This window comes from Pelobates fuscus, chromosome 4 (assembly GCF_036172605.1).
Source record: "Pelobates fuscus isolate aPelFus1 chromosome 4, aPelFus1.pri, whole genome shotgun sequence".
In the NCBI taxonomy this organism is placed as follows: domain Eukaryota; kingdom Metazoa; phylum Chordata; class Amphibia; order Anura; family Pelobatidae; genus Pelobates; species Pelobates fuscus.
In genome coordinates this window covers 375,660,050-375,732,138 of record NC_086320.1, presented here as the reverse complement: position 1 = coordinate 375,732,138, position 72,089 = coordinate 375,660,050, and the positions used below count along the sequence as shown (strand labels likewise).

General features: G+C 41.6%; 1 protein-coding gene across 1 annotated transcript; it reads left to right on the top strand.

The window, feature by feature from the left end:
* The first annotated feature begins 22,811 nt into the window (after positions 1–22,811).
* HHATL (hedgehog acyltransferase like) lies at positions 22,812–67,390 on the top strand. Its single transcript, XM_063452791.1, has 12 exons — positions 22,812–23,039; positions 32,650–32,789; positions 33,389–33,456; positions 33,553–33,666; positions 34,109–34,303; positions 47,207–47,416; positions 50,166–50,337; positions 51,468–51,612; positions 63,370–63,405; positions 63,820–64,021; positions 65,514–65,655; positions 66,697–67,390. Exons 2-12 carry the CDS (start codon positions 32,684–32,686, stop codon positions 66,816–66,818), a joined length of 1,512 nt encoding a protein of 503 aa, XP_063308861.1. The 5' UTR covers positions 22,812–23,039; positions 32,650–32,683; the 3' UTR covers positions 66,819–67,390.
* The last annotated feature ends 4,699 nt before the right edge of the window (positions 67,391–72,089 follow it).

Sequence of the window (72,089 nt, the reverse complement as noted above, 5' to 3'; positions counted from 1 at the left end):
GTACAGGACCCGCAACCATAGAATCCAGCTGCTTCATTAAAAAAATGTTTCGTTTGTGGCTTAGGAGGGATGTGATTATGTACCAAACTACTTTTTAAACTCGGGATGCCCCTATATGTGATCATGGGTTTTTCTGGTAGTAGGGGGTAGAGAGTGGGGTCATCTCTCAGGATTGACCAGTGTCTCCTAATTATTCGTCGCAGCTGTTTATTATCACTATTAAAATCACAAATAAAATTCAAATTGAAATTTTGCATTTCTCTGTTCATGTTTTTCTCTTTATATTGTATTAAATCCAATCTGTTAGTCTGTTCCACCTCTATATACGCTTTATCCAAAAGGGTCTGTTGGTAACCCTTTTGTTTAAAATCATTAATTATTCTGAGTGATTGTTCCTGGAACGTGTCTGCATCCGTACAGTTACGTTTCACCCTTAAAAGTTGTGCCCTGGGGGCGTTGAACAGCCAAGGGGAAAAGTGGCAACTCGTTTCCCCTATATAACTGTTGACGTCAACTTTCTTGAAGAAGGTACAGGTTTTTAACATATTATTTTCTACATATATTTTGAGGTCGAGAAATTCAACTGAACTCTTACTGTAATTGCTGCTCAGCTTGATCCCCCAATCATTATTGTTGAGATGTGATAAAAAAAGGTTCAGAGTCTGCTCGCTCCCCTTCCAGATGAAAAAAATATCGTCTATGTAACGGCGATAGGTCACGAGGCTCGCACCCCACTCATGGCCTTGGTAAACAAATTCTTGTTCCCATAGTGCCATGAATAAGTTGGCATAGCTGGGCGCGAACCTCGTGCCCATCGCCGTTCCACAGACCTGTAAATAAAACTGCTCACCAAACCAAAAATAATTATGCGTCAGTATCCACCGGATGCCCTCAATGATGAATTCGATCTGCGACTCCAAAAAGTCATGAGATTGTTCCAAAAAATGTCTAGTGGCTCTGCATCCTAAATCGTGGGATATGATCGTATATAGTGAACTTACGTCCGCTGTGACCAGAAAATAGTCATCATCCCACGATATCGCATGCAAAACCTGAAGGATATTTATCGTGTCCTTAAGATAACTTGGGCACGTACTGACTACCGGTTGAAGGCATCTATCGATGTATTGGGACAACTTCCCTGAGATGGAACCGATGCCCGAGACTATCGGTCTCCCTGGTGGTTTGGTGCTATCTTTATGCAGTTTTGGTAAATAATAAAAAACAGGAATTTTGGGGAATGGTACATCCAAAAATTTGTGTTCCTTCTGATTGAGAACATTCAGCGATCTACCCTTCTCCACTAATTGGTGGTAACTTACTTTAATCTCCCTAGTGGGATCCTTTGTTAATTTTTTGTACGTAAGAGAATCGCTCAGTAGTCTCTGCGCCTCCCCAATATAGTCGTTAGTGTCCAATATAACCGTACCCCCGCCCTTATCTGCCGGCTTGATAGTTATAGAAAGATCTTCTCTTAATTCTCTCAGGGCTTGTTTTTCTTTAAAACTTAGATTATATTCATGCCCTTTAGGTTTTTTAATCTTATTTACATCTCTCATAACCAGTTTTTCGAATGTGGACATCTCATTAGAGGTACACCACTTTGGAAAGAATGTAGATCTTTCTTTGAGATCCGTATGTCTTATCCCTGATTCTTGTAAGATTTCTTGATTAGTGGGGATGGGGTTTTTCAAGAAGAACTTTTTAAGACAGAGCTTTCTCTTAAACCTATTTAAATCTAAATAGATGCTAAATCTGTCGATAGGTTTCGTTGGTGCGAATTTTAGCCCTTTTCTTAAGATCTCAATTTGGGGTTCAGTTAATTCTCGTTTCGAGAGGTTGAAAATTCCACTCTGTGCGGTTGTCTGTCTCTCTTTTCTTTTTTGTACAAGTATGCCTCCTCTATTTCCCCTTCTTCTATACTTCGACGTCTCTTCGTAAGGGGGGTTCGGTGAGTGGTGGAGCCTTTGTGACGCTCCCTCGTCTGTCCGAACCAAAAATCCTCATCATTTGAAATTGATGTTAGAGGTTGGAACCTATTTATTGTGTTCTGTCTACTATCCATTGGTTTGGGTCTGTAGACACTCGTTTCTCCGTCAGTCCTCCTTTTATTAACTTTCATCTCTGGGGATTTACGTTTATTCAATGGAGATTTTGGGGATTTTCTCCTTACCACTCTCTCCCATTTGTCATCATTCGTTTTTGGTGACTTTGGTCTAATGGGTAATCTCCTTGGGGATCTATCAGTCAGTTGTTTGTGGTGATTGATATATGGCCGGAATTGCTTAGATAGTTCCCTACCCCTTGCATTAGGATTATAACGGGTTTGTGACCTATTTCTACCTCTCCAGTCACCTTGGTTAAATCTTTCATAGTTCCTAGATCTATCGTGATTCTTGGAGTATGTCCTCACCTGATCTTTCGCATAGTCCTCCTTATCCCTCAAATATTTCCTTCTTTTCATTTCTACCACGTTTTTTTCTACTCGTTCCAAATTAACTTGGATCTCATTAATCGTGGTCAAATATTGTTCCGGTGTCATATGTTCCACTAGAAAATTCCTTAGTTCAGCAATTTCTATGTCCAATTTTTGTAATGTATCAGTCCGCCTTTTTATAATTAAACTCATCATTCCGAATGAGAAGCTTTCTAGTAAATCTGTCCATTCTTGAATAAAATCACTCTCTTCCTGATCAAAAGAGGGGCTTTTCGTAAATCTTAAGCCTCTTGGGGTTATTTGTTCCCTAGTGTACTTCTCTAGTGTGGCAATCTCCCACTTAATTTTAATCTCTCTTCCTAACGTTTTTTCCAACTTAAAGCAGGAATTACGTATTTTTGTTTTTACTTCAATTTCATTAGTACCCCTTGATGTTGTGGGATTATCAAATAAACTGTCAATATCCTGTCCATATCTAGACCTTTTATCAAATACAGACATGATGTACTTTAGCAGCTCTCACAGACTTAAAGGGAAACAGTGAATATACAAATAGAAAAGATGTGTATATCTGTGAAATAGGCGCTTTATATAATATAGAAACAGATGTAGTCAGATAGCAGCTACCACCAAAATAGGATCCCTTTATCCTAATATAAACTAACAACCAACAAAGTAAACACCAATCCCTCACACAGTGGTGAACTGGTGCTCAGAGGTGGAGCGCTTAAATCATACACTTACCCCTCGGGGTTAAGGAGAGGTGTGTAATAATGTTAGAGTCCTAGATGGTATACAAAAAGTGCAAATATAGGGTAATATTGTATAACAAATATACTTTATAAGTCTCTAATAAGAGCGCACTCACATGATTCAGAGCCTATGGGTGATCGGCTCTGATCTTGAAGGCAGACGTGTACTTTGAGGTGACACACACCTATCTTGCGTGGATAATAACCTCAGAAACAAAAAGAATAAGGAGAACAGGGAAGCAAGATCGACCCTGGTGTAAAGACCTTCAATAAATTCGGCAAATGCAATAAAAAATACAGGTAATTGCTCACCTTCTGATGAGCCTATAACTTGGCTCTCAGTATATACGTAGATATATCAATTCAGGGTGATATTAGCCCTTCTTGTCAGCAGTAAACAGAATTCCTCCGAACCAGCTTGTAGTAAAATTTAAAACATTTATTTCAATAAAATATACATACATACAAATGATGCTGGCATAGGGAAATCCACCAAAACGCGTTTCGCTGATTAAATTCAGCTTTCTCAATTGGTAATTCGCTTCCTGCTGTGTGTAGTTTAAATATGTCCCGCATTCCCACTATTGGTGGGTCAGGCTGATTGATGGTCCAATCACACGCCGCTATTACCCCGCCTGTCAGGTGGTATCGACGGTGCGTGATCTGTCCCCCTTGTGATGTCATCACGCACCATACGTCGTGTGGATGACAGCACTTCTGGGACCTCAATCCTGTGTTCTTCCGAATCCGGAACTAGAAAAACTTCCGGCGCTCACGAGTGACGTCTCTTCGTCAACTGATCTTTAATATTGTAGCTGAGAGTCCTGTGCCCTCTTATGAACAGTGGCCATCTTAGTTTCTGGCAAAGTCCGTTTTCCCCATATTGTGGACTAATACACAATAACTCATAAACGAGCATACAAACAAAATGAGGATATAATAAAAAATAAATAAAAAATGGGAGACAGAACAATACAAAGTTATAAAAAATTATAAAAAATTATTATGATGATGTTAATCCATTCTTAATGGTGCCTAGAGTCAAGTAGCTAGTACATATAAAAATAGAGAATATGGATATAGTAGTATCGGCCGACGACCTCGTGTTATGAATATCATATAAAATTGTAAAGTATAAAATATAAATTAAACTCAATATTGTGAAATATGTTATAAACATCATTACAGCGGGGGCATTTTCCCAATGCCCACCCACTGTTCGATGTTAACAATTACACAATGTATATATAACATATACATCGATGAAAATCCAAAAATTTTTAAAAATAGTAGTATAAAAAATTATAAAAAATTACAAAAAATGGCATAACTCGAAGTCGTCATTCAATCCATACGGTTGCATAGTATCTAGATTGAAGATCCATTTCATCTCAGCCCTTCCTATAGTCTTAATAGGATCACCACCCCTCCAGTTTGTTTTAACTTTTTGTATACCTAAAAACTCTATGTGGCCGGGATCACAGTTATGATGATCTCTAAAGTGGAGGGACACGCTATGCTTGTCAAAACCTCTTTTTACATTCCGTACATGTTCCTGTACTCTCGTGTTCAGAGCCCTCGTGGTTCTGCCAACATATATTAAATTACAGGGACATCTAATCATATAGATAATCTTAGTGGAATGGCATGTAATCAATTCTTTTATTTTGAACTTCCTTGTATCGTCTCTAGGATGTTGGAAGTCTCTAATAACACGTTTTTTACTATTTGTGTTTTTACACGCCGTACAGGACCCGCAACCATAGAATCCAGCTGCTTCATTAAAAAAATGTTTCGTTTGTGGCTTAGGAGGGATGTGATTATGTACCAAACTACTTTTTAAACTCGGGATGCCCCTATATGTGATCATGGGTTTTTCTGGTAGTAGGGGGTAGAGAGTGGGGTCATCTCTCAGGATTGACCAGTGTCTCCTAATTATTCGTCGCAGCTGTTTATTATCACTATTAAAATCACAAATAAAATTCAAATTGAAATTTTGCATTTCTCTGTTCATGTTTTTCTCTTTATATTGTATTAAATCCAATCTGTTAGTCTGTTCCACCTCTATATACGCTTTATCCAAAAGGGTCTGTTGGTAACCCTTTTGTTTAAAATCATTAATTATTCTGAGTGATTGTTCCTGTAAGTAAGTTACCACCAATTAGTGGAGAAGGGTAGATCGCTGAATGTTCTCAATCAGAAGGAACACAAATTTTTGGATGTACCATTCCCCAAAATTCCTGTTTTTTATTATTTACCAAAACTGCATAAAGATAGCACCAAACCACCAGGGAGACCGATAGTCTCGGGCATCGGTTCCATCTCAGGGAAGTTGTCCCAATACATCGATAGATGCCTTCAACCGGTAGTCAGTACGTGCCCAAGTTATCTTAAGGACACGATAAATATCCTTCAGGTTTTGCATGCGATATCGTGGGATGATGACTATTTTCTGGTCACAGCGGACGTAAGTTCACTATATACGATCATATCCCACGATTTAGGATGCAGAGCCACTAGACATTTTTTGGAACAATCTCATGACTTTTTGGAGTCGCAGATCGAATTCATCATTGAGGGCATCCGGTGGATACTGACGCATAATTATTTTTGGTTTGGTGAGCAGTTTTATTTACAGGTCTGTGGAACGGCGATGGGCACGAGGTTCGCGCCCAGCTATGCCAACTTATTCATGGCACTATGGGAACAAGAATTTGTTTACCAAGGCCATGAGTGGGGTGCGAGCCTCGTGACCTATCGCCGTTACATAGACGATATTTTTTTCATCTGGAAGGGGAGCGAGCAGACTCTGAACCTTTTTTTATCACATCTCAACAATAATGATTGGGGGATCAAGCTGAGCAGCAATTACAGTAAGAGTTCAGTTGAATTTCTCGACCTCAAAATATATGTAGAAAATAATATGTTAAAAACCTGTACCTTCTTCAAGAAAGTTGACGTCAACAGTTATATAGGGGAAACGAGTTGCCACTTTTCCCCTTGGCTGTTCAACGCCCCCAGGGCACAACTTTTAAGGGTGAAACGTAACTGTACGGATGCAGACACGTTCCAGGAACAATCACTCAGAATAATTAATGATTTTAAACAAAAGGGTTACCAACAGACCCTTTTGGATAAAGCGTATATAGAGGTGGAACAGACTAACAGATTGGATTTAATACAATATAAAGAGAAAAACATGAACAGAGAAATGCAAAATTTCAATTTGAATTTTATTTGTGATTTTAATAGTGATAATAAACAGCTGCGACGAATAATTAGGAGACACTGGTCAATCCTGAGAGATGACCCCACTCTCTACCCCCTACTACCAGAAAAACCCATGATCACATATAGGGGCATCCCGAGTTTAAAAAGTAGTTTGGTACATAATCACATCCCTCCTAAGCCACAAACGAAACATTTTTTTAATGAAGCAGCTGGATTCTATGGTTGCGGGTCCTGTACGGCGTGTAAAAACACAAATAGTAAAAAACGTGTTATTAGAGACTTCCAACATCCTAGAGACGATACAAGGAAGTTCAAAATAAAAGAATTGATTACATGCCATTCCACTAAGATTATCTATATGATTAGATGTCCCTGTAATTTAATATATGTTGGCAGAACCACGAGGGCTCTGAACACGAGAGTACAGGAACATGTACGGAATGTAAAAAGAGGTTTTGACAAGCATAGCGTGTCCCTCCACTTTAGAGATCATCATAACTGTGATCCCGGCCACATAGAGTTTTTAGGTATACAAAAAGTTAAAACAAACTGGAGGGGTGGTGATCCTATTAAGACTATAGGAAGGGCTGAGATGAAATGGATCTTCAATCTAGATACTATGCAACCGTATGGATTGAATGACGACTTCGAGTTATGCCATTTTTTGTAATTTTTTATAATTTTTTATACTACTATTTTTAAAAATTTTTGGATTTTCATCGATGTATATGTTATATATACATTGTGTAATTGTTAACATCGAACAGTGGGTGGGCATTGGGAAAATGCCCCCGCTGTAATGATGTTTATAACATATTTCACAATATTGAGTTTAATTTATATTTTATACTTTACAATTTTATATGATATTCATAACACGAGGTCGTCGGCCGATACTACTATATCCATATTCTCTATTTTTATATGTACTAGCTACTTGACTCTAGGCACCATTAAGAATGGATTAACATCATCATAATAATTTTTTATAATTTTTTATAACTTTGTATTGTTCTGCCTCCCATTTTTTATTTATTTTTTATTATATCCTCATTTTGTTTGTATGCTCGTTTATGAGTTATTGTGTATTAGTCCACAATATGGGGAAAACGGACTTTGCCAGAAACTAAGATGGCCACTGTTCATAAGAGGGCACAGGACTCTCAGCTACAATATTAAAGATCAGTTGACGAAGAGACGTCACTCGTGAGCGCCGGAAGTTTTTCTAGTTCCGGATTCGGAAGAACACAGGATTGAGGTCCCAGAAGTGCTGTCATCCACACGACGTATGGTGCGTGATGACATCACAAGGGGGACAGATCACGCACCGTCGATACCACCTGACAGGCGGGGTAATAGCGGCGTGTGATTGGACCATCAATCAGCCTGACCCACCAATAGTGGGAATGCGGGACATATTTAAACTACACACAGCAGGAAGCGAATTACCAATTGAGAAAGCTGAATTTAATCAGCGAAACGCGTTTTGGTGGATTTCCCTATGCCAGCATCATTTGTATGTATGTATATTTTATTGAAATAAATGTTTTAAATTTTACTACAAGCTGGTTCGGAGGAATTCTGTTTACTGCTGACAAGAAGGGCTAATATCACCCTGAATTGATATATCTACGTATATACTGAGAGCCAAGTTATAGGCTCATCAGAAGGTGAGCAATTACCTGTATTTTTTATTGCATTTGCCGAATTTATTGAAGGTCTTTACACCAGGGTCGATCTTGCTTCCCTGTTCTCCTTATTCTTTTTGTTTCTGAGGTTATTATCCACGCAAGATAGGTGTGTGTCACCTCAAAGTACACGTCTGCCTTCAAGATCAGAGCCGATCACCCATAGGCTCTGAATCATGTGAGTGCGCTCTTATTAGAGACTTATAAAGTATATTTGTTATACAATATTACCCTATATTTGCACTTTTTGTATACCATCTAGGACTCTAACATTATTACACACCTCTCCTTAACCCCGAGGGGTAAGTGTATGATTTAAGCGCTCCACCTCTGAGCACCAGTTCACCACTGTGTGAGGGATTGGTGTTTACTTTGTTGGTTGTTAGTTTATATTAGGATAAAGGGATCCTATTTTGGTGGTAGCTGCTATCTGACTACATCTGTTTCTATATTATATAAAGCGCCTATTTCACAGATATACACATCTTTTCTATTTGTATATTCACTGTTTCCCTTTAAGTCTGTGAGAGCTGCTAAAGTACATCATGTCTGTATTTGATAAAAGGTCTAGATATGGACAGGATATTGACAGTTTATTTGATAATCCCACAACATCAAGGGGTACTAATGAAATTGAAGTAAAAACAAAAATACGTAATTCCTGCTTTAAGTTGGAAAAAACGTTAGGAAGAGAGATTAAAATTAAGTGGGAGATTGCCACACTAGAGAAGTACACTAGGGAACAAATAACCCCAAGAGGCTTAAGATTTACGAAAAGCCCCTCTTTTGATCAGGAAGAGAGTGATTTTATTCAAGAATGGACAGATTTACTAGAAAGCTTCTCATTCGGAATGATGAGTTTAATTATAAAAAGGCGGACTGATACATTACAAAAATTGGACATAGAAATTGCTGAACTAAGGAATTTTCTAGTGGAACATATGACACCGGAACAATATTTGACCACGATTAATGAGATCCAAGTTAATTTGGAACGAGTAGAAAAAAACGTGGTAGAAATGAAAAGAAGGAAATATTTGAGGGATAAGGAGGACTATGCGAAAGATCAGGTGAGGACATACTCCAAGAATCACGATAGATCTAGGAACTATGAAAGATTTAACCAAGGTGACTGGAGAGGTAGAAATAGGTCACAAACCCGTTATAATCCTAATGCAAGGGGTAGGGAACTATCTAAGCAATTCCGGCCATATATCAATCACCACAAACAACTGACTGATAGATCCCCAAGGAGATTACCCATTAGACCAAAGTCACCAAAAACGAATGATGACAAATGGGAGAGAGTGGTAAGGAGAAAATCCCCAAAATCTCCATTGAATAAACGTAAATCCCCAGAGATGAAAGTTAATAAAAGGAGGACTGACGGAGAAACGAGTGTCTACAGACCCAAACCAATGGATAGTAGACAGATGTCAGGATCGGGACAGGGATCCAACACGCAAAGTACAAACAGGTACAGGATACGTATACCGGTCCTTAGAATGGCCGGGCTAACGTACAGAGAGTATAGAGAATGGTCAGAGACAAGCCGAGGTCGAGGGAACGAGAAGACAGGTAAGCGAGGAACAAGCCGGGTCAAGGATAACGGAGGTAAACAGAGTAAGGAAACAAGCCGGGTCGAAACCAAAAGGATAACTGAGAAACACCAGAGCACTGTGTGACTAGACAGGCTAGAACCACGACAGGGCAATGAGCAACAGGGCGAAGTATGTTTAAATACCCTGGCTAGAGAGGATAGACACGCCTCCGACGAAACCTGATTAGTCTGTCTCGGACTGAGTGACAGGTCGTTCCGGATTGGCGTGATGACGTCGGCCTCCGGGCACCATGCTACAAAAGGAAGAGACTCCCTCGCGGCCGGCGTTTGTGTGACCGGGTCGACCGCGAGGAACAGAGGAAACATGGCGTCCGGACGGATGAACGTCTAAGTCTCTACCTCTCTCGGAGGTAGAGACTTCAGGTACCCTGACAGTACCCCCCCCCTCAGATACGCCCACCGGGCGGAAAGAACCGGGACGAGATGGAAAGCGAGAGTGATACGCCCTGCGGAGACGAGGAGCATGAACATCCTCCTGAGGTACCCAACTCCTCTCCTCAGGACCGTATCCCTTCCAATCGACCAGATATTGTACTTTCCCCCGGGAGATACGAGAATCAATAATAGAGTTAACCTCATACTCCTCCTGACCCTCCACCTGAACAGGACAAGGAGGGGCTGTTGTGGAGGAGAACCTGTTACAAATAAGAGGTTTCAGCAACGACACATGAAACGAGTTAGGGATGCGTAAGGTATCAGGAAGAGCTAGACGATACGCAACTGGATTGATACGAGACAACACCCTGTAAGGTCCAATATAACGGGGAGCGAACTTCATGGAGGGCACCTTTAAACGGATGTTCCTCGTGCTCAACCATACCCTATCACCCGGAACAAAGAGCGGAGCCGCCCTTCTACGTTTATCAGCATGTTTCTTAACCAGCATAGAATTGTGCGTAAGGATTTGCCGAGTTTGATCCCACAACTTCCTCAAATTAGCAACATGAACATCAACCGACGGCACCCCCTGGGAAGGAGAAGCCGAAGGAAGAATAGACGGGTGAAAGCCATAATTCATGAAGAAGGGGCTTGAATGAGTAGAATCGCAAACGAGATTGTTGTGTGCAAACTCTGCCCAAGGAATCAAACCGACCCAATCATCCTGGTGTTCGGAAACAAAACATCGCAAATATTGTTCAATTTTCTGGTTGGTACGTTCAGCAGCTCCATTAGACTGAGGGTGATAGGCAGAAGAAAAGTTCAATTTGATACCAAGTTGCGAACAGAAGGACCTCCAAAAACGGGAAATAAATTGGGAACCTCTGTCAGACACAATTTGAGAGGGTATCCCATGTAGGCGAAAAATCTCCCTAGCGAATATCTCGGCCAATTCGGGAGAAGATGGAAGTTTAGGCAGAGGAATGAAGTGTGCCATCTTGGTGAATCTGTCAACCACGGTGAGGATAACAGTCTGTTTTTTAGAGATAGGTAGATCGACAATAAAGTCCATGGCCAAGCAGGACCACGGCTTCTCTGGAACTTCTAAGGGGTGCAGGAATCCACAAGGAAGCGTATGAGGTTGTTTGGTCTTAGTACAAACCTCACATGCAGCGATGAAATCTTTAGTATCCCTACGTAAAGCAGGCCACCAGAAATCCTTAGAGATCAACGCAAAAGTCTTGCGAATACCAGGATGTCCCGCCATCTTGCTGTTATGGAAACACTGCAACAGTTCCAGTTGAAGGGCAGGAGGAACGAAATGTCGACCCACAGGAGTCTGTCTAGGTGCTAAATGTTGTAGCTTAACGATCTCGGCCAGTAACGGAGAATGAATCCTGAGATTCGTATTAGCAACAATATTGCATTTCGGAACTATAGAGGAAAGGACCGGCTCAGGTACAGTAGAAGGTTCATACTGGCGAGATAAGGCATCGGCTTTAGAATTTTTTGAACCAGGTCTATAAGTCAGCACATAGTTGAAGTGAGTCAGGAATAAGGACCAACGAGCCTGCCTAGAGGACAGGCGCTTAGCCTCCCCAATGTAGGACAAGTTCTTGTGGTCCGTCAGGATAGTAATAGGGTGTAAGGTTCCCTCTAATAAATGTCTCCATTCCTTTAAGGCTTTAATGACCGCTAAGAGTTCTCTGTCGCCGATGTCATATCTGCTCTCAGGGCCCGAAAGTTTCTTAGAAAAAAAACCACATGGGTGCAATGGTTTATCTACCCCCAATCTTTGTGACAGAACCGCCCCTACTCCTGTCTCAGAGGCATCGACCTCGAGCAGGAACGGTAAGGTCGTATCCGGATGGACTAGTATTGGAGCAGAAGCAAAAAGTTCTTTGAGACTCTTGAAAGCAGCTAGAGCATCAGTAGACCATGTCTTAGTATCCGCCCCTTGTTTGGTCATATTGGTGATGGGCGCAATAATAGACGAGTAGCCCTTAATGAAGCGTCTATAATAATTAGAGAAGCCAATAAATCTCTGAATAGCTTTGAGTCCCTGAGGCAATGGCCAATCTAAAATAGACTGGAGTTTGTCAGGATCCATCTTAAAGCCCTCCCCAGAAATCACGTATCCAAGAAAGTCTATCTGGGTCTGGTCAAAACTGCATTTCTCAAGTTTACAGTACAAACCATGTTGTAAAAGTTTGTGTAATACCTGTCTGACTTGTCGATGGTGGGTCTCAATCTCTTTAGAGTGTATGAGTATGTCATCCAGGTAGACAATAACACAATCATGTTGAAATTCCCTAAGAACTTCGTTAATCAAATCTTGGAAAACTGCAGGTGCGTTACAGAGACCAAAAGGCATGACCGTATACTCATAATGACCATAACGGGTATTAAACGCTGTCTTCCACTCATGGCCTTGCTGAATTCTCACCAAGTTGTACGCCCCTCTGAGGTCCAACTTGGTGAAAATCTTAGAGCCCTTTAACCGATCAAAGAGTTCTGTAATCAAGGGGATAGGATAGGCATTCCTGATGGTTATTTTATTCAACCCTCGATAATCGATACAAGGTCTGAGTGACCCATCCTTCTTCTTAACAAAAAAGAACCCAGCCCCGGCAGGAGATGAGGATCTCCTGATAAATCCCTTGTCTAAATTCTCCTGAATATACTCCTCTAAAACAGCATTCTCTTTAGTGGATAGAGGGTATACATTGCCCCTAGGAGGCATGGTACCAGGTAATAGGTTAATTTTACAATCAAAGGACCTGTGTGGAGGTAGAGTATCAGCGTTCTTTTTATCGAATACTGCCTTTAAGTCCATGTACAAAGGAGGTATCTGTCTCTCTTTAGTCTGGGTAGTAGTGTCAGGTGTGTAAATTACAGCCAAAGGGGATACCTTCTGTAAACACCTCTCCTGACAACCCTGACCCCACGAGAGTATCTCCCCTAACTCCCAATCGATAGTAGGGTTATGTCTCTTTAACCATGGATACCCCAGGACTATGGGAACGGAAGGGGACGAAATAAGCATAAGAGATATACTCTCCTCGTGTAAGATACCAACAGACAGGCTCATGGATATAGTCTCACGAGTAATAACAGGCTCGAGTAGTGGTCTACCATCAATGGCCTCAACGGCCAAGGGGGTCTCTCTTAACTGGGAAGGAATAGTGTGCTTAGTGGCAAAGGCTTGATCGATAAAATTCTCAGCAGCGCCGGAATCTATCAATGCCACGGTCTTAAGTACCTCCTTCTTCCATGTTAAAGAAACTGGTAGTAAAAGCCTGTGATTTTTGTAATTATGCGTAGAGGACAAAATAGAAACACCCAAGGCCTGTCCTCTAGAGAAACTTAGGTGCGGGCGTTTCCCGAGCGAACAGGACAATTCAGGCGTAAATGACCTCTGACTCCACAATACATACACAATCCCTCCCTTCTCCTGTACAGTCTCTCCTCTTCTGAGAGATGAGTATTGCCTATCTGCATAGGTTCAGGAATTAGTGAGGTATTGGACTCAGGACTTAGAAATGCAGGTGCTAATTTAAAGGCAGGTCTTAGGTTCCTCTCTCGAGTGTTCTGTCTTTCTCTTATACGTTCATCAATACGAGAAATGAACGAAATTAAGTCCTCTAAATTCTCTGGTAGCTCCCTAGTAGCAATTTCGTCAAGGATAACATCTGATAACCCGTTCAAGAATACATCCATATAAGCCTGTTCATTCCACTTAACTTCTGACGCCAGAGACCTGAACTCTAGTGCATAATCCACTAATGTTCGGTTCTCCTGTCTCAGGCGCAACAGTAATCTGGCTGCATTGACCTTTCTACCAGGGGGGTCAAAAGTTCTTCTAAAAGCAGCTACAAAGGCAGTATAATTGTATACCAACGGGTTATCGTTCTCCCATAATGGGTTAGCCCATCTCAGAGCTTTCTCAATGAGTAAGGTGATGATAAACCCAACCTTTGCCCTATCGGTAGGATAGGAGCGAGGTTGCAATTCAAAGTGAATGCTGATCTGGTTTAAAAAACCACGACACTTCTCAGGTGACCCACCATAACGTACAGGTGGAGTAACACGGGAAGAGGCACCTACAGTAGCTACCTCTAGGCCTGAACCTACAGAGGAAATAGGAGTAGGACGCGTCTCCTCTGGAGGATTATTAGCACGAGACAACAATGCCTGTAGTGCTAAGGCCATTTGGTCCATTCTGTGTTCCATGGCGTCAAACCTGGAATCAGAGGAACCAACCTGACTGTTTGTACCTGCAGGATCCATTGGCCCTGTCGTAATGTCTGGATCGGGACAGGGATCCAACACGCAAAGTACAAACAGGTACAGGATACGTATACCGGTCCTTAGAATGGCCGGGCTAACGTACAGAGAGTATAGAGAATGGTCAGAGACAAGCCGAGGTCGAGGGAACGAGAAGACAGGTAAGCGAGGAACAAGCCGGGTCAAGGATAACGGAGGTAAACAGAGTAAGGAAACAAGCCGGGTCGAAACCAAAAGGATAACTGAGAAACACCAGAGCACTGTGTGACTAGACAGGCTAGAACCACGACAGGGCAATGAGCAACAGGGCGAAGTATGTTTAAATACCCTGGCTAGAGAGGATAGACACGCCTCCGACGAAACCTGATTAGTCTGTCTCGGACTGAGTGACAGGTCGTTCCGGATTGGCGTGATGACGTCGGCCTCCGGGCACCATGCTACAAAAGGAAGAGACTCCCTCGCGGCCGGCGTTTGTGTGACCGGGTCGACCGCGAGGAACAGAGGAAACATGGCGTCCGGACGGATGAACGTCTAAGTCTCTACCTCTCTCGGAGGTAGAGACTTCAGGTACCCTGACAACAGAACACAATAAATAGGTTCCAACCTCTAACATCAATTTCAAATGATGAGGATTTTTGGTTCGGACAGACGAGGGAGCGTCACAAAGGCTCCACCACTCACCGAACCCCCCTTACGAAGAGACGTCGAAGTATAGAAGAAGGGGAAATAGAGGAGGCATACTTGTACAAAAAAGAAAAGAGAGACAGACAACCGCACAGAGTGGAATTTTCAACCTCTCGAAACGAGAATTAACTGAACCCCAAATTGAGATCTTAAGAAAAGGGCTAAAATTCGCACCAACGAAACCTATCGACAGATTTAGCATCTATTTAGATTTAAATAGGTTTAAGAGAAAGCTCTGTCTTAAAAAGTTCTTCTTGAAAAACCCCATCCCCACTAATCAAGAAATCTTACAAGAATCAGGGATAAGACATACGGATCTCAAAGAAAGATCTACATTCTTTCCAAAGTGGTGTACCTCTAATGAGATGTCCACATTCGAAAAACTGGTTATGAGAGATGTAAATAAGATTAAAAAACCTAAAGGGCATGAATATAATCTAAGTTTTAAAGAAAAACAAGCCCTGAGAGAATTAAGAGAAGATCTTTCTATAACTATCAAGCCGGCAGATAAGGGCGGGGGTACGGTTATATTGGACACTAACGACTATATTGGGGAGGCGCAGAGACTACTGAGCGATTCTCTTACGTACAAAAAATTAACAAAGGATCCCACTAGGGAGATTAAAGTAAGTTACCACCAATTAGTGGAGAAGGGTAGATCGCTGAATGTTCTCAATCAGAAGGAACACAAATTTTTGGATGTACCATTCCCCAAAATTCCTGTTTTTTATTATTTACCAAAACTGCATAAAGATAGCACCAAACCACCAGGGAGACCGATAGTCTCGGGCATCGGTTCCATCTCAGGGAAGTTGTCCCAATACATCGATAGATGCCTTCAACCGGTAGTCAGTACGTGCCCAAGTTATCTTAAGGACACGATAAATATCCTTCAGGTTTTGCATGCGATATCGTGGGATGATGACTATTTTCTGGTCACAGCGGACGTAAGTTCACTATATACGATCATATCCCACGATTTAGGATGCAGAGCCACTAGACATTTTTTGGAACAATCTCATGACTTTTTGGAGTCGCAGATCGAATTCATCATTGAGGGCATCCGGTGGATACTGACGCATAATTATTTTTGGTTTGGTGAGCAGTTTTATTTACAGGTCTGTGGAACGGCGATGGGCACGAGGTTCGCGCCCAGCTATGCCAACTTATTCATGGCACTATGGGAACAAGAATTTGTTTACCAAGGCCATGAGTGGGGTGCGAGCCTCGTGACCTATCGCCGTTACATAGACGATATTTTTTTCATCTGGAAGGGGAGCGAGCAGACTCTGAACCTTTTTTTATCACATCTCAACAATAATGATTGGGGGATCAAGCTGAGCAGCAATTACAGTAAGAGTTCAGTTGAATTTCTCGACCTCAAAATATATGTAGAAAATAATATGTTAAAAACCTGTACCTTCTTCAAGAAAGTTGACGTCAACAGTTATATAGGGGAAACGAGTTGCCACTTTTCCCCTTGGCTGTTCAACGCCCCCAGGGCACAACTTTTAAGGGTGAAACGTAACTGTACGGATGCAGACACGTTCCAGGAACAATCACTCAGAATAATTAATGATTTTAAACAAAAGGGTTACCAACAGACCCTTTTGGATAAAGCGTATATAGAGGTGGAACAGACTAACAGATTGGATTTAATACAATATAAAGAGAAAAACATGAACAGAGAAATGCAAAATTTCAATTTGAATTTTATTTGTGATTTTAATAGTGATAATAAACAGCTGCGACGAATAATTAGGAGACACTGGTCAATCCTGAGAGATGACCCCACTCTCTACCCCCTACTACCAGAAAAACCCATGATCACATATAGGGGCATCCCGAGTTTAAAAAGTAGTTTGGTACATAATCACATCCCTCCTAAGCCACAAACGAAACATTTTTTTAATGAAGCAGCTGGATTCTATGGTTGCGGGTCCTGTACGGCGTGTAAAAACACAAATAGTAAAAAACGTGTTATTAGAGACTTCCAACATCCTAGAGACGATACAAGGAAGTTCAAAATAAAAGAATTGATTACATGCCATTCCACTAAGATTATCTATATGATTAGATGTCCCTGTAATTTAATATATGTTGGCAGAACCACGAGGGCTCTGAACACGAGAGTACAGGAACATGTACGGAATGTAAAAAGAGGTTTTGACAAGCATAGCGTGTCCCTCCACTTTAGAGATCATCATAACTGTGATCCCGGCCACATAGAGTTTTTAGGTATACAAAAAGTTAAAACAAACTGGAGGGGTGGTGATCCTATTAAGACTATAGGAAGGGCTGAGATGAAATGGATCTTCAATCTAGATACTATGCAACCGTATGGATTGAATGACGACTTCGAGTTATGCCATTTTTTGTAATTTTTTATAATTTTTTATACTACTATTTTTAAAAATTTTTGGATTTTCATCGATGTATATGTTATATATACATTGTGTAATTGTTAACATCGAACAGTGGGTGGGCATTGGGAAAATGCCCCCGCTGTAATGATGTTTATAACATATTTCACAATATTGAGTTTAATTTATATTTTATACTTTACAATTTTATATGATATTCATAACACGAGGTCGTCGGCCGATACTACTATATCCATATTCTCTATTTTTATATGTACTAGCTACTTGACTCTAGGCACCATTAAGAATGGATTAACATCATCATAATAATTTTTTATAATTTTTTATAACTTTGTATTGTTCTGTCTCCCATTTTTTATTTATTTTTTATTATATCCTCATTTTGTTTGTATGCTCGTTTATGAGTTATTGTGTATTAGTCCACAATATGGGGAAAACGGACTTTGCCAGAAACTAAGATGGCCACTGTTCATAAGAGGGCACAGGACTCTCAGCTACAATATTAAAGATCAGTTGACGAAGAGACGTCACTCGTGAGCGCCGGAAGTTTTTCTAGTTCCGGATTCGGAAGAACACAGGATTGAGGTCCCAGAAGTGCTGTCATCCACACGACGTATGGTGCGTGATGACATCACAAGGGGGACAGATCACGCACCGTCGATACCACCTGACAGGCGGGGTAATAGCGGCGTGTGATTGGACCATCAATCAGCCTGACCCACCAATAGTGGGAATGCGGGACATATTTAAACTACACACAGCAGGAAGCGAATTACCAATTGAGAAAGCTGAATTTAATCAGCGAAACGCGTTTTGGTGGATTTCCCTATGCCAGCATCATTTGTATGTATGTATATTTTATTGAAATAAATGTTTTAAATTTTACTACAAGCTGGTTCGGAGGAATTCTGTTTACTGCTGACAAGAAGGGCTAATATCACCCTGAATTGATATATCTACGTATATACTGAGAGCCAAGTTATAGGCTCATCAGAAGGTGAGCAATTACCTGTATTTTTTATTGCATTTGCCGAATTTATTGAAGGTCTTTACACCAGGGTCGATCTTGCTTCCCTGTTCTCCTTATTCTTTTTGTTTCTGAGGTTATTATCCACGCAAGATAGGTGTGTGTCACCTCAAAGTACACGTCTGCCTTCAAGATCAGAGCCGATCACCCATAGGCTCTGAATCATGTGAGTGCGCTCCTATTAGAGACTTATAAAGTATATTTGTTATACAATATTACCCTATATTTGCACTTTTTGTATACCATCTAGGACTCTAACATTATTACACACCTCTCCTTAACCCCGAGGGGTAAGTGTATGATTTAAGCGCTCCACCTCTGAGCACCAGTTCACCACTGTGTGAGGGATTGGTGTTTACTTTGTTGGTTGTTAGTTTATATTAGGATAAAGGGATCCTATTTTGGTGGTAGCTGCTATCTGACTACATCTGTTTCTATATTATATAAAGCGCCTATTTCACAGATATACACATCTTTCCTTTACTGTATTAGCCTTATACACATCCTGAGAATTAAAAACAAAATATGAACGCTGAGAATGGACAAAACCTTAGAGAAACTCAGTAGCTTGCTCTTCGGGGAGTTCTTGCTAAGTTTTAAAAATGTTTTTGCTCACTTGTGCCATTACAAACAGAACCTGTATAATTTATATATCAGACTTATCCCACCCAAAAAGGCAGTCCGGATCCAGGAGGGTTCAATTAAATCATATGAAGATGGAAACTTCCAAGTTTTAATGGGCTTTCGCAGCTTTTTCCGTTTTGTTTTTATTAAGTACTTGAAGCATACCTGGTCACACTGGTGGTAAGTGACCCAGAGAGTTCCATCTAACTCTTCATGATGATTGTGGGTCGAAAGCAGCTTGAGTTGGGTGGGCAAGGATCACAAAGCCGGCACAGACATTTCAAAAAGTATTTGAGAACATACTGATTGGCAGAAAAAGCGGAATACTGTGTAACATCGGTATATAGACGTTTCTTTTTTTGGTGGGAATCGTACGAAGATTCTGTACAGTTTGAGCAATCTCACTCATTAGAGGTTTGGTTTCAGGACTATCAAATGTAATTTACAATCTGATGGATGGAATGACTTCTACTGCAAACAATGATGGCCCTGTTTTGAGATGCACCTTCTCTGCCACACAGTGACCTACATTACCACAATTCGACTCCACTCCTGTCATACGATAACACAAGATTCACATTAAACAAGGCCTCCACATTCACAATTATTGTTGATTGTATAGTGCAGAATCCTGCCTCATCTACGTACGTTCTCTGCTGCCAAGAACCCTGCAAGAGAAAAAACGAAGAGATATCTGGACTCAACAGGGAAAAGCGAGATGGTCTTTATTCAACCAGTAAAACAAAGGGCGATACAGAACTTAGAACAAAAAGAGTAACAATGTACTTAATATCTCTAAAATGACTTGCATTGTAAGAAGGGAAACAAAAAAATAATAATTTTTACAATAAATGTTATGCCATTGTCCATTGCATTATTTGTATGTATATATTATTTATAGAGCACTAACAGGTGTACTCAGCACTTTACAGGTTACATTACAGTAGAGGGAGGTACAGTAAGTGCAGTAGGTATACAGTGTATGTATATTTTATTTATATAGTGCTAACAGGTGTACTCAGCACTTTACAGGTTACATTACAGTAGAGGGAGGTACAGTAAGTGCAGTAGGTATACAGTGTGTGTATATTTTATTTATATAGCGCTAACAGGTGTACTCAGCACTTTACAGGTTACATTACAGTAGATGGAGGTACAGTAAGTGCAGTAGGTATACAGTGTATGTATATTTTATTTATATAGCGCTAACAGGTGTACTCAGCACTTTACAGGTTACATTACAGTAGATGGAGGTACAGTAAGTGCAGTAGGTATACAGTGTATGTATATTTTATTTATATAGCGCTAACAGGTGTACTCAGCACTTTACAGGTTACATTACAGTAGAGGGAGGTACAGTAAGTGCAGTAGGTATACAGTGTATGTATATTTTATTTATATAGCGCTAACAGGTGTACTCAGCACTTTACAGGTTACATTACAGTAGATGGAGGTACAGTAAGTGCAGTAGGTATACAGTGTATGTATATTTTATTTATATAGCGCTAACAGGTGTACTCAGCACTTTACAGGTTACATTACAGTAGAGGGAGGTACAGTAAGTGCAGTAGGTATACAGTGTGTGTATATTTTATTTATATAGCACTAACAGGTGTACTCAGCACTTTACAGGTTACATTACAGTAGATGGAGGTACAGTAAGTGCAGTAGGTATACAGTGTATGTATATTTTATTTATATAGCGCTAACAGGTGTACTCAGCACTTTACAGGTTACATTACAGTAGATGGAGGTACAGTAAGTGCAGTAGGTATACAGTGTATGTATATTTTATTTATATAGTGCTAACAGGTGTACTCAGCACTTTACAGGTTACATTACAGTAGAGGGAGGTACAGTAAGTGCAGTAGGTATACAGTGTATGTATATTTTATTTATATAGCGCTAACAGGTGTACTCAGCACTTTACAGGTTACATTACAGTAGATGGAGGTACAGTAAGTGCAGTAGGTATACAGTGTATGTATATTTTATTTATATAGCGCTAACAGGTGTACTCAGCACTTTACAAGTTACATTACAGTAGAGGGAGGTACAGTAAGTGCAGTAGGTATACAGTGTATGTATATTTTATTTATATAGCGCTAACAGGTGTACTCAGCACTTTACAGGTTACATTACAGTAGATGGAGGTACAGTAAGTGCAGTAGGTATACAGTGTATGTATATTTTATTTATATAGCGCTAACAGGTGTACTCAGCACTTTACAGGTTACATTACAGTAGAGGGAGGTACAGTAAGTGCAGTAGGTATACAGTGTATGTATATTTTATTTATATAGCGCTAACAGGTGTACTCAGCACTTTACAGGTTACATTACAGTAGATGGAGGTACAGTAAGTGCAGTAGGTATACAGTGTATGTATATTTTATTTATATAGCGCTAACAGGTGTACTCAGCACTTTACAGGTTACATTACAGTAGAGGGAGGTACAGTAAGTGCAGTAGGTATACGGTGTGTGTATATTTTATTTATATAGCGCTAACAGGTGTACTCAGCACTTTACAGGTTACATTACAGTAGAGGGAGGTACAGTAAGTGCAGAAGGTATACAGTGTATGTATATTTTATTTATATAGCGCTAACAGGTGTACTCAGCACTTTACAGGTTACATTAAGTAGATGGAGGTACAGTAAGTGCAGTAGGTATACAGTGTATGTATATTTTATTTATATAGCGCTAACAGGTGTACTCAGCACTTTACAGGTTACATTACAGTAGAGGGAGGTACAGTAAGTGCAGTAGGTATACAGTGTATGTATATTTTATTGATATAGCACTAACAGCTGTACTCAGCACTTTGCAGGTTACATTACAGTAGAGGGAGGTACAGTAAGTGCAGTAGGTATACAGTGTATGTATATTTTATTTATATAGAGCTAACAGGTGTACTCAGCACTTTACAGGTTACATTACAGTAGAGGGAGGTACAGTAAGTGCAGTAGGTATACAGTGTATATATTTTATTTATATAGCGCTAACAGGTGTACTCAGCACTTTACAGGTTACATTACAGTAGAGGGAGGTACAGTAAGTGCAGTAGGTATACAGTGTATGTATGTTTTATTTATATAGCACTAACAGGTGTACTCAGCACTTTACAGGTTACATTACAGTAGAGGGAGGTACAGTAAGTGCAGTAGGTATACAGAGTATGTATATTTTATTGATATAGCACTAACAGCTGTACTCAGCACTTTGCAGGTTACATTACAGTAGAGGGAGGTACAGCAAGTGCAGTAGGTATACAGTGTATGTATATTTTATTTATATAGAGCTAACAGGTGTACTCAGCACTTTACAGGTTACATTACAGTAGAGGGAGGTACAGTAAGTGCAGTAGGTATACAGTGTATATATTTTATTTATATAGCGCTAACAGGTGTACTCAGCACTTTACAGGTTACATTACAGTAGAGGGAGGTACAGTAAGTGCAGTAGGTATACAGTGTGTGTATATTTTATTTATATAGAGCTAACAGGTGTACTCAGCACGTTACAGGTTACATTCCAGTAGAGGGAGGTACAGTAAGTGCAGTAGGTATACAGTGTATGTATATTTTATTAATATAGCGCTAACAGGTGTACTTAGCATTTTTTGTAAACTGCAGATCTCCCCAGGAGTTTGTCATTGAACTCCAATAAATGCATCTTTGCTCTGTGTCTGATATAAAGCAGTATCTGGGAAAGTGTTGGCAGTCCTGAATCCCAGCCTGTGCTGACAGACAGTTCCAATCCAGCCCATCCTGCAGAGGACACAACTTCACTCCAAGGACAGATCACTTCTCCACTTGCTGGACAGATGGATTATCCATGTATGTCTTCCTCCTCTGTCTCTACAGGACTGTGAATCCCCCCCAATCCCTGCTGCTTGCTGGAGCCCCCCTCTGCTGTGTACAAGGTCAGTGAGTGAAACCCACAGATTGTGTGAATTGGTACATTGTTTGCCATTTCTATTTGAATTGCAAATCCCTGAATCTGTTGGATCTCAGCTTCTCCTCAGACAGTGACAGCCCCCAATGATCCCACCTCAGCAAAGGCATCCTCTAACTCCCATCATGCCCAGCCCACAGCTCACATGCCTGGCATTTAATGAGCAAACAGACCAAGATTTTATTTAAAATAAAGACAATACTACAACTTTTCATATCTGAAGGATTCCCTATTCTACCCAGTGACTAATTCTGTTATAATGGATGAGATCTGGATTAACCCTGTCAGTGCCATATTGCAAAACAGCCAGGGGGGCAAAGGTTTTTGTAAGGGCTAAAACATGCAAACCTATAACGCAAGGCAAAATAAACAACAAATGCATACTAATATGTGTGTGTGTGTGTGTGTGTGTGTATGTATGTATATGTATATGCATTATATATGTAAGTTGCATGTTTGCTGTAATACATGAGTTGTGTGTTTGCTGTAATACAGGAGTTGCATGTTTGCTGTAATACAGGAGTTGCGTGTTTGCTGTAATACAGGAGTTGCATGTTTGCAGTAATACAGGAGATGCATGTTTGCTGTAATACAGGAGATGCGTGTTTGCATGTTTGCTGTAATACAGGAGTTGCGTGTTTGCTGTAATACAGGAGTTGCGTGTTTGCTGTAATACAGGAGTTGCATGTTTGCTGTACTACAGGAGTTGCGTGTTTGCATGTTTGCTGTAATACAGGAGTTGCGTGTTTGCATGTTTGCTGTAATACATGAGTTGCGTGTTTGCTGTAATACAGGAGTTGCATGTTTGCTGTAATACAGGAGTTGCATGTTTGCTGTAATACAGGAGTTGCGTGTTTGCTGTAATACAGGAGTTGCATGTTTGCAGTAATACAGGAGATGCATGTTTGCTGTAATACAGGAGATGCGTGTTTGCTGTAATACAGGAGATGCGTGTTTGCTGTAATACAGGAGTTGCGTGTTTGCTGTAATACAGGAGATGCGTGTTTGCTGTAATACAGGAGATGCGTGTTTGCTTTAATACAGGAGTTGCGTGTTTGCAGTAATACAGGAGTTGCGTGTTTGCTGTAATACAGGAGTTGCGTGTTTGCTGTAATACAGGAGTTGCGTGTTTGCTGTAATACAGGAGTTGCGTGTTTGCTGTAATACAGGAGTTGCGTGTTTGCAGTAATACAGGAGTTGCGTGTTTGCTGTAATACAGGAGTTGCGTGTTTGCTGTAATACAGGAGTTGCGTGTTTGCTGTAATACAGGAGTTGCATGTTTGCTGTAATACAGGAGTTGCGTGTTTGCTGTAATACAGGAGATGCGTGTTTGTTGCAATACAGGAGTTGCATGTTTGCTGTAATACAGGAGTTGCATGTTTGCTGTAATACAGGAGATGCGTGTTTGTTGCAATACAGGAGTTGCATGTTTGCAGGAATACAGGAGATGCGTGTTTGCTGTAATACAGGAGTTGCGTGTTTGCTGTAATACAGGAGTTGCGTGTTTGCTGTAATACAGGAGTTGCGTGTTTGCTGTAATACAGGAGATGCATGTTTGCTGTAATACATGAGTTGTGTGTTTGCTGTAATACAGGAGATGCGTGTTTGCTGTAATACAGGAGTTGCGTGTTTGCTGTAATACAGGAGTTGCGTGTTTGCATGTTTGCTGTAATACAGGAGTTGCGTGTTTGCTGTAATACAGGAGTTGCGTGTTTGCATGTTTGCTGTAATACAGGAGTTGCGTGTTTGCTGTAATACGGGAGTTGCGTGTTTGCTGTAATACAGGAGTTGCTGTTTTTGCAGTACAGTAGGTGCATGCTTTCTCTCTCTCGCTGGGTGTTGAGGTGACTGCAGTCTCTCACTTAGCACTGCGGCTGGAGATCCCAGGATTGAGCTATAATTGGAAAGCGATGCAGCTGAATGAGCTATTCTCACTCGCATTGCTGGCATTGCACACTGTCCCAGGTCTTCGAATTCACTAACCACCGTAGTAGAATGCCCCAATGTGTCCTCCCAAGGACATCACGGCTCACACAGGAGAAGCAAGCTTTAAAAGCCTGCTAATTATTTTAGTGTGTCTGCTATCAGCTAAGTGGAAATGTGAATTGTATTTACAATGTCTCTCATGCTTGGTATACACGTTTATCTACTGGCAGTCGATACCATGTATCAACAACTATTTCATTAGTTACCTACTTTATTACACTTTGAAACTCAAAGTATTAAACATCAGTCCATGTATGTGTATCACGGATTGACGTTTGAAGTCCTATTCTAATAGTCAGACTTAAATTGAAGTTTCAAAATGCAATCCAACCTCGGGCAATGGACAGGATTCTAGTAGCCCCCGTACCTCCCTGCGCAGTGTCTTGTATATCCCAGTATGTGTAGACCCCCTACCTCTCCGTACAGTGTCTTATATATACAAGTATGTGTAGACCCCCTACCTCCCCGTACAGTGTCTGATATATCCCAGTATGTGTAGACCCCCTACCTCCCCGTACAGTGTCTTATATATCCCAGTATATGTAGATCCCCTACCTACCCATGCAGTGTCTGATGTATCCCAGTATGTGTATACCCCCTACCTCCCCGCACAGTGTCTGATATATTCCAGTATGTGTAGATCCCCTGCCTCCCCACGCAGCACAGTGTCTGATATATCCTATTCTGTGTAAACCCCCTACCTCCCCGCACAGTGTCTGATATATCCCAGTATGTGTAGACCCCCTGCCTCCCTGCACAGTGTCTGATATATCCCAGTATGTGTAGACCCCCTACCTCTCCGTACAGTGTCTGATATATCCCAGTATGTGTAGACCCCCTACCTCTCCGTACAGTGTCTGATATATCCTATTATGTGTAGATCCCGTACCTCCCCGCGCAGTGTCTGATATATCCCAGTCTGTGGATATCTCCCTGCGCAGTGTCTGATATATCCCAGTATGTGTAGATCCCGTACCTCCCCACGCAGTGTCTGATATATCCTGGCATGTGTAGATCCCCTACCTCCCCACACAGTGTATGATATATCCCAGTCTGTGGATATCTCCCTGCGCAGTGTCTGATATATCCCAGGATGTGTAGCCCCCTACCTTCCCATGCCGTATCTAATATATACCAGGATGTGTAGACCCCCGCCTCCCCTGTCTGATATATCCCAGTATGTGTAGACCCCTGACTTCCCACACAGTGTCTGATATATCCCAGTATGTGTCAACCCCTTGCCTCCCTGCACAGTGTCTGATATATTCCAGTATGTGTAGATCCCCTGCCTTCCTGCACAGTGTCTGATATATCCCAGTATGTGTAGATCCCCTACCTTCCTGCGCAGTGTCTGATATATCCCAGTATGTGTAGATCCCCTACCTTCCTGCGCAGTGTCTGATATATCCCAGTATGTGTAGATCCCCTACCTTCCTGCGCAGTGTCTGATATATCCCAGTATGTGTAGATACCCTGCCTTCCTGCACAGTGTCTGATATATCACACCCATGCAGTGTCTGATTAATCCCAGTATGTGTAGACCCCCTACCTCCCTGCCCAGTGTCTGGTATATCTCAGGATGAGGAGACCCCCTACCTTCCCATGCAGCTCAGTGTCTGAAATATCCCAGTATGTGTAGACCCCCAGTGTCTGATATATCTTGGTATGTGTAGACCCCCTATCTCCCCGCAAAGTGTCTGATATATCCCAGTATGTGTAGACTCCCTGCCTCCCTGCACAGTGTCTGGTATATCCTAGTATGTGTACACCCTCTACCTCCCCGTACAGTATCTGATATATTCCAGTATGTAGAAAAAAAGCTATCACCCCAACATTAAACGTGTGAATAGTGTGAAAAGCATATCATATAAATTATAGTAATATTAAACAGGACAACCTCCCACTGATCACCTCCCAGATGGTAATCTCACATCAACCAGAACAACATCAATATGAACAACAAAAACATATGGGATACGGCTATATAATCTAAAAGAGAACATAAAACGGAAATAGTGGAATACAGTTAAAAGTTATATAGATGCGCTGTTACTCAATGCACTCACAGAATGGAGGTGTTAACATCGCTAAAAGTGCGCCTCCACCGATGATGATGGGGGGCTATTAACCCACACCTCGGTCAAAGTATATTGCTCGAAAGCAGGACTCCAGATGAATGGTAAAAAAATGCGGCTTTATTATAAATAAAAGGTGAACAATCACCAATGTAATAAAATGCAAGGTACGGTCCTATGCGTTTCATCCAACAACTTAGGAATTCCTCAGGGACCTTGAAATCAATATATGTAACAATAGCATACAAAATAAAATAAAGCAGCCTAACCATTCCCACCCGCAAGTCCTCTTAAATAGGGCTAGTCCCTAAGTGGATAGGTGGTTCTGTGGGCGTGTTTCTTCCATCATTATCCGGTCACTGAAATCACCTGTGGATCTCTCATCCTCCTTCGTTCCAGCTGGTGCACGGACGACTGTTAGAAACCGGAACCAAAAGTGCGTTTCATTCATGGGTATAAGAACCAATATGGCCGTGCGTTCCACTGGAGGGTCAGCTGACAGAAAGTACGACCTCTGGTGGGTTCTTAGTGTAGATCTGCTAAAGAGCATTGTAATTACTCCCAAGTGATAACATTAGGTGATAATATATAGTAATGCTAGTAATACAATTCATATCTCTCACAGCAGTGGTTTGCAAACTTTTTATGTTCAGGGCGCCCTTAATATTTCAGTTTTTTTCCAAAGCATCCCAAGTCAAAATTTCTAGGTTGCATATCTGTACAGCGCTGCCGCATTTACTGGCGCTATAGTGTAATGTACAGTGTTGGTGTTTGAAGGAGTGCTTGTATACATTTATTGTGTTTTAATACAGGGGTTCTTGTACCCATGAATGGAATGCACGGAAGTGTTGAATGGAACGCACTTTTGGTTCCGGTTTCTAACAGTCGTTCGTGCACCAGCTGGAAAGAAGGAAGATGAGAGATCCACAGGTGATTTCAGTGACCAGATAACGATGGAAGAAACACGCCGAAGAAACCACCAATGGACTTAGGGACTAGCCCTATTTAAGAGGACTTGCGGGTTGGAATGGTTAGGCTGCTTTATTTTATTTTGTATGCTATTGTTACATATATTGATTTCAAGGTCCCCGAGGAATTCCTAAGTTGTTGGATGAAACGCGTAGGACCGTACCTTGCATTTTATTACATTGGTGATTGTTCACCTTTTATTTATAATAAAGCCGCATTTTTTTACCTTTCATCTGGAGTCCTGCTTTCAAGCAATATACTTTGACCAAGGTGTGGGTTAATAGCCCCCCATCATCATCGGTGGAGGCGCACTTTTAGCGATGTTAACACCTCCATTCTGTGAGTGCATTGAGTAACAGCGCATCTATATAACTTTTAACTGTATTCCACTATTTCCGTTTTATGTTCTCTTTTAGAATATATAGCCATTTACCATAAATGTTTTTGTAGTTTACATCCCAGTATGTGTAGACACCCTATCTCCTCGCGCAGTGTCTGATGTGTCCCAGTTTGTGCAAACCCCCTGCCTCCCCATGCAGTGTCTGAAATATTCCAGTATGTGTAGACCCTCTCCCTCCCCACACAGTGTCTGATACAGTCATGGGAAAAAGAAAGTACACCTTCTTTGAATTCCATGGTTTTACATAATCATCTGTTCCTTAGCAGGTCTTAAGATTAGGTAAATATAACGTCAGATGAACAACACGCGACATATTATGATGTGTCATGATTTATTTAACAAAAATAAAGCCAAAATGGAGAATACATGTGTGCAAAATTAAGTGCACCCTTACTGCTTCCAAAGGAATTAAGAGGATAAGTAGCAGACAGGTGCTGCTTATCGCATGCCTTTGATTAATTGATCATCAGCAAGTGTGATCACCTCTCTAAAAGCCAAAGTTTTAGCAGTTTGTTTGTCTGGAGGCTCATTCAGGTGTGTGTTAACACAATGCCAAGTAGGAAAGACATCTGACCTTAGAGAAGCAATTCTTGCTGCCCATCAAACTGGGAAGGGTTACAAAGCCATTTCCAAACAATTTATAGTCCATCTTTCTACAGCGAGAAAGATTATTCAAAAGTGTAGAAGGTATAGAAGTGTTGCCAAGAAAATGTATCTTCTCTCTAAAAAAAACATGGCAGCACTGCTTGGGTTTGTAAACTTGTATCACAACAAACCGCTGGACTTTTGGAACAATGTCCTTTGGACAAACAAGACAATAGCGGAGATAGTTGGCCATAATTCACAGCACCACGTTTGTCGAAAATCCAACACACCATATCAGCATAAACACCTCGTAACAACTGTCGAGCATGGTGGTGGAAGATTGATGGTTTGGACTTGTATTGCAGCCACGGGACCAAGGAACCTTGCAATCATTGAGTCGACCATGATCTCTTCTGTATACAAAAGTATTCTAGAGTCAGATGTGAGGCCATCTGTCCGACAGCTATAGATTGGCCGAAAATGAGTCAATACAATGATTCCAATCACACCATGAAATCTAGAATGGCTACAAAAAAACAATCAAAGTGTTGCAATGGCCCAGTTAAAGTCCAGACATCAACACGATTAAAATGCTGTGGTGGGACCTTAAGAGAACTGTGTATAAACAAATACCTGCAAACCTCAATGAACTGAAGCAACGTTGTGAAGAAGAGTGGGCCAAAATTCCTCCACAACGATGTGCAAGACTGATAAAGTCATACAGAAAACGATTACTTCAAGTTATTGCTGCTAAAGATGGTTCTACAAGCTATTGAATCATAAGGTGTACTCATTTTTTCACACATGGTTTCTACATTTTGGCTTTATTTTTGTTAAATAAATCATGACACTTGTGTTCACCTAAAGATGTATTTGCCTAATTTTAAAGAAAAACCAAAGATAGAAATAACGCCACTGCAAGCGCTCAGAATCCACACTAAATACCTAACGCGTTTCGGACCTACAGGTCCATAGACATAGGAGTATCTCACATACAGGGTACATCCCTTGAATAACCCACTCAATAAATAAAAAAATGAAAAAATGGAGAGCAATCTAATTTAAGACATTCTAAGGAACAGAGTGATTGTTTTTATATCCTGATATGTAACACCATAGAATTCAAAGAGGGTGTAATGTCTATTTCCCATGACTATATATCCAAGCAAAGAGATTTAACTCCTAAATGGCAGAGAACCGAGCAGTGAGACTGCATGGGGCATGATAGACACACCAAAAATGCTTCATTAAGCTAAAGTTGTTTGATGCCTGTAGTCAGGGACGTTTTAGCCGCGAGGCAAACAAGGCATTTGCCTTGGGCGGCATTTTGCAGGTAGTGGCAAAAAAAGCCGCCATCAAACGCCCAAGGCAAATGTCTTGTTAGCCTTGCGGCTAACAGACATGCCGGCGGGCTGCTGAGCGGTCGGGCGGCGTTGGCGGGCGGCTGCGAGGGAGCTCTTCCTCTGAGCTGTCTGCTCAGCTCCCTCGCGCGCCGCAGAGTGAGGCTGGGAGCCGGAATATGACGTCAGCACAAAACCAGGATACACCACTGCCTGTAGTGTCTTTTTTGTATGCAATTTTTGCATTTTTTCACTTATTGTAGGCAATACAATTTTATAATATTTAAGCACATGTACTTTTCTTAGGTGCACAACACACTATTGCAATAGCATAACGTGACCTGTTTATTTTTTGGCTAGGCCCTTAATTTCAGTGAAATGAAAGCACGGAATGCAATGTAGACAGTTCTGTACCTCTAGAATTGGGTGGGGGGATAGGGGCTGTAGTGGGAGGACATGGGCTGTAGTTTGGGGGGTAGGGGCTGTGGAGCATGGATAGTGGCAGTGGTGGGGATACAGTGGCAGTAGTGGGAGGGTAGTGATTGCGGTGTGGGAATAGGGGCTCTAATTGGAGGAGAGGAGCTGTGGTGGGTGGAGAGGGCTGTTATGGTGGGGTTAGGGGATATAGTGGAGAATAGTTCTACTAAATGATAATTTTATGGGCAGCACTCACCAAAAGATTGGCGCAGAGGACTCCGGTTCCGGTCCAATCCGGTCCAATATCACGAAAGAGAAGAAACAGTCCAGCACACCTGATAGTGTAAGTGATAATCCTTTATGCCAGTCTCTGCTTGAAACGTTGACAATTAGCTGAAACGTTGTTGCTATTAACGGGTGATAAGTAACAGGATATCACTTTAACTACCAGGTGTGGACGTTGCTTTTTCTCTTTCATTGTAATAAGTTCTGTCCTTTACCACTGACAGTTAGCACGGAGAAAGCAGACAGGAAAGAGGAGAAATGAAATCATATTTCTGCTTCTCATTATCATTTAGAACACTATCATGGAACGTTTATTTCCCAGACATTCCCACATAATGATGTATAACATTTAGAGTATCACTCTCACTAAATTCTGTTATTTGTTCAGTATTCGCCATCAATAGGCCAAAGCCAAAGGGCAGTTCATACAGAACGTGTGTATTTTTAATCCTTCTGGTTCTAAATCTTGGTCTTGGACATTAGTTTATTCTCGGTATTTTATCACAGAAATACATATCAATGGCACTAAACTTTGGGAGTCTTTAGTTCGCTCCCATCCACTGGCTCTCTGTCATCTGATCCCTGCCAGAAATATTCAGAGAGGGACGAGAAGGCCTGTATGTCCCACTTATCTGCTAGTGCAGCAGTCGCTGGCCTCTCGGGTTTCACTGTCAGAGAGAAGGTTAGGATGGACTCTCTGATAAACACTCTATCTGTACGGTCACAGGCTGCAAATTAAACACAGAGTAGCCTAACATAAAAACTCACAGCGCAAGGCGCACCTCGAGGGACTTCGAAGGATCTGCATAGAAAAGGCCAGATTATAAACCACCTCCAATTATCTCTGCGTATGTTTAAAATATTATTCTTATTAACCATTGTGGCTCAATCGACGCCCAGTCCTGGGGTCTATTTATTAAACAATCACTTGTTCTAGGTAGAGAAAAATAATTTCCGGACAAGATAAGCGAGTTTGAAAAATTCTCCAAACTTTTCTTTTATCAAAAACGGCTTCATTTTTCAATTATGTTTCTTACTATAATACAATTCAGTATTTAGTCAATAAGCCTCGCTGTGTAAGAAACCCGTGAACATTAGATAAAGGGTGTTTTTATTATTTTACATCCCATATGGGACGCAAAGTTCGGTGTTTCTGATTTATATTGCTGTGATGTACAGGAACAAATAACTTAAATATATTGACATTATGTTTGGATCTGAAAGGTAGTGATTATTGTGCTGTTTATGGTTTTCAATCAGTAAGTAATTCCCAGTAATTACAAGATTCAGGGACGGTTTGATCTCTCATGGAGCATTGAAGCACAAACATTTGAGTAGGTACCCATTCAGTAACTCACGAGGTATGTTTATTCTAGAAACTATTTGGTAAAAATGGCGCCTACTTTACAATGTGGTTCGTATAAAACATCTGTTCGGTGTCACGGAATTTGTGTAATTTATTGGTGTGAAATTCCTTAATCATAAATGATATAAAACAGAATGTTTCCTTTATCTCTCTAGATTTCGTTCCTCGTAACTGAGTTTACACGGCATCATGGGAGTTAAGACTGCATTGCCGCACTATGAGCTGGGTTTCTACGCCCTGATTGTGACCTGCGCGTTAGTTTATTCCTTGAATGGAATAGTCGAAGTGTCTAATGGTAAGATTTTTATTCATTTCTATAAATTAGGGGCTGATTAGAATTTAGAAACACTTACATATTCTAAGCCATAATAGCCACTAACCCATAGAAAGAAAGGCTTGTGATGTCATAGAGAGGGGCGGGGTATACATGCGCTATATTCTGGATAAATATAATATTTTGATCATTTATTTCCTATTTGTGTTTTATCTGTCGGAAACTATTTATCTCTAATCGTAATGGACCAAAAAAGATAGTATGCGAGTTAGGTACTAAAGTGAGGATTCAAAGTCAATTTCACATTTAAGGTCAAAGTAGCTGATTTGAAAACTTCTCTGAGTCAGGTACGCTTTCAGTTTGTTTACTCTGGCCTTATAATTAATAAGTTTAGTTAATAACTCTGCAGCTTTCCTCAGTTACAATGTTGCCAGTTACCTAATAGAAGCCATTCCTGTACTATACTGTTTGCCTCGGTCTTTCTGTTGTGTGATCTCGTCATTTCCTGAAGATAATGCTTTTTATCCAGGACTTGGGCTGAAATAGTTGGCAGGATACGATCAGTCATTACAGTTAAATGACTAGTCGAGGTTTTACCACTTTTGGTTTTCTTCCCATAGACACCATGAATCGCAAGTCATTTAGAGAGAGTGTCACGTCGGGCTGGCAGTACCTGGGCAGGAAAATGGTAAGACGCGATGTACTGTGCTGTTTGTCGAGGTTATATCTCTTGGCGAAAGGTTCCAGATTGCAATTTCCATTTCTGTTTGTGTGTCTCCTCCAGGATGCAGCAGATTTTGAGTGGGTGATGTGGTTCACTACATTTCGGAATTACATCATCTTCGCTCTTGCGGGGCATGTGATTTTTGCCAAAATCTTCTCTTTGATGGTCCCTCAGGTGGGTGTCTTACTAATGTTACACGGACACTGCGCAGGGGAGGGGCTCTGTCACCTATGGACTCACCTCAAACAGGGGAGACCTTACTGCCAAGCCTTAATAATTGGTATAGAATTCAATGTAAAAGATAAAAGAGAGAACGTTAATTAAATAAAACTCAAACTGAGCTGAACTGATGATTTTTAGCAGTATTTAAATTTACTAATTATTCTCACTCATTTACTAACATGTAATAAATTAAAGATTGAGCACTTGTAAAAAAAAGATAGACAGACAGATAGACAGACAGACAGACAGACAGATACATAGATACATAGATAGATGGATAGAGAAACAAAGAGCGATGATTCATTTTGTAACGCACGGGAGCACCTGGCATTAGGTCACATGTTTAGCGTCACAATCTCTGTTACATTCTGACTTACTATGTATCTCCTTATAGTACAGGTCCTGGGTTTACATGCTGTACGGGATGCTGACGGTCCTGGCCATTATGGGAAATAACTTCTTAATGCTGACACTGTCTCACTGCGCTGTCTTCTACATCATCTCGTTTGTGAAGCAGAAATGGCTGTGCTTTGCCGCTGGCCTTTGTAGTCTGGCGACCTTCCGGCTCGATATGTTCAGCTCCTGGCAAGTATGTTTTCTGGAATCACTACTGCTGGGTAGAATGAGAAATTCTCTTTATAAAACTTCAAAAGGGAATTCTTCACTAAAATGGGAATTCAAAGAAAATCCAACGTGAATTTTAAATTTAAAGCAGCTCTGTCATGTTTTTTTTCCATTTTTTTATTTCAATTCTACTTTGACCATAATGATTACTGCCCCCCCCCCCCCCCACCACACCCATTCCTACGTTCCTTTGTTATATTCATTATGTTTACTTCCTTCACCTTAATACCTGGGTGCCTCCATTTTGTTCTCCTCTGTCCATGATGTCTGCAGTTTGCCTCGTGTGGGATTATTTTGACTGTTGGATTGTGGGTAGATTAGCTTCTCAACTGAAATAATTATTCTTTATAAAGCGCCAACATATTACGCAGCGCTGTACAATAGTTGGACTAACAGATAGGTATTTGAAACAAGACAAATTGCTCAGACAAGCTTCCTGAAATGGAACTTAAGCTCCACCTATTGCCAAAAAGCATACTCCACATGAGGAAAAAAATAGTCCCAATATCTTCATATTTATAACTAGAAAACTAGAGAAAACCAAAAAAAAAATAGAGGAACAAAAAGGATTAAACTAAAAGCAAAACCTGCAAAGTGATCGAGCCGTTTTAAGCCACAAATTGCCGAACTGAATTTACTTGAAGGTTTTTACTATTTTGGCCAAAATACTCCCTAAGCCAGGGGTAGCCAACCGTTTAATACCTACCGCCCACTTTTGTATCTTTGTTGATGGTAAAAATTCCTTACTGCCCACCAGTGCCGCAGTAACTAATTTTATAAAGCGAGTGCGATTTGAAATTATTTATTTTTAAAGGATGTTTTTTTTTTTTTCAATGTATCATTTTTTTTCTTTTTTTCCCTTTTTTCTATTTTTGTCTGTGAGGTGCGGTTTGTGTGTGAAGGGTGTAGTGTGTGTGTGCGAGAGAGGGATGCAGTGTTGTGATGTAATTCCAGTAAAATACAAGTTTAGCAGGCTAAGATTGCCACAAGGCATATGTATGTATATGTGTTTGTAGTATCAGTTAGTTAATAACACGTAGCTAAGATACTGTCATCACTGTACTGACCAGGTGCAGGAATGTAAGAACTGGAATTACGCGTCCCTCTCCTTTGTATCAGATGAGCCACGTGGTTAGACCGGATGGATGAGTTTAGACTCTATTCATTAAATAGGTTAAGGGTATGTGTGGGTGTAGTTAATTGTGGGAGGAGCTACAGTGCTATATAAGGAATGTACTCTATGTATTCAGTACTCAGACTTTGCTGTATTTTGGTGACGCTAGTCCCTCTGAGTCCCGATCGGTGATCCAATAAAGAATCTCTTCCTTCCTGAAGAAACCTGTGTCCATCTCTCTGTGCTTGGCTTCCGTCAGTTTCTCCGGTATCATTTGGTGCATTGGCCGGGAAGCTCATCGTTCAACGGTAGCTGAGAGGCAGAGGCGTGAGACGGTCTATCTTTGCCCACGTTCTCTACGGCTGCACCCCTGAACTTCTGCGTGGACCTCCCTTCGTCTCGGCGCCACTGGTCTGTTGTCCAGGAGATCATCGGCCTCTACGTGAGAAGTGCTGGGGTGTCCCCGTCGATGAGTGTGAACTCAGGTTCAGGAACGAGGAGGTAAGATAACTGCTGTTTTAGACGGCAGGACCCGCTAGGGGTATACCGATTGTGCGGTAGGCCCAAAGGGGTTTTTGAATCTGTATCTGCCCCCTCTGTCGGAGGGAAGGAGCGAAGGCGCACCGCTCGATCGAACGCTCTTTAGTCAGACCGTTTGATTTGGTTAGTCAGGCGGGGTCCTGGTGTAAGATAGCCCTAGCCGGACACCGGTGTCTTGTCTAGACTAGCGTTCTAGGGTGTATATTACGTTCGCTAGGTCGGAGGGACCGGGAGACTAAGCGGCGCCTGTGTAAATTCGGTTCGCTAGTTCTCATCCTATCTGGGCTAAGTGGGAAGGCGTGTAAATTTGGAACCCACTAGACTTTTGATAGTACGACTAAGAGGCGCCTGTGTAAATTCGGATCTCTAGCTCGTTGTATAGTGCGACTAAGAGGCGCCTGTGTAAATTCGGATCTCTAGCTCGCTATGTATATGTGGTGATTGGGCAGTGTGGCTAACCAAAACGGGTGTATATAGTTTTAGGTAGTCCATTCAAGGTACTGGCCAATAGTTTAGTTGGGAATTGTAAAGGTGTTAACGATTGTTTTAGTAAAGTGTATATCTTGTTAGATAGCGCGAGCTCAGCCGTCTAGCGAGAGTGTTAATAGTGTGTTGCTGTATTATAGTGCACGGTACCATAACCCTGTATATTTACTGACATTGTATAATAAGTACTAATCATTGTCGTCCATTGCATGTTTTAACACCATAACCACTAATAATTGTATTGTGACCTTAACTTGTGCTTTGACCTATGCTAACCGTACTGTAACCGCTATTTGTAAAAGACGATGTTACTGGGTGTGTTATAGACGGGTAATTCGTATATAGAGAATTATAGCGTGGGTGACTGTGTAGTTACGCCAAAGGGCATAATATTGATTATATAGTGACTGGTGTAGCAGCTGTGTGTGTACGGGAATTCCCTGAGTGTTTATTGTTATGGTGTACGTTTCACTTGGTAACCATACCACGTGGTGCTGTTGCCAGAGGAAACGGGTGTGACTGTTGAATAGTACGCGTGTATAGTAATCGTTGTCGACGACGTTCCACTGTTAAATATGGGCGCGTCGCAGTCAACGATTCCGGATCCCTTAGGATGTATGGTTAAGAATTTTAAAAAGGGATTCAAAGTTTGTGATTTTGGGGTTAAGATGTCCCCTGTACGTTTGGTCACTTTGTGCACTAGGGAGTGGCCTACTTTGGTTGCGGCATGGCCGCCACGTGGCAGTTTGGATCCAACTCTGGTACAGCGCTTACACGTGGCTGTATCAGGTAGGCCTGAACTTTACGGCCAGTTTCCTTATATTGATTGTTGGAGACAGGCCGTAAATGACTCGCCAAAATGGCTCCGGACATGCCACGAGGAACAGTGTCGCCTCATGGTAGCTAGGACTTGTTCGTCCACTAGGGCTGGTGTTAGGCCCATTTTGGACACGCCCCCTGAGTCCGAGATCCCTTTGCCGCCCCCTTACTTTCCGGTAAGAGGAAGTGACGCAAATACAGGAAGTCCTGTAACCCTTCCCTCATTACCCTCATCCACTTCCGCTTCCTCCTCCAGTACAGGATCCACCCCCCCTCGTACTAAATCTCCCCTTCCGGAACCAGAACCCACCCCCATTAGAAACGAATATCCCGATTTGGCGCCACTTCAGACTTCCGGTCAAGCTTCATCTAGCTCGGCCCGAAGTGTTCTATTCACTACCTTTTCCCAAAACCAACCTCCCACATCCCCATACCCTATATCTCCCCGACCGGAACCCATGACTGACGCTTCCCTACGTAGCCCCATCCAAACCCGACAGTTGACTGGTGCCCAACAATTAAAGCACTATCAGATGCCTCTTCGCTTAAATCCCGGGTCAGCTTATATCGATGCCGCAGGTCAAATGGCACACGCTGACCCTGTCTTCGTATATGTCCCTTTCACCACTACCGACCTTTTAAACTGGAAGACCCATAATTCCTCGTATACTGAGAAACCACAAGCCATGACTGATCTGTTCACCTCAATAGTACAGACACATAATCCGACATGGGCTGATTGCCAGCAGTTATTAATGACTTTATTTAACAATGAGGAAAGGACAAGAATAAATCAAGCAGCCATTAAAGCATTAGAGGATAGAGCCCGTGCTTTGAACCAAGCTAATCCAGCAGCATGGGCCGCAACACATTATCCCAACACTGATCCCGATTGGAACGTAAATGGTGCTGATATGGTTCAACTCAGAGCCTATAGAGACGCTATAATTGCTGGCATGAAAGCCGGAGGAAAGAAAGCCATTAACATGTCGAAGACAGTTGAGGTGATCCAGAAAAGCGATGAAGCGCCCAGTGTCTTTTATGACCGATTATTGGAGGCGTACCGCTTGTACACCCCCTTTAATCCGGAAGATGCAGACAATTCCCGAATGGTTAACTCCGCCTTTGTCAGCCAAGCTTACGGAGATATTAAGCGCAAGCTACAAAAGTTAGAAGGGTTTGCAGGTATGTCAATCTCCCAACTAATGGAGGTAGCTAATAAGGTCTATATGAATAGGGAAACAGAAAGCAAGAAAGAGGAGGAGCGCAAGATGCGTAAAAAGGCTGATATGCTAGCGGTAGCGATCGCAGGCGTAGATAAACGGGGCCCAGATAGAGGCAATAATAGATGGAGTAGGGAGCCTTTGAGTAGGGATCAGTGTGCGTATTGCAAGGAAGAAGGGCATTGGAGGAACGAATGTCCGCAAAGAGAGCAGTACGAGAGAGACCAACCCAGGGCAGGCTACGGAAACTTTAGAGGCAGAGCGAGAGGTAGAGGAGGTCCCGGAGGGAGTAATGGTTATAGAGGGAGTAATGGGAACAGAGGAAGTGTTAGGGAAGACAGGTATATTCCAGCAGCGCAAAGGTCTCGCGATAGAGAAGGTAGGGACTTTGTAGGATTGGCTGACACGGTCATGGAGGACTATTGATACCGACCGGGCTCCATCCCCCTTGGTCGAGCGGAGCCTATGGTCGATGTATCAATAGGGGGGAAAAGGAGTGCGTTCATGATCGACACTGGTGCTGAACATTCAGTGGTGACTAATCTAGTTGCTCCTCCATCTGGAAGGACTATTACTGTGATAGGAGCAACTGGAAGAAGTGCTGAAAAACCGGTTCTTAAAAGTTGACTCTGTACATTGGGAGGCCACGTAGTAAAACACCAATTCCTTTATATGCCTGAATGTCCAGTCCAATTGCTGGGACGTGATATGCTATCAAAATTACAAGCGCAGATTACGTTCCTACCAAATGGAACAACATCCTTAAAGTTTAATGGACCTTCAGGTATTATGACTTTATCCGTACCAAAGGAAGAAGAGTTGCGACTTTATACAGTGTTGACTAGCCAAAACCCTAGGAGTGATGAGACATTGTTTAACATACCAGGAGTTTGGGCAGAGAACAACCCACCAGGACTGGCCCGCAATATTCCACCAATAAAAATTGAACTGAAACATGGGGTTTATCCAGTGAGCCTAAGACAATATCACATTCCGCAGAAGGCTAAGAAGAACATCCAATCCTATCTGGATAAGTTCATACGGTATGGTATCCTAAAATTCTGTACTTCCCCCTGGAACACCCCATTGCTGCCTGTTCAAAAGCCCGGCACAGATGAGTATCGACCTGTGCAGGACTTAAGAGCAGTCAATGATGCGGTTGTTAGCATACATCCAGTTGTACCCAATCCATATAACCTGCTTGCTTTAATTCCGGGCGGGGCTACTTACTTCACAGTCTTAGATCTCAAAGATGCCTTCTTTTGCCTCCGAATTGCCGCAGAAAGTCAATGTATTTTCGCTTTCCAATGGGAGAACGCTGTAACGGGCTCAAAACGCCAAATGACTTGGACAAGACTGCCCCAAGGGTTTAAAAATTCACCTACCCTATTTGGTTCAGCCCTAAGTCAAGATCTATTGGATTTCGAGTCCATCCCAGGAGAGTGTGTATTGTTACAATATGTAGATGACTTGTTGATAGCAGCAGTTACAAAAGAAATCTGTCAGCAAGCAACGCACGATCTACTACACATTCTCTGGAAGGCAGGATACAAGGTGTCTAGAAAGAAGGCTCAGTTGTGTTTGCCAACTGTCAAGTATCTAGGATTCCATATCTCTGAAGGTCAAAGAATTATGGGGCCAGAGAGAAAAGAAGCTGTCTGCCAAATACCAATACCCAAGAATAGAAGACAAGTGCGAGAATTCTTGGGGGCAGCAGGCTTCTGTAGGATATGGATTCCCAGTTATGCGATACTAGCAAAACCTCTGTACGCAGCCATCAAAGGTACAGAGCACGACCCCTTCTTATGGACCCAAGAACAGCAAACGGCATTTGAAGATGTGAAGAAGGCTTTGATGAGTGCCCCAGCATTAGGTCTACCTGATCACACACGACCATTCTACTTATATGTACACGAGCAAAGAAGAATGGCTGTGGGAGTATTGACACAGTACTTGGGATCATGGCAAAGACCTGTTGCCTACATGTCTAAGCAACTGGATGCAGTGGCCAGCGGACTTCCACCTTGTCTAAGAGCCGTAGCTGCAGCCGCCCTGCTAGTAGCTGAAGCCGATAAACTCACTCTGGGTCAAGAACTTTATGTACGAGTCCCACATGCAGTACAGACGTTGTTGGATTACAAAGGAAATCATTGGTTTAGTAATAGCCGTATGACCAAGTATCAAGCAATGTTGTGTGAAAACCCAAGAGTGCATTTAGAGACTGTAAACACCTTAAATCCAGCTACCCTTTTGCCACAACCTACTGAAAGTCAACATGATTGTTTGGAAGTAATGGATGAAGTATTTTCAAGTAGACCAGATCTTCGTGATTTTCCCATCCAGAACCCCGATGTTCAATATTACACCGACGGCAGTAGTTATGTGAAAGAAGGGATCCGCTATGCAGGATATGCAGTGACAACAATAGACAAGGTGATAGAAGCTCGGCCACTGGCGAAAGGAACATCAGCACAAAAGGCAGAATTAATAGCACTAACACGAGCGTTACAATTGGCTGAAGGTTTAAGAGTAAATATCTATACGGACTCTAAGTATGCGTTTTTAACCACTCATGCCCACGGAGCTTTGTATAAAGAAAGAGGACTACTGAATTCAGAAGGCAAAGAAATCAAGTACGCAGCTGAAATCCTACAACTATTGGAAGCAGTGTGGGAGCCGAAAGAAGTCGGTATCATACATTGTCGAGCGCATCTGAGAGGAGATGGTGATGTAACCAAAGGAAATCGGATGGCAGATAGTGCAGCTAAGCGTGCTGCTGAATCAGGAAGACAGGAGTATGTAGGGCATATAGCTGCTCTTATACCAACTCCACTGTCCCAATGGACTCCAGTTTATACAGCTCAAGAAGAGGAGTGGTTAAAGACTGAACCGGGAAAGTATCTGGAGAACAAGTGGTATCAGCTAGAAGATGGAAGAATAGTTATACCAGCATCGCTAGCGGTAGAAATTGTCCAAAATTATCACAACGGGACACATTCTGGGAGAGACAGTACTGAAGAATCTCTTAGAAAACATTTCTACATACCAAGATTGTCCAACTTGACTCAGGCCATTGTACGCAGATGTGTAACGTGTGCTAAGAATAATGCAAGACAAGGACCAGTAAAGCCACCAGGAGTTCAGTTTATGGGGGGACTCCCCATGTCCGATCTACAAATAGACTTTACAGTGATGCCTAAATCGGGTGGACATCGTTACCTGTTGGTAATTGTGTGCACCTATTCAGGCTGGGTAGAAGCATGTCCTACTCGTACAGAGAAAGCAGGAGAAGTTGTAAGATTCCTGCTACGAGAAATAATACCCCGATATGGACTACCCTGTTCTATAGGATCGGACAATGGTCCAGCTTTTGTTCACCAGTGCCTACAACAACTGACTCATATGCTTGGTATAAAGTGGAGGCTTCATACTGCATATAGACCCCAGAGTTCTGGTAAGGTAGAGAGAATGAATAGAACTATAAAGAACCAGTTGGCTAAAATGTGTCAGGAAACCCAACTTAAGTGGAACGTTCTCTTACCCATAGCTTTATTGCGAATCCGCAGTACCCCTACCAGAAGGATGGGCCTCTCTCCTTTTGAAATCATGTATGGGCGACCACCTCCCGTACTTGGTAACTTAAGGGGGGACTTGAGTCAGTTGGGAGAAGGAATTACCCGGCAGCAGGTTGTAGAGTTGGGTAAGACTATGGAGGAGGTACAGAAATGGGTACAAGATAGATTACCTGTGAATATTTATCCCCCTGTTCATAGTTATCATCCAGGAGATCAAGTGTGGATTAAAGAGTGGAATAATGTACCGTTAGGGCCCAAGTGGAGAGGTCCTTATGTTGTTCTCTTGTCTACCCCTACAGCAATAAAAGTAGCAGAAGTGACTCCGTGGATACATCACTCCAGGGTTAAACCAGCAGCAGTCGATTCTTGGCAAGTTACAGCAGATCCAGAGAATCCCTGCAAGATCCGGTTAAAACGCACTACTCAGTCGGAGTAACGAGGAATTATTGTGGATTACAAATTTTATTGTTACAGGTGTGAGTGAGAAGGCCATAATAAAGCCTGTCCGCTTACCATCACATAGTGTATAAGCCAGGAAAGTCTCGAAGGGACACCTGTGAAGATGAGCAGAACTCCATTCCCTGCAGCCCCTCACATCCTGGAAGCTGAGGTTCCATCGCACGGACGAAGACTGAGGATGAAGACGTCGAAAGAAGTGCTTTTGATTGTGTTTATTTATATGTGTTTTTATATTCAGGAAGGTAGAGGTACCGACACTCCTAGCTGTGAGGTATGCATTAAGACTACGAGAACAGGTAACCATATTTCCCAAACCCTAATTTGGCATTCACAATACGAATGTAAAGGAGAGGTATCAAGATGTAGATACCTAAATATAGACTATAGTGTGTGCCATTTAGGAGTAGGAGAACCTAAGTGCTTCAGTCCAGAGTATCAACCTCGTACAATTTGGTTGACTCTCAGGAATGGAGATCCTCAGGGGACCCTAATTAATAAGACGGTGTTAGAATCCGTACATTCTTCGGGTGTTCTGCTATTTGATGCATGTAAGGCGATATCAAGTGGTAGAAAACCGTGGAATGTATGTGGGGATCTTAGATGGGAGAGGACGTATGGGTCTAATGATAAATATATTTGTCCCAGTAGTAAAAATAAATATGTGAGTCCTAGATGCCCAAATAAAGACTATAACTTTTGTCCATATTGGTCTTGTGTGGGGTGGGCGACTTGGGGACAGACAGTAGATAAAGACATGATAGTGACTAAGTTGCCGACTAGCCCTTATTGTAAGTCTATGGAATGCAACCCAGTCCATATACTCATTAATAACCCCGACAAGTTCTTAGATAAGTATGGAAATTTATTTGGGTTTCAAATATACGGGACGGGTTTAGATCCTGGGACATTATTGTTTATAGGAATAGAGACTGATACGGTATCCTCCCAGACTCATCAAGTATACCATTCCTTTTACGAAGAGATGAGTATAGATAATAAGATCCCCCATAATGCTAAAAACCTGTTCATTGATCTAGCTGAAAGTATTGCCGGTAGTCTTAATGTTACCAACTGCTATGTGTGTGGAGGTACTAACATGGGAGACCAATGGCCTTGGGAAGCAAAGGAGGTAATGTCCGGTTCTGAGGCAGTTGACCAATTAATATCTTCACAAGCCGATTATCAGATGAGTGTTAGAGGTAAATCTGAGTGGAGATTAAAGACCTCCATCATAGGTTATGTTTGCATAGCAAGGAAAGGAATGATGTATAATACTTCTGTAGGAGAATTAACTTGTCTAGGGCAAAAAGCTTATGATGATGATACAAAGAATACAACTTGGTGGTCAGCTTCAAATGTCTCAGAACCATCTAACCCGTTTGCTAGATATGCCAATTTAATGGATCTGTGGTAAGAAAGCCTATTCGGAGCTGCCACAGGACTGGGAAGGGGCATGTGTGTTGGGTATGCTCAAACCATCCTTCTTCTTGTTACCGATTGAAACAGGTGAGACTTTAGGTGTTAAAGTGTATGATGTGAATCATAGGAAGAAAAGGGGACCCATAGAGATAGGCGCCTGGGAAGATGATGAATGGCCTCCCCAGCGTATCATAGATTATTATGGGCCAGCCACGTGGGCTGAGGATGGTACCTTTGGTTATAGAACCCCTATTTATATGCTCAACCGTATTATAAGATTACAGGCGGTGGTTGAGATTATCACAAATGAGACATCACAAGCGCTCAATCTTCTAGCGAAGCATAACACCAGGATGAGGACAGCAGTCTACCAAAATAGATTAGCCTTGGATTACCTTTTGGCAGTAGAGGGAGGTGTATGTGGGAAGTTTAACCTAAGTAATTGCTGTCTTCAAATAGATGACGAAGGGCAAGCAATAGCTGAGCTTACTAGCCATATGGTTAAACTAGCGCATGTGCCTACTCAGGTATGGAAAGGGTACAATCCAAGTAGTTGGTTTGGTAGCTGGTATGAGTGGTTTGGAGGGCTTAAGGCAGTGGTAGGTGGAGTCCTACTAATTTTAATGTTGTGTCTACTCCTGCCGTGTCTTATACCCTTAGTAGTTAGGTCTGTGCAAAGCCTGATAGGAAGTATAGCAGAGAGGAAGGCTGCTGCATAGATAATGGCCATATATAAGTATAAGGCTTTAGATCAGGGAGAAACTATGCAGGAAGATGAGTGTTAAAAGATTCACATCATAAGATAAGTCTGGTCTGGTTCATGGTAACCTGAGGTATATGCAAACCAAGGTTAAGTGATGCCTCAAGTAATTGTGAAATATCAGAGGCATCAAAGGGGGGAATGTGATGTAATTCCAGTAAAATACAAGTTTAGCAGGCTAAGATTGCCACAAGGCATATGTATGTATATGTGTTTGTAGTATCAGTTAGTTAATAACACGTAGCTAAGATACTGTCATCACTGTACTGACCAGGTGCAGGAATGTAAGAACTGGAATTACGCGTCCCTCTCCTTTGTATCAGATGAGCCACGTGGTTAGACCGGATGGATGAGTTTAGACTCTATTCATTAAATAGGTTAAGGGTATGTGTGGGTGTAGTTAATTGTGGGAGGAGCTACAGTGCTATATAAGGAATGTACTCTATGTATTCAGTACTCAGACTTTGCTGTATTTTGGTGACGCTAGTCCCTCTGAGTCCCGATCGGTGATCCAATAAAGAATCTCTTCCTTCCTGAAGAAACCTGTGTCCATCTCTCTGTGCTTGGCTTCCGTCAGTTTCTCCGGTATCAGTGTGTGTGAAGGGTGCAGTGTGTGTTTGTGTGTGAAGGATGTAGTGTATGCTTGTGTGTGTGTGTGTGAGGTGCAGTGTGTGAGAGGGCATTGTGTGTGGATATAGTGTGTGGCTTAGAGGTGCTGTGTGTGTGTGTGAGGGGTGCAGTGTGCGAGGGGGCAGTGTGTGTGTGTGGGTGTGTGAGGAAGGCAGTGTGTGAGGAGGGCAATGTGTGTGTTTGTGAGGGGTGTAGTGTGTGTGAAGGGGGAAGTGTGTGAGGAGGCAGTGTGTGTGTGGGGGAAGGGGGTTGTTGCAGTGTGTGTGAAGGGGAAGTCTGTGTGGGGGCAGTGTAAGTTTGTGTGTTAAGGGTGCATAGGGTCTATGCTGTGTGTAGGTGGGTGAGTTGTGAAAATCTATCTTAATGTCTTCACCTCCCTTCTTCTTACCTTTTACCAGGGAGGGGGGACATAATGCTGCAAGCCCTGGTGGTCCAGTGGAGGAATGTTCACTTTAGCGTGCAGCTCCTCTATCTGCAGGCTGACTCTCCTGTCCTACTGCGAGCACAGCACTGTACAGCAGTGTTGCCATGTTAACGCGTGGCAACGCTCCGACCAGCCTGCTCGCACCAGGAACACAGAGCATGCCAGGCCCCTCCCTCCCTCTGCTGGAACTAAATGCTTTGATTTCCTCACCAAGGCTGGCTCTGCATGGGCCGGCAGGGGAGATGAAATGATCTCCACTGCCGGCCTTGGTCCACGGCCATCGAGGCCCACTGGGCATTTTCCGCAGAACCCACCACCGCCCACCTGAAATCCCAAACCGCCCACTAGTGGGCAGTAGGGACCAGGTTGACTACCCATACACTAAACACTCACTTCAGTCAATAACCGACAGTCTCACTTTAAAAATCTCAACTTGTTTGAGTGCAAATGTTTTAACGTTGCTGTGTGACGGTGGTAGTATTTGTTCGGAATGATTGAGTGAGAATGCACGTTAATTGCCCTGTTGTTCTAACGTTGCTGTGTGACGGTGGTAGGATTTGTTCGGAATGTTTGAGTGAGAATGCAGGTGAATTGCCGCGTTGTTCTAACGTTGCTGTGTGACGGTGGTAGGATTTGTTCAGAATGTTTGAGTGAGAATGCACGTTAATTGCCCTGTTGTTCTAACGTTGCTGTGGGACAGTGGTAGTATTTGTTCTGAATGATTGAGTGAGAATGCAGGTTAATTGCCGCGTTGTTCTAACGTTGCTGTGTGACGGTGGTAGGATTTGTTCGGAATGTTTGAGTGAGAATGCAGGTTAATTGCCGCGTTGTTCTAACGTTGCTGTGTGACGGTGGTAGGATTTGTTCAGAATGTTTGAGTGAGAATGCACGTTAATTGCCCTGTTGTTCTAACGTTGCTGTGGGACAGTGGTAGTATTTGTTCTGAATGATTGAGTGAGAATGCAGGTTAATTGCCGCGTTGTTCTAACGTTGCTGTGTGACGGTGGTAGGATTTGTTCGGAATGATTGAGTGAGAATGCAGGTTAATTGCCGCGTTGTTCTAACGTTGCTGTGTGACGGTGGTAGGATTTGTTCGGAATGATTGAGTGAGAATGCAGGTTAATTGCCGCGTTGTTCTACCGTTGCTGTGTGACGGTGGTAGGATTTGTTCGGAATGATTGAGTGAGAATGCACGTTAATTGCCGCGTTGTTCTACCGTTGCTGTGTGACGGTGGTAGGATTTGTTCGGAATGATTGAGTGAGAATGCACGTTAATTGCCGCGTTGTTCTAACGTTGCTGTGGGACAGTGGTAGTATTTGTTCTGAATGATTGCCCGTGTTATGTGTTGTGCCCTTCTCGGTCAGTATAGACACATAACGAGGATCCGTGACTTATCACTTTGTTTCCTTTGATCTTAGAATGAATTCTTCACCGAAACATTTAAACTGCAAGACATCCTGTTTTATGGCGGTAACGGGCTGACCATACTGCGCTGCATGAGTTTTGCTTTAGAGACGTGCGATCGGAGAGAAGGATTTTACTCCCCCGTGGAGCTTCTCAAGTACAACTACTACCTGCCTTTCTTCTTCTTTGGGCCCATTATGACCTTTGACAGGTATTACGAACAGGTGAGCTATCACGTGGCAGCCAATCAGCAAACTGCTTTAAACATCTGAATTATTTCCCAGGTAAGGGCACAGCTGGTTATCACATCTGGCTGGGACACAATACCCTGGCGCCCCACACATTATTACTGTGAGTTACGTCAGCTCCACCAAATCTACAGCACTACGGCTTTCTGTCCAGACTGCTCGCACACGAATTTACACCTATTGATACACAACAGCTATTGTTAAAAAGGCTGTTCTCCCAATTACATCTATTAATGTTTGATATGAATTAAGTCAGTGACAAGCACAATCTTCTACGGATCCCAGGACTGAGGAACAAAGGCAGAACCCTGGTAAAACAATATCAAGGCACTAGCTACAATATATTATTATGTATTGGACACTAAATAGCAATCAGTATATAAATCCCTGTTAGACTTTTATAATATATCTTCTCCAACGGAGAGGTGATTCGGAAAAGTTGTAAACAGGACAGTACTTTCAGCAGCTCCAAGGGGTCACAACTCGGGATCTTGGGTTGGCTATCGGTTTGACCTATAGTATATCAGTCTGTAGACTAATAGATATGATGGAAACTAATTAACCAAATACTAACTTACTGAGGACAAATTACGTACTGCACTATCAGGGAGCAAATAGGAGTGAAGAGGATAGAGGGGGCAAGATCCATTAATTGACTAATTAGAAGAAGATCAGAGTTTTGTTTCTTGGAGAAAAGACAAGGTTCTTACCAGGATACGGACAAGGATTAGAAGACAATATGAGTGGTTAGGCAGTTTCTAATCAGATTAGTTTTGTGCCAATAAACCTTAGATTTCTTTTTTTATATATTTCAAATGATAAATATTTTTATTGTAGTTTGCAAACACTTTGCAGCCACGTTCACAATTGGACTTTACATAACTGCTTATTGTTTTTACCCCCAAAATTGCAATCATATTGCACCGCATGGTACAATGGTACAGCACCGCATCTCTAGCAGGATTGATCGTAACTCGAAAACATCTTTGATAATCTAGATGGTACCACGTACCATTTATTGATCAATTTATAATGAGTCTCCACCAAAGAGAGACTATGTACATATTTATTCACTTTATAAAAAGAAGAGGTCCACTCATTGTCATCGATAGAAATATTTCAAGCTTCTTCCCATCTTTATTGGATTATGACTGGAGTGTTATTGACCTCCCATGTTTCTATCAATTTCACACATTTAGAGAACAAATGTTTTAAGGTATAGATTGAGAAAGCAGCTTCCCTTTTGCCGTAAATATCGCCATTAGAAAGTATATTCTCGTCGGATAAAAAATAAACCAGAGATTTTAAATCTAAATTATGCTTTTGAAAGATTATACAAAATGATATTGATGATTTAATTTTACCTAAATTCCTAATGTTTTCTGCTTAATAGGAGTGATAACCCAATATTCCAAGATATGTCAGACTTGTAGAAACATGCAGAGTTTATATCTTGCAGCCAATTGTCACTTCCTGCTCTGTTATGTTTTTAATGTGGGAATTGTTCGTCAGGACAGGATAACAGGGACTTGTCAACTGTCTACATGCCGCCGTGTGAAGCATTTAGACAATAATAACTAAAGAGTGAGGTGTAGTAAGCTGACATTATAAGAACAAAGCCTCAAATTCTGCTATTTTGCCCCAAATTGTCCAGTTTTTAGATCACGTTATTGTTTAGTGAATAACTGCTGTAAGATTGGACAATTTGTCTCTTTAAAAATGTGTTTAATAACTGGAGAGAGTTATTCAATAGCGTGCGAATTTCATTCGGTTACAGTTATTTACTAAAGGGAGGATTTAAAGTGAATTTCGATGTTAAGGCCAGAGAGGCCGAAGTGAAAGCTGAGCTGAGTGTAGAATTCGGCTACTGTGACCTTGAATTTGAAATTGACTTTGAATTTGCTGTAAATGTTCACATTACTGAATAACTTTGATAGTGAGTTTGCAGTGTTATGTATAGATAACTGAAGTTCAGCCTCAAATCTGAAATCAATTTTTTGAATTTCCCTCTGAATTCCAAACAATTCCCAGTTTAGCAAATAATATCCCTGTAAATTCGCAATTTGTGCCAAAGAAGGCTGTATTTACACCATAATGTATACTGTAGATTATAATGGTTGCAGAGTGGAAGCAATTGACAAAGTAACTATTGAATATTAAATAACAAACTGAACCTGTAAATATACATTCACTGCGCGCACACCTTTACGTACAGCCGCGTGCCAGGCGTGTGCCAAACCCTAATGCAGAACACGTGCACAATGTCCCTCATTTCCCAACATGCAGTTGTATCCCAGTTATAAACAGCTCATTATCTGCTCATTATCTTTCTTTTTGTAAAGGATTTTTATCACTCGTATGAAATCATTTTTGGTTCATTTTTAAAGTTCGTACTATCAGTACAAATGTTCACTTGGTAATTTAGAATCAAATTAAAAACTGGCAAAAAATATATAAATAACAGTTTAGTTGTTAGTGTTTTAGTTTGTTTGATGAATAGAAATGAATCTTTCAATGTGTGAGAATCCTCAGTCTCTTTTTATTAAGGAGAAAGAATATCGGCTTCAGACCATTATGAAATGTGCCCACGTGCTCGGCTATAGGTATATTCTAATAGACCCTGAAGTTGGCAATCAGATAATGAACCAATTCCACTCTATTTATTGAATGCCATTCATTTAGTTATGGTGCGCGTACCTGTCGTAATATGTGATTGCTGTTACAGGTTAACACCCGGGCCATAACTCGGAAAGAGAACGAGATGTGGAACATTCGTGTCCAGGCTGTGAGTAACCTCCTGTCTATAATATTAGTCGACGTTTTCTTCCACTTTCTCTACATCCTGACCATCCCAACAGACCTGAAAGTTGTGAGTCGTCTGTCAGACTGGTCACTAGGTGTGTATTGTGCAACACGTTGGGTATTTACTAACATTTTACCCAAACTTAGGCTATAAAGATTGCAGGCAGTCTGTCTATTAGTGTGAGGTTATATATTTACCTTATATGCTGTATATTCTATTATATAATAAAGGTAACAGGCAACTTTACATACAGTATTACTGGAAGACAGACTCTAACAAACAAATATAATGTATGCTTAGATTATTAATCAGACAAATAGTAACATTAACCCCTTAAGGACACATGACATGTGTGACATGTCATGATTCCCTTTTATTCCAGACGTTTGGTCCTTAAGGGGTTAAAGGCACACTATAGTTTCCAGAACCAGTATAGCTTAATATAGTGGGTTCTGGTGGCTATAGCCTGTCTCTGCAGGCTTTCCAATGTAACTATTACCTTTTCAGAGAAAAGGCAGTGTTTAAATTGCTTCCTCATTCAGGGTCTCCACACTCTGCATAGGGCGAGACCGATGCGGCGTGGGAAAAAGGTAACTAAACTCACATTTTCACTGCACAGACGGGGGTTGTGGAGACCTAAACAGCCACACCAGTGCTATAGCGTCAGGAATACATGTTTGTATTCCTGACACTATAGTGTTTCAGAGAAAACACACACAGTGTTTACATTGCAGCCTAGGAACACCTCTAGAGACAGTCACTCAGACAGCCTCTACAGGTGCTTCCTATCTCAAGTGATGCACTTTGTGCAGCACTAGTGTACACCGTCTTCGCACTTTGCATGTGGAGGCTGAACTTTCCCCATCATCAATATTGGTGATCTCAGTCATGGAGGCGGGATCAGCTGTGGAGAGACCGGCACGGGGAGGATGAAAAGGTTGGTAATACTACTTTTAACTTCACAGAAAAGGGGTTATTCATTAATAAATTAAGTTATTAATTGCTATATTGTATAATAATTTTTATAGATATAAGATAAAATTCAATATAAATGTTTGATGCTGGCCCATTAGTGAACGGGAGGTGTGTGACCCATGATATCATCCCCTACCAGAGCTACGTGGATGAATTTCAAGCCATACAAGAGTTTTCTAGTCATTGTAATTAGCAGTACAGGTTAATTAAATCTAGCACTCGGTAACCTGGTCTCTACTTGTCTCACAGCGGGTCTGGCTTATTCAAACCTCGTGTATGACTGGGTGAAGGCAGCAGTAATGTTCGGAGTTATAAACACCATCTCCAGGTTGGATCACCTCGACCCTCCTCAACCACCTAAGTGTATCACCATGCTTTACGTGTTTGCAGAAACGTGAGTTATTACAGATCCCTCATGCTATCTGTTAAGCCTGACATAAACATGTTCCCGATCTTGGTAGAAGGTCTATTATTATTACTGGTATTTATATAGCGCCAACATATTCCGTAGCGCTTTACAATATTATCAAAGGCGGAGATTTAACAAATAAGAAGACATTTACAAATACGATAGGTTGAAGAGGGCCCTGCTCAAATGAGCTTACAGTCTATAGGAGGTGGGGCGTAAAACACAACAGGACAGGAGGTAGCAATCAAATAAAGGTAGGAGAGAAGCAGAGCTGGAGGAAAGAATAGAGTATTGCCCGTAGGAGAGAGCAAGGGACAGGTATGTAAGGTATTAAAAGAAATACAGTATTACCAGTGGAACACACATATGCTAAAATAAACCAAGAGATTCTCATACACCTTAGTGAGTACCCTTCGCCCTCACAACAAACAGAATATACATACAATATAAGGTGGAGTATCTTCTTGTTTAAAACGAATTTAAAACAACCTGGAGATAAAGCAAAAAGAACACACAATAGTGCAATATTGTCTAAAATCTCCTATAAACGTCAGGGAAGTATATGGAAATAAACTCACAAGGCAGGAGCCTATAAAATAAGGCTCAATCTTCCAGCGTTGTGGGATTTAGGTTCCCACTCCCTTCTTTCTACTGCCCAGAGGTGATGAATAAGGTGATGTCCTTTCACAGGTGAGTTGAAATAGTAAAAAGTGCTTTATTGAATAAAGTGCACAATAAGTATAAAAAACACAAGACCTTACGATTAAGGGAAATCTTGTAGAGATTGTCTCTGTTAGCAAAACGCGTTTCGCCTCCTATGGAGGCTTCCTCAGTTGCTGTGGGTCCTTGCTGTAAGTTCTCTTTATATGTGGTTTCAATTTCGCGCCCTTTTTCCGGCTTGAGTGCTCTATCGCGGCATTTTTCACTTCCGCGTTCCACAGGTGGAACGCATTCGTTCAGTCATTTCCGGTTTCGGCTCTTGCGTTCCAACGGTGGAACGCATACGTTAGGATTCCGATTTCTCTGTATTGGGACGTGCTTCTGCGTTCTATTTGGTTCCATTTTCGGCTGGCAATCCGTTTTGCCCTTAATGAGTCCCATAAACAGCTGGCAGTCCATTTTGGATAATTTTCATTGTACAGATAAGTCTCTCAAAACGGAGTTTGAATGGAAAGAATAAAATATAGTAAATGTATATTCTGGATACAAAATTTATGTAAATATAATATAGAAAAACTATAAATGACCAGGAAATATAAAATTATACACTTTAAAATTACTGTGTAGATCTGGTTAAAAATAAAAAAAATAAAAAAAGGGGACTAAATGAATAAGACATATGAATGAAAAAGTGCTGATAGTAAGGCAAGGATAAAATGAGCTTAAGAACATTCCCAAAATAGACTTAAGATCAAAAACCTTTATATAAAAAACTTGCTTTGAAAGGAATTGGATATTTAAAAGTGGCAAACCTCAAAATCTAAATTGAGGCCATGGGGGATAAGGGTTTTAAAAGTATATATAAATTTCATTTCTTCTTTCCCTAATGTTTTAATATAATTACCCCCTCTCCAGTCTCGTTTCACTTCCTTAATCGCACAGAAAAATAAATTCTCTGGGTTTTGATTATGAGTTTCTTTAAAATGCTGCGACACACTATGGGTTTCCAAGCCATTTTTAATGTTCCGAATGTGTTCGGCGATTCTAACTTTGAGAGGTCTAATGGTTCTCCCTACATAGAGCAGATTACAAGGGCATTTTAGAAGATATAAAATGCCCTTGGAGTGGCACGTGAGATGGTCTTTTATAGTGTACGGTTTCTGAATAATACTCTCCAAATTTTCTAGATGTCTTTTTGTCTGTTTAGTTGTTCTGCATGGGAGACATGTGCCACAACCATAGAATCCTTTAAGATCCTGAATAAAATGCTTAGGTTTTGTGGGTTTTAGGTGACTCTTAACTAGTATATTTTTAAAATGTTTTGCTCCTCTGTATGTGATCCTAGGTTTTGAAGGTAAAATTTTATATAAAATTGGGTCGTCTTTTAATAGGTGCCAATGTTTATTTATGGTCTTATGTATACGTTTGTTGTGTCCGTTAAAGTTACAAATGAAAGGAACTTCATTAGTGTTGGTTTGTATTTTCTTTGGTTTGTATTGAATAAGTTGGCTTCTTTTTAATTTGCCTACATCTTCTAAGTCTTGATTCAAAGATGTTTCGTTATATCCCTTTTCCATAAATTGCTGTTTGATGTACTGGGCTTGCTCTAGATAATCACTGTTTAATTTACAGTTGCGGCGAATCCTTAAAAATTGGCTCCTAGGGGCGTTACTTAGCCAGGGTTTATGATGACAGCTATTGGTGTCGATATAACTATTGGCATCCACTGGTTTAAAATAGTTTTTGGTAACTATCATGGCATCTTGGATCCTGATATCAAGGTCCAAAAAATTAATATTATGTTCGCTATAAGTGCTAGTTAAATTGATTCCATAGTTGTTAGTATTAAGATATAAAATGAATTCTTGTAGAGCCTCTAAAGTGCCAGTCCATATAAAAAAGATATCATCTATGAAACGGCAATAGGACACCAAACTCGCCCCCCATGGATGTCCTTGGAGTACAAATGCTTCTTCCCAAAATGCCATAAATAGGTTGGCATAGCTTGGGGCGAATTTGGTGCCCATTGCCGTTCCACAGATTTGTAGGTAAAAAGTATTCTCAAACCAAAAATAATTGTGGGTTAAAATTAGTGAGATTCCTTCCAAGATATACTGTATTTGCTCTTCTTTAAAATCGGATTTTTCTAAAAAATGTTTCACTGCTGCTATTCCTATATTATGGGGTATGATACTATATAGCGCAGTTACATCGCATGTGACTAATCTGTTGCCTTCTATCCATTTTATTTTTTCTAAAATCTGTAGGACATGAATAGTATCCTTAAGATATGTGGGATTTTTTCTGACAATTGGCTGGAGGATGGTATCAATATACTCGGAAATTCTAGTAGAGATTGAATCTATGCCAGATATAATTGGTCTTCCTGGGGGGTTGGTTACGTCTTTATGAATTTTAGGTAATAGATAAAAGACCGGTATTTTGGGGTTGTCTATCCACAGATAGTCTGCCTCTTTGTCTGTAAGGATTCCTAAGTTTTTTCCTTTGTCCACATACTGCTTAAAGATTTTTATGGTTTCATTCGTAGGGTTATATGTTAATTTCTGATAGGTCGAGGAATCTGAAAGTATTCTGTCTGCTTCTTTTATGTATGAATCTTTATCCAGAATTACCGTCCCTCCCCCCTTGTCAGCAGGTTTGATCACTAATTGGTCATTATTTTTAATTTCTTTTAAAGCTTTTTTTCCCTTTATCGATAAATTGTGTTTATATTTGTTGATTTTTCCAAATTTCTCTACATCCTTCATTACCATTGTTTCAAAGGTTTGGATTGCATCTGAAATCAGATGTCTTGGAAAGAACTGGGATTTAGCTTTGAGTGATGTGTGAATGTATCCATCATTTTGTTCTTCTTGCACGTTATTTTCTTTGTTATAAAAAAATTTTTTAAGGCATAATTTTCTTTTAAACAAATTCATGTCAACAAAAAAATCGAAAGAATTAAAATCGGCTGTGGGGGCGAATTTAAGACCTTTATTAAAAATGTTTGCCTGTTCTAAAGTAAGGGTTTTATCGGTTAAGTTAAAAATTTCTTCTAAATTGATGTCTTGCCTCTCTTCTCTCTGTGTTGTTTTCCTCTTTCTTCTCTGTCTCCTTCTTCTTCCATTGATCGTTGTCTTTTCCCCTGTATTTCCCATGGTTGTGTGTCGTCTGTCCACTTCCTTCTGTTCTGTATTAAGTCCCTCCGAAAAAACGATGGTGATGGTGGGGTATCTGGGGGGGATGATGTATCAATATTCTCTCTTCTTGATTCTCTATATTGGGAAATTGATCTATCGTGGGATTGGTGAGAGGGTTCTTCCTTGGATCTATCGTGGGATTGGTGAGACGGTTCTCCATTGGAACATTTTTCTTTTTCTTTCCTTTGGGTTCCTTCTTTTACTACATCGCTATATTTTCTAAGATCCTTATTTTTGGTGGTAATCTCGGTGGGTTCGTAATTAGTGCGTTGGTGTCCCCTATGGATTGGTGTACGATTATGTCCTGTTTGGGGTCTGACAGTCTTGTTATAGTAGGTTCTTTTCTGTGGCTGCCATCTATTTTGTTCTCTGTCTGATTATTTCTCTGCTTTATTAGTGTGTGGCGACTTCCTACTATTTTCCCATTTAGTATTCCTATCATCTCTCTCTAATTGATGTTGAGTGGTATGTAGACGTTTGGAATGGGTATTTCTGTCACCTCTCTCTAATTGATGTTGGGTGATATGTGGACGTTGAGAATGGGTATTTTGGTATTGTTTTCTTTGGACATGGGTATTCTGGCGTGTGTTGTTCTTTTTATTGTCCCTTACATTGCCTGTCTCATAATCAATCGTATCTCTTAAATATTTTTTCTTTTTTATTTCTATAATATCTAACTCAATTTTATCTACCTTAGATTGGATTTCTTTTAAGATATTGTTGTAAATTTCTGGACTTGTAGATTCTGCCAGACAATTTTTCCATTTGTTAATTTCTTCATCAAGTTTAGGGAGGGTTTCCTCTCTTCTTGCCACAATGTAACCCATTGTGCTAAATGAGAAACCATCAAGGAGTTTATCCCAACCGGCCATAAAGTGTGGATCTTCCCTATCGAAACTTGGGTCCTTATAGAACCTAAGTCCTCTAGGGGTGATCCGATCTCGAACATATTTTTTAAGGGTTGCAATCTCCCATTTTACCTTCATCTCTTTTATGAGATTTCTCTCTAGGTTGTATCTAGATTTATTCTTGTCGTTATATTGCGGGACAGGATTTTGTCCTATGGTTGTTTCAAAACAAGCATCAATATTGTTTGTGCGATATTCTCTATTATCTAAAAAAGACATTTTAGTGTGATAACCACTTCAAATACTGAGAAGGGAATCGTATATAAAATATACAGTGCTGTACAGAAATTAAAAGAAATACAGTATTACCAGTGGAACACACATATGCTAAAATAAACCAAGAGATTCTCATACACCTTAGTGAGTACCCTTCGCCCTCACAACAAACAGAATATACATACAATATAAGGTGGAGTATCTTCTTGTTTAAAACGAATTTAAAACAACCTGGAGATAAAGCAAAAAGAACACACAATAGTGCAATATTGTCTAAAATCTCCTATAAACGTCAGGGAAGTATATGGAAATAAACTCACAAGGCAGGAGCCTATAAAATAAGGCTCAATCTTCCAGCGTTGTGGGATTTAGGTTCCCACTCCCTTCTTTCTACTGCCCAGAGGTGATGAATAAGGTGATGTCCTTTCACAGGTGAGTTGAAATAGTAAAAAGTGCTTTATTGAATAAAGTGCACAATAAGTATAAAAAACACAAGACCTTACGATTAAGGGAAATCTTGTAGAGATTGTCTCTGTTAGCAAAACGCGTTTCGCCTCCTATGGAGGCTTCCTCAGTTGCTGTGGGTCCTTGCTGTAAGTTCTCTTTATATGTGGTTTCAATTTCGCGCCCTTTTTCCGGCTTGAGTGCTCTATCGCGGCATTTTTCACTTCCGCGTTCCACAGGTGGAACGCATTCGTTCAGTCATTTCCGGTTTCGGCTCTTGCGTTCCAACGGTGGAACGCATACGTTAGGATTCCGATTTCTCTGTATTGGGACGTGCTTCTGCGTTCTATTTGGTTCCATTTTCGGCTGGCAATCCGTTTTGCCCTTAATGAGTCCCATAAACAGCTGGCAGTCCATTTTGGATAATTTTCATTGTACAGATAAGTCTCTCAAAACGGAGTTTGAATGGAAAGAATAAAATATAGTAAATGTATATTCTGGATACAAAATTTATGTAAATATAATATAGAAAAACTATATTTTTTTATTCAATAAAGCACTTTTTACTATTTCAACTCACCTGTGAAAGGACATCACCTTATTCATCACCTCTGGGCAGTAGAAAGAAGGGAGTGGGAACCTAAATCCCACAACGCTGGAAGATTGAGCCTTATTTTATAGGCTCCTGCCTTGTGAGTTTATTTCCATATACTTCCCTGACGTTTATAGGAGATTTTAGACAATATTGCACTATTGTGTGTTCTTTTTGCTTTATCTCCAGGTTGTTTTAAATTCGTTTTAAACAAGAAGATACTCCACCTTATATTGTATGTATATAAGGTATGTAAGGTAGGTTACTCTGGAAGGCCATAACACAGGGACGGGGTGTGACCGGAGCGGGATGGCTACAGGGATGACCACGTGAGCAGAGCGGAATGGACACAGGGACGAGGTGGGAGCAGAGCGGGATGGACACAGGGACGAGGTGGGAGCAGGGCGGGATGTACACAGGGACGAGGTGGGAGCAGGGCGGGATGGGCACAGGGACGAGGTGGGAGCAAGGCGGGATGGACACAGGGACGAGGTGGGAGCAGGGCGGGATGGACACAGGGACGAGGTGGGAGCAGGGTGGGATGGACACAGGGACGAGGTGGGAGGAGGCGGGATGGACACAGGGACGAGGTGGGAGCAGAGCGGGATGGACAGAGAGACGAGGAGTGAGCCGAGCGGAATGGACACAGGGACGAGGTGGGAGCAGAGCGGGATGGACACAGGAACGAGGTGGGAGCAGGGTGGGATGGACACAGGGACGAGGTGGGAGCAGGGCGGGATGGACACAGGGACGAGGTGGGAGCAGGGTGCAATGGACACAGGGACGAGGTGGGAGCAGGGCGGGATGGACACAGGGACAAGGTGGGAGCAAGGCGGGATGGACACAGGGACGAGGTGGGAGCAGGGCGGGATGGACACAGGGACAAGGTGGGAGCAGGGCGGGATGGACACAGGGACGAGGTGGGAGCAAGGCGGGATGGACACAGGGACGAGGTGGGAGCAGGGCGGGATGGACACAGGGACGAGGTGGGAGCAGAGCGGGATGGACACAGGGACGAGGTGGGAGCAGGGTGGGATGGACACAGGGACGAGGTGGGAGCAGAGCGGGATGGACACAGGGCCGAGGTGGGAGCAGGGTGGGATGGACACAGGGATGAGGTGGGAGCAGGGCAGGATGGACACAGGGACGAGGTGGGAGCAGGGCGGGATGGACAGAGAGACAAGGAGTGAGCCGAGCAGAATGGACACAGGGACGAGGTGGGAGCAGGGCGGGATGGACACAGGGACGAGGTGTGAGCAGAGCGGGATGGACACGGACATGGTGGGAGCAGGGCGGGATGGACACAGGGACGAGGTGGGAGCAGGGCGGGATGGACATGGATGAGGTGGGAGCAGGGCAGGATGGACACAGGGACGAGGTGGGAGCAGGGCGGGATGGACACAGGGACGAGGTGTGAGCAGAGCGGGATGGACACGGACATGGTGGGAGCAGGGTGGAATGGACACAGGGACGAGGTGTGAGCAGAGCAGGATGTAAGAAACCCCCACCTGGGTGCAGATTTCATTAAGTTTATATTGTTCATGATTCCATTTAATGAGTTTCATCACAACTGCGACTCAGTGTACATGTGCTTACAAATCCTGTGCCCTCTGTCTGCAGCCCAAATCTCTCCTACAGGAATTCTACCGGGCAGACCATTTTCTCTCAGTCTTCAATCCTTTAAGAAATCCCCCAAAACTACAATTCACATATTCTGTCTGTCTGCCCTAACCCTATCTCACCTTCTTTTCTCCATTTTCTGTTGGTAATATTTAGTGATCTCTCACCTTCTGGATATGGTTAGTATAATGAAAAACAAAAGGTAAAAGTGCACACAAAAGGATAGAGGTAGTTACCTGTAGTATAATATAATGATTGGTAACTGATAATAGGTACCCCCTCCTTTTTTATATATTCAGTATTGTATGGAAAAATATGCCTATACAAAAAATATAAACACAGAACAGAACATAGTGTAATCTGTATATAATTCACAATAAAGCGGGAATTTTGAGCTGAAATCACTCACACTTTCCTGAGCCGTTTGGAAGTAGGCTCGGAACTTATACAGCTTTTATGTCACTTTATAGGACATAGAGATTTCCTCCTCCCTTCAAACGAATTCTCCAATTGTTGAAATGACCATTTAGTGAAAAGTTGGAGTCAGTAACCAGGAGTATCAAGATATATAAATAAAGATTTATTTCTCATAAAACAAAGTAAAAAAAAATAGCACAACGCGTTTCAACCATCTGCTTGTGGTCTTCCTCAGGTGCTGTTCAACATTACAATGGACACCGTACTGTTTATATAGGGTATAACATGGAAACTTAATCACAATTTTCTACACATGTAGCACAAATTTACACCCATTTCCTTATATGGTCCGGACCGGATGTGCATTGCCACCTCCAGTATGGCCGCACATCCGGTTCGGACACAAACCTTTCCTGATGTTTCTAAGATGCTCGCTAATTCTTATTTTTAGCTGTAGGGATGTCTTTCCCACATACTGATATCCACAGCTACACTGCAAAAGATAAATGACATAGGTGGAGTGACACAGAATTAGAGATTTAATATGATATTTCCTATTAGTAACAGAGGAGTGAAAATCTTCACCTTTCTTATTAATTTTTATGGTATTACAACAAGCCTGACATGTTCCACAATGAAAAAAGCCCTTCTGCTCTTGTGTCCAATTACTTAAAAAATTCTTAGGGGCCTCTGTTTTAATGAAACTTGAGGTTAGCATTTGTTTTAAGTTTCTCGCTCCTCTGAATATAACTTTGGTTTACCACCTATATACTGTTGAATGTCCTCCTCGTGTAGCATAATGTGCCAGTTCTTATTAATAATTTTCTTCACAGTACCAATATTGCTCGAAAAGTTAAAAATAAGAGGAATCTGATCATTTTTCTGTATGTTATCTTCTTTATTTCTATATTGTAATAGAAGAGACCTATCCCTATCCGCAACTTGGTCTATATTATCTTGCAAGTCATGTTCGGCATACCCTTTCTGTACCAATTGGTCCTTAAGGGTCATTGCTTGAATAGCATAGTCTTCTTTCTTGGTGCAATTCCTGCGTACCCTTAAAAACTGCCCTTTTGGTATGTTAGTTAACCACAGGCGATGATGGCAACTTTCCAATTCAATAAAACTATTGACCAATTGACTATTACCAATCATTATATTATACTACAGGTAACTACCTCTATCCTTTTGTGTGTGCTTTTACCTTTTGTTTTTCATTGTATCTTTTCTAAGTACCGTATATATGATGGCAATATACTTGGGTATAGCAGCACCACATACTGTACATATCCTTAAGCGCCATGTCTATATTTTTTTGTAAATAGTTAGTATAATACCCAGCCACCTACCTCACCTTCTGGATATGGTTAGTGTAATACCCAGCCACCTACCTCACCTTCTGGATATGGTTAGTGTAATACCCAGTCACCTACCTCACCTTCTGGATATGGTTAGTATAATACCCAGCCACCTACCTCACCTTCTGGATATGGTTAGTGTAATACCCAGCCACCTACCTCACCTTCTGGATATGGTTAGTGTAATACCCAGTCACCTACCTCACCTTCTGGATATGGTTAGTATAATACCCAGCCACCTACCTCACCTTCTGGATATGGTTAGTGTAATACCCAGCCACCTACCTCACCTTCTGGATATGGTTAGTGTAATACCCAGCCACCTACCTCACCTTCTGGATATGGTTAGTGTAATACCCAGCCACCTACCTCACCTTCTGGATATGGTTAGTGTAATACCCAGCCACCTACCTCACCTTCTGGATATGGTTAGTATAATACCCAGCCACCTACCTCACCTTCTGGATATGGTTAGTGTAATACCCAGCCACCTACCTCACCTTCTGGATATGGTTAGTGTAATACCCAGCCACCTACCTCACCTTCTGGATATGGTTAGTGTAATACCCAGCCACCTACCTCACCTTCTGGATATGGTTAGTGTAATACCCAGCCACCTACCTCACCTTCTGGATATGGTTAGTATAATACCCAACCACCTACCTCACCTTCTGGATATGGTTAGTATAATACCCAGCCACCTACCTCACCTTCTGCATATGGTTAGTGTAATACCCAGCCACCTACCTCACCTTCTGGATATGGTTAGTATAATACCCAGCCACCTACCTCACCTTCTGATATGGTTAGTGTAATACCCAACCACCTACCTCACCTTCTGGATATGGTTAGTATAATACCCAACCACCTACCTCACCTTCTGGATATAGTTAGTGTAATACCCAGCCACCTACCTCACCTTCTGGATATGGTTAGTGTAATACCCAGCTACCTACCTCACCTTCTGGATATGGTTAGTATAATACCCAACCACCTACCTCACCTTCTGGATATGGTTAGTATAATACCCAGCCACCTACCTCACCTTCTGGATATGGTTTGTATAATACCCAGCTACCTACCTCACCTTCTGATATGGTTAGTGTAATACCCAGCCACCTACCTCACCTTCTGGATATGGTTAGTATAATACCCAACCACCTACCTCACCTTCTGGATATGGTTAGTATAATACCCAGCTACCTACCTCACCTTCTGATATGGTTAGTGTAATACCCAGCCACCTACCTCACCTTCTGGATATGGTTTGTATAATACCCAGCTACCTACCTCACCTTCTGATATGGTTAGTGTAATACCCAGCCACCTACCTCACCTTCTGGATATGGTTAGTGTAATACCCAGCCACCTAACTCACCTTCTAGATATGGTTTGTATAATACCCAGCCACCTACCTCACCTTCTGATATGGTTAGTGTAATACCCAGCCACCTACCTCACCTTCTGGATATGGTTAGTGTAATACCCAGCCACCTACCTCACCTTCTGATATGGTTAGTGTAATACCCAGCCACCTACCTCACCTTCTGGATATGGTTAGTGTAATACCCAGCCACCTACCTCACCTTCTGATATGGTTAGTGTAATACCCAGCCACCTACCTCACCTTCTGATATGGTTAGTGTAATACCCAGCCACCTACCTCACCTTCTGATATGGTTAGTGTAATACCCAGCCACCTACCTCACCTTCTGGATATGGTTAGTATAATACCCAGCCACCTACCTCACCTTCTGGATATAGTTAAATATTTAAATTATACAGTGTATGCATTTATTGATTCATTTAATAAAATTAGTTTTTTTATTTTATTATATATTATATTATATGACAATAGAAATGAATTAAACATATATGTTATGAATAATTACAAAACTGAGTCTGTGTCACAAGAAAAGACAAGTTCATTCTCAGCAATAGAAACGTGAGCGATATGGGCTCACAGACTTTGAAGACAGAAGACGCGTAGGAACTTGGAGACTCTGAAAAGAGAGGGTTCGGTAAATATATTGGCTGTTCCTTTCTATGTAATAAAATATGCAGCCAATATAAGAGCATCAGGTGCATGCTGGGATATTTTATTCAGTTTACGGTTCATATAACCGGCAATATTAGTCAAACACTACTACAAAAATACAAGGAAGACTGCGGGACACAATTAAAAATAGACTTTTTTGTATTTTATTGATTTAATTTATAATTTTTCTTGAGAATTCCACTAGACCATGAGATGTTATGTTTTTGATCTCTCTACATTGAGATACTTTGCGCATGTGTTCTCATTTGCTGTATTCGCTCTATCATAGGCATTTCGACAGAGGAATCAATGACTGGCTTTGCAAGTAAGTATCGCTGGTCGTGTGGCTGGTTTCTGACTGTGTATTCATTCTACACTAATCTTTAATATACTTTAATTCACTAGAACCTGTCCAAGCTTATCTTTAACCCCTACATGATATTGTCGTTAATCTCAGACGTGTCCCATTATACAGAGTCCGCCCTAGGCGGTGGTTTTCATATTTTACATAGTGGTTAGTTCTTCGAGTAACTCATCCAACGTCAATTTTTGTGTTGCGATCGTCCTATGTTTTTTCCCCGGACCTAGTTTTAGTTGACGTGAGCCCTTTCAAACAAGGCAGGATACAAAAATATTTGAAAAAAAAAGCTTTTTAAAAATACATTTTGATGAAAGTCTCCCAGGAATATTAAAAATAGACAGTTGGAGTTTTTGTGACATCTTTTTTGTTTTCTGTTAGGTATGTCTATGACTACATTGGAGAAAAACATGATAACATTAAGAAGGAGCTGGTGGCCACTCTAGCCACGTTCACAGTTACCACCTTGTGGCTCGGTCCGTGCAAAATTGTTTACATCTGGTCTGTCTTTAATTGCTTTGGTCTCAACTTTGAAATTTGGGTACAAAAATTCTTCGAGCTGGAGACATTTGCTAAACTCGAGGTTCGTAAGAGGCGTTATTTTTTATTTGACAAGACTAATAAGAGTTAAAGGGGAACTGTCACTGCCATGCATATTCATTATGTTTACATATCTCTTACATATAATGATATATAATTGTGAGATGTGATGAAATAAAACTAAACGTAGAAATTCACATCGTGCGTCTGGGCGCCTCCACCTTAGCTCCCTCTTAGACACTGTTATAAGCATAGAGAGCAGACATGTAACAATGTTTCTCCTCGTTTGCAAGGTTTTCCCTGGCTTTGCCAGGACTGAACTGGATTATGATGTCATTTGCTAAATAACATAAATGAAAAATATAATGGAGCATCTCGTGAAAAAAAGGTAACACAAGTTATAGGTGATGATTATCAAGGTTTAATTGAATGGCGAACATGCCAGAGAAATGACAGTTCCTCTTTAAACTTTAATTTAAAATTTCCATCCTCTTTGTACTATCTTTCTTATTCAAAACATCATTAAATGTTCTATTTATCAAAAAAATACTAACACATTTGAATGCTGGCTGAAATTTGGTAGTTTGTAAAGTGTTACTCCGACCAAAAACAAAGTGTTTTTTTTTGTTTTTTTTAAATTCTTTATTTTTGCGTGTATTGGCAAACAAGATAACATAATTTGTGATCAGCAGGTAAAACATTTTTACAATATATGAATACTTTTGCCACCTAGCTTAGTCTACACAATTTTATTTTTTAAATACGCGGGATTACCCAGGTTTCCCTGTTGGTGGTCCTCTAGCTCATGACTGGGTAGGGCGGTGAACTTGGGCCTTATGTGCCTTGTGGCCGGTGTAAAATACGCCCTGGTAATTAAGCTATAGTGAGGCACTTATAGTTGGGCATGGGTGCCCTTGAAGCCGGGTGTGAGGTCCCTTTTTGTTAAGCTGTACCTGAGGGCGGAGGTTATGCTTTATGCACCCAGAGGGCTGCTATTTTTGCGCTGGCGTGCCACTTGATCAAAAACAAAGTTTTAATAAAATATTAATTTGAATAAAATATTAACGCAGATAACACATATATCGGTGTTTTATTGGTTCCATAGAGCCAAACCTGGCTAAAAATTTTTGGAATCTTGTGTCACCTTCCTGTTAGATTACAAACTCCAGCAGAAATGCTGCAAACATGTTCCTCTCGATGAAATACTCTACGGTACCTCGATGTTTAGTTGTCATTTCTACAGAGAAACTGATCTACAGAGTTTGAAATAAGGGAAAGGTTTCCCCTTGATGGTGATGTCATGAATGGGAGTGGGATAGAGTATCCATTCATTCTTTGCAGTTGTACCGTACTAGCACAATATAAAGACTAATTGATGCTATTATTGAAATGAAATGCTCATAGTGTTCATAGAACACTCTAATTGTATTTATTTTACTAAAACATTGCTTTGTAGTCAAAAAGTGAATGTAACTCTGAAACCAGTAGAACAGAATGACACATTGTTATCTTGAATATCCCGTTCCCTTTTTTAGGCGAAGTTGCCTGAGTCCATGTCTAGAAGAATCCGAGGAGTTTTCGGTGCAGCTAATTTTTGGGCCATTATTTTATACAATGTATTATCCCTGAACAGTCCCGAGTTTGCTCTTTTGGTTTCTAAGAGACTCTTGCTCAAAGGTAACTGTGGTCCAGCCAAACTTTTTATTTCTATTGTGTTGTGGGGAAATGGGGGGATTTTCACATGCATAATTGGGGGTTCTAAAAAAATAGAAATTGTGGGGCTAAGTTCGAAAGGTGGAGCAATCTTCTTGGAAACCAATGGAATGTTCCTCAAAACCACTTCTCATATTGAACTGTGTCCCAGAGTTGCTGGTTATCTACCTAACAGATGGGCGGAAAGGAAAAGTGGATCGTTAGAGGGTGTTTTACAGAGAACCAAAATGATAGTTTCATCTCTGGTTAGTCACGTATGTGGATAACACACTAAGTGGGAGGGGGGATTGTTGGATAGCTTGCCATCTTCATAACTTGATTGTTGAAGCTCGGAAATGCTGTCTGAATATAGAAGTAGCCCAACACTTCTCTTTCTAGATGTTTATTATTTGTTACAATTGCTCTGGAATTAATTAAATTAATTTACAATGGGTTTTTTTTGTGCATTGATGGACTTTAGATGAATAGCTTTGACTTGTCTAACATCCATTAAAGTGTTGAAGATATTCATTGGATGAGCGTTCTCATAATCACTGTTTAAATTAATACCAGGTTTTAAATTCCTTCTAATGGGAGTAATCACTCACTCTAACCATCATCATCAACCGCCACATCAGCATTTTCCTGCAATCTCATTATTTTTGGAGATGAGTTTAATTTGGCATGTTGCTCCATGCCACTGGCTGTCAATCAGATAGCCGGGTGATTATTATTTTTTTTTTTTAGGAAGACCAGTTTTGCACAACTTGTGCACAACACTCGCACAACTTTGAATAAGCTGTCTCTGCTCCCAGAAGACAGATGACTACAGGATAGAATTAAACTGGGCCAGCAAAAACATGAATTGGCCACTTAATAAAAGATTAAAGGATTAAGTCTGGTTATGGTTTTTATAACAATATAAATTTGACTCAATTTTTTAATTATTTTTAAATATGGACAGAAAAAGCATCTTCAGGGTGGCTGAAATATTACATATCTTTTAACCATTATATCTTCTTCTAGGTTTCCCAGAAAGCACATTTTCCATTTTGTTTGTGACTTACTGCGGCGTACAACTAATTAAGGAAAGGGAGCGCACCCTGGCCATAGAGGAAGAAAGGAGTGAGAAACTGAAGACATCCTAAACAAGATGGTCTACGATAGGGTTGTTCAACTCAGTCCCAGAGGGTCCTAATCTGACCAGAATTTCAGGATTTTCCAAACAACATGTTATCAAACTGTTAACTGCATATCTCCATAAATGGTGGCTTCTCTTTGCCTGAACATCTTGTTCATAGGGACAATAAGTGGTGGTCCTTAGTAAAATAAAACTACCCCAAATCTAAACTTGACGTAACTTCTCAAAATGGGTGGAAGTGGACAAGACTAAGATGGGCTGCATTTTACGATTTGTATGTAGAGCTGTGAGAGTTATCAGAGCCACACATGTAGGTGTTTCGTCCAGACTCCTGTAAGTCCCTATTTGTATCTCAGTATAATTCTGTATATTCCTCTGGAATAATGACGTATCGGTGGAACTTGATGACTGAAGTTTGAAACCCTGTTTACAGAGATCAGAAAAAGCAGTTTTTCAATGAGTAGTCATAATGTGCAGACTGCTACAGGTCTAGAGAAATCTAGAGATTTGCTAATGTACAATTCAATTCTATGTGCACTAGAAAACAGGATTAATAAATATTTTCTATAGGAACAACAACTGATGGCTATTGATATTGATCCATTCATAGTCAGTGCATTTTTATTGAGTGTGCTTTTCTGGAGACAAATCATGATGATTTGTGGATTGGATTTTCAACAAACTGTATGTGACTGAATGCTAAGAGTGAACTGGATTAATGGGACACTGCTAAGAGTGGGACAATGCTAAGAGTGAACTGGATTAATGGGACACTGCTAAGAGTGGGACAATGCTAAGAGTGAACTGGATTAATGGGACACTGCTAAGAGTGGGACAATGCTAAGAGTGAACTGGATTAATGGTACACGCAATTTATGCACAGTCCCCTAGCAGGGGGTCTACATACAGTTCAACACAAACTCCTCACTGGCGACAGCGTCCCTGTGTCTGGGAGATGATTGAGTTCAATAATCGGCAACTCAATTATCTCTCAGATACATAGACCCACACAGAAAACACCCCAAAACACATGCAGTTTTCCAGGAACCCCCACAAGTCCTATAACCCCAATATAGCCCAGAATCTGAGTGCCCAAGTTGTCCAAATAGTGTTAGGATCCGTTTGGTGGAAGGGGAATGCCATCCAGGTAAAGTTTTGACCAACCGGCCACGTGGTCGTAGCCCAAAAGAGTTCCAGAGTGAAATAGGTTGTGGCCGGTCTCTTTTAACCAGTGTGATGGTGAAGCGCTTTATTTAATCTCAGTGACAGAGTTGCAGTTTTCCGGTGCAATATAGAAATAAATTTATATATATATCCCTGGGATAATTATCCTATATCGAGATCCTAATGATTAATGTGTTGTTCCTTCAAAACAAACATAAAACCATATCATAGTGTAACCTGTATAATATTATACAAATAAAGGGTAAAGTAAATTCACCACTCACAATTTTTAGAGCTAAACAGTTTAGCTCAATTCATGCGCTCTTAGGGTCCGTAGAGGCGACCCTCTGCCTTCTTTAGATTGTTTTCTTGTCCTCTATAATATAACAGGAAAGAGCGCATATGGTGCAATATCGTATGTCTTATAAAATGTGTAATGTAAGATAAATGGGGTTCTTACAAACCCAGAGCCTTCCAGATAGGCTCCAATATGATAGCATATGTGGTTAAGGACCACACTCCTTCTTTAAGATATTTACACAGTAACTGTAAAAAAAAAGGAACAGGTTTAAGATTAAAAACTACAGCACAGCCACCATCCACCTGTAGGGGGAGACAAATAACCCAATACTGTCTATTGAAAACCGAAAATAAACACGTTAAGAGGGCTTTACAAGGTTTTATTAGTTGTTTTTTTATTTTAGTCAAATTCTAAAGTAAAGGGTCTATTTTATCAATTGCTCCTCTTTTTACAGCTTTTTTTCTTGGTGTCTTCCATTTCTGTTTTCCTAAGATTTATATCATGATTTTATTTTATTGGCTAAATATTGCTTTTTTCCCCTGGCGTTTGGTTTAGACCCTCTGGTCCTCAGGCACAGGCTACCCATTATCTCAGAGGAAGGATTTTAGAAGATAATCAGATTATGTATTTCTGTAGTAAATTATGATCATTTCTCTCCAGTAATTGGCTGAAATATTTCACTTTCCTTTAAACTCCTGCTCCCTGAGACCTCAGATTGATCCCAGCTGCCCAGAAGAATTAAATATTAAAAATGTGTATAAAACATCTCTGCATTAACACAAAAACTGTAAAGGTGACATGTTTGGAAAACAAAACAAAAAACAACCAAGGTTTGTATTATTCTAACCACAGCAGAGCCAACATCCACCTGTAGGGGGAGACAAATAACCAATAACATAAAACAAATCATTGATCCATATCGAGCCAAAAGGAGAAATTATTCAACCCTAAGACTGACCTGACAACCTTTTGGCCTTTAAAAAGGGTTTTTGTTGAACCTTGATGAAGGCCTTTTTAAGGTTGAAACATCTCCTGAGCTTCCACTGCCAGATCACCATTTTTTGGTGGGACAGTGATCGAAAGCGTTGCCAGGCAGGATGTGCAATTTGTGTCCTTCCAGACTGGAATCAATGAACTAATCATGATCGGTCATGGTGCCTCCTGAAATAAATAGTGATTTGCTAACCGCACACCCACCTCTCAGCTGTCTCTGTCCATCGTGGACTGGAAATGGCTGGAGCAGGGCTATAACTAGACTATTACCCCTGTCACCCACGCCACGCAATGGCATCACCAGATATCTAGTAACTTCCTCGGTGATACAGATCATCACACAGCAGTGCACGACGGAGGCAGGAAAGCAGGTCCCTCCCCGGCACCTTCCAGGGGATTCTAATGAGACACAGAAGATATCTGGAACATTCCGTCTGTGATCAAAGTTTTAAAAAGAGGAATATTAGTTTTTTCGATATGGTAGTTACATTTCTTGCTGATAAAAACTAAAGTTCAGGATAGGGAGAATTTGGTTAGGATAAGAGGATGTTTAGGGTTGAGAAAACCTGGCTGACATTAATAGGAGTTACAGGCTAAAATCAGGTACCCCTAAGTCTCGGTTCCCAAAATTCCAAATCCCCCCATAATGATATTGATTATAGGTGGCGCTATAGTTGCGCTGCACTTTCTTCTAAGCGGAGACTTTATAGCGATGCCAAAATCACTCTCTATTGCAAAGTTAAGATTTTTAGAGTAAACCCTTTGGATATTTATTTCACCAAGGTTTATATACCATAGATATAGAATATAAATACCATAGTTCTAGACTATAAACACCATGTATATTGAGATGGAACGCTGGAGAGCTATTTCCTACATTTCAATGAGGATTTGGCACTTTCTGAGCACATTGGATGGTTCGGGGTGATTACAGTGCGGGCATCTCATGCAATACCGTTAATCTCACTGTCATGTTCACACTGACATAGAATTTGTCTATGGAGACTTCATTCCAATGGCGAGTAACACGGAATGTGATATTCGAGCGCTCTCGTTCTCCCACAATATGCTGGAGCTTTTACTAAGCAACTAAATATAGACAACAGCTGCACATGCCAGGACCCTCAGCGGGCATTATTTATAGACCCTCAGTCATTGGCATTAGTTTTCCAGAACACTAAAGTCTGGACAGATTATAAGGGAGAACAATCAGCACAAACAGTCCAGGCGTGCGAGCCAACAAAAGGTCGCTCATGTAATAAAAGCTGTGTTCGCCATTTCTCTGTGCGAATAAACTTGTTACGTCTTATCCCTGCGTTTTCTTTGTTGTATGTAAAGCACAGCGGAACGTGAGAATCAATTCAGAAAAGAACACAAAAATATAAACCAAGTGTAAAGGCCAATATTCACAAAATATATTTTTGCACAGCTGCATTTAAACAAGAATATAGGGGGGCGGGGCATGACCGCCGAGCGGAGTGGACGCAGGCAGCAAGTGCTCCTGCAATTACCGGTGATCGAAGCTACGATATCCACACAAAGGCTCTGAAACTGGTCACCCAGGGGCTGTCAAACGGTAAAGCAAATCGCGATCTCGGCAACGATGCCACATTTGTGGATGCCTCGCTCGAAATCGCCCGGCAGCACTATGAGGCCTACACTCACGCCAGGCGCGGGAGGGACGGCCGCTCTCCCGACGCCTAACTACTCGACTTACCTCATCATAGGCCCACGTTCCCCCCCCCCCATGGTACATCCCGGTCCCCACCGAGCACGGGGGTTATCCTGGTCCGCACTGAGCCGGCACTTGAATCACCATACCCGCCTGCACTACCGGACCACCTTGATGGCAAGATGGCGTCGGATGATGGTGCTTGCAGACAGCTGTCCTCTCGGCCTCTATCCGAGCGCCTGGACGCCATATTCCGGCACTTCTGGGAAAAGCTGGAGCAGAGGGCCTGTCAAATACCCCGCACAGATGCAGCAGAGACCAGGGGTCACAGTAGGCAACAAGGCCCCACCCTGGGCGAAGCGAAACGCCAAGCGCCTGTTACCTGCACCAAAAGCCCGTCCAGGCCAAAGGTCGTGAGGGAACCCCCTCTGCGGCATCGGCCACCACGCCGGAGGGCCGCACACCACAGGCGGCAGATGACCAACAGGCCCCTTCGAGACGCCCACAAAGGGAGAGACCCGGCCTCAAGGAGAAACCGAGTCAGTGGCCCAAGGATGCTGACCATGAACAAGGCCTGGAGCCAGGGTGGAGCCAAACATCGCAGACGACCCCTACCCACTCGCCAAGACTACCAGGGATAGGCTGATATGGAGTCTGGAGCTCTGAACCCTCCACCACACACACCTGGCGGACCGAACGGCAAAGGCAGACCACCCCTTACTATTTAATCGATGACCCTGAAGGCCTGGCTGCTCACTTCTATGGGACTGCAGATCTAACTGGACTGTGTCATTGTCAGGGTTTCTTTGCTATTTTAAACAGCAACCCTTTTCTGTTTCAGTGATTGAGTTTCAGCTGCAATCACTATGAGCTCCTTCTGCTTGTTGCCACGGTTACTCACCTGTGAGTAGTAATCAACCCTGCTGCTAATCAGTTCTGCCTATTTAAGCAGCTAAGCCCAGAACCTCCTTGCCCTTGCGTGGTTTCCTGTTCCCCAGAAGTCTCCTTGTTCCTGTGTTTCCTGTTTGCTCCTGGTTCCTGACTCCGGCCTTGTTCCTGACTCCGCTGCTCTCCGTGCTCCTGATCCTGGCTTGTCTGACTACCCGCTCTGGTGACTGACCCCTGCTTGATTCCTGGACTTTGCTTTT

Excerpts from the sequence above, each read along its gene's own strand:
- HHATL (XM_063452791.1), top strand. The coding sequence starts at position 32,684 with ATGGGAGTTAAGACTGCATTGCCGCACTATGAGCTGGGTTTCTACGCC. Across the intron at positions 33,457-33,552 it reads AGTACCTGGGCAGGAAAATG|GATGCAGCAGATTTTGAGTG; the intron begins GTAAGACGCGAT and ends TGTCTCCTCCAG. Across the intron at positions 64,022-65,513 it reads AGACATTTGCTAAACTCGAG|GCGAAGTTGCCTGAGTCCAT; the intron begins GTTCGTAAGAGG and ends TCCCTTTTTTAG.